This window comes from Chiloscyllium plagiosum, unplaced genomic scaffold (assembly GCF_037043375.1).
Source record: "Chiloscyllium plagiosum isolate Xiang-an unplaced genomic scaffold, Cpla_swu_hap1 HiC_scaffold_18, whole genome shotgun sequence".
NCBI classification, from domain to species: Eukaryota; Metazoa; Chordata; class Chondrichthyes; order Orectolobiformes; family Hemiscylliidae; genus Chiloscyllium; species Chiloscyllium plagiosum.
In genome coordinates, this window is record NW_028270156.1 from 55,543,525 (window position 1) to 55,615,613 (window position 72,089).

Below are 72,089 nucleotides of genomic sequence, written 5' to 3' on the forward strand. Positions count from 1 at the left end.
ACTGCCCCCTGCACACACTGCCCCCTGCACCCAGCCCCCTGCACCCAGCCCCCTGCACACACAGCCCACTGCACCCAGCCCCCTGCACACACAGCACCCTGCACACACAGGCCCCTGCACACACAGGCCCCTGCACACACAGGCCCCTGCACACACAGGCCCCTGCACACACAGCCCCCTGCACACACAGCCCCCTGCACACACAGCCCCCTGCACACAGCCTCCTGTCCATAGCCCCCTGCCCACAGATCTCTGCCCACAGCGCACTACAGACAGCCCTCTACACAATGACCCCTATACACACAGCCCCCTACACACAGCCCTCTGCACATAGCCCCTTACACACAGCCTCCTGCAGACAGCCCACTGCCCACAGACTCCTGCCCACAGCCCCCTGCCCACAACCCCCAGCCCACAGCCCCCTACCCACAGCTCTCTGCCCACAGCGCACTACAGACAGCCCTCTACACAATGTCCCCTGTACACACAGCCCCCTGCACATAGCCCCCTACACACAGCCCTCTACACACAGCCCCCTGCACACATAGCCCCCTGCACACACAGCCCCCTGCACACACAGCCCCCTGCACACAGCCTCTTGCACATAGCCTCCTGCACACAGCCCACTGCCCACAGACTCCTGCCCACAGCCTCCTGCCCACAACCCCCTGCCCACTGCCCCCTACACAAAGCTCCTACACACAGCCCCCTGCACACACAGCCCCCTGCACAAAGCTCCTACACACAGCCCCCTGCACACACAGCCCCCTGCACACACAGCCCCCTGCACACACAGCCCCCTGCACACACAGCCCCCTGCACACACAGCCCCCTGCACACACAGCCCCCTGCACACACAGCCCCCTGCACACACAGCCCCCTGCACACACAGCCCCCTGCACACACAGCCCCCTGCACACACAGCCCCCTGCACACACAGCCCCCTGCACACACAGCCCCCTGCACACAGCCCCCTACACACAGCCCCCTACACACAGCCCCCTACACACAGCCCTCTACACAGAGCCTTCTACACACTGCCCCCTGCACACAGTCCATGCCCACACAGCCCCCTTCACACAGCACCCTTCACCCTTCCCTAGATGCTGCCTGACCTGCTGCGCTTTTCCAGCTCCCTAGATGCTGCCTGACCTGCTGCGCTTTTCCAGCTCCCTAGATGCTGCTTGACCTGCTGCGCTTTTCCAGCTCCCTAGATGCTGCCTGACCTGCTGCGCTTTTCCAGTCCCTAGATGCTGCCTGACCTGCTGCGCTTTTCCAGCAAAACATTTCCATCTCTGATCTCCAGCATCTGCAGACCTCACTTTCTCCTCAACCCTTCACACAGCACCCTTCACACAGCCCCTTGCACACACACCCACTGCACACACAGCCCCCTGCGCACACAGCCCCCTGCGCACACAGCCCCCTGCGCACACAGCCCCCTGCGCACACAGCCCCCTGCGCACACAGCCCTCTGCGCACACAGCCCTCTGCGCACACAGCCCTCTGCGCACACAGCCCTCTGCGCACACAGCCCTCTGCGCACACAGCCCTCTGCGCACACAGCCCTCTGCGCACACAGCCCTCTGCGCACACAGCCCTCTGCGCACACAGCCCTCTGCGCACACAGCCCTCTGCGCACACAGCCCTCTGCGCACACAGCCCTCTGCGCACACAGCCCTCTGCGCACACAGCCCTCTGCGCACACAGCCCTCTGCGCACACAGTCCCCTGCGCACACAGTCCCCTGCGCACACAGTCCCCTGCGCACACAGTCCCCTGCGCACACAGTCCCCTGCACACACAGTCCCCTGCACACACAGTCCCCTGCACACAGCCCCCTCCACACACAACCCCTGCACACAGCCCTCTACACACTGCCCCCTGCACACACAGCCCCCTGCTCACACAGCCCACTTTGCACATAGCCCCCTGCACACACAGCCCCCTGCGCACACAGCCCCCTGCACACACAGCCCTCTGCGCACACAGCCCTCTGCGCACACAGCCCTCTGCGCACACAGCCCTCTGCGCACACAGCCCTCTGCGCACACAGCCCTCTGCGCACACAGCCCTCTGCGCACACAGCCCTCTGCGCACACAGCCCTCTGCGCACACAGCCCTCTGCGCACACAGCCCCCTGCGCACACAGCCCCCTGCGCACACAGCCCCCTGCGCACACAGCCCCCTGTGCACACAGCCCCCTGCGCACACAGCCCCCTGCGCACACAGCCCCCTGCGCACACAGCCCCCTGCGCACACAGTCCCCTGCGCACACAGTCCCCTGCGCACACAGTCCCCTGCACACACAGCTGCCTGCACACACAGCTGCCTGCACACACAGCCCCCTGCGCACACAGCCCCCTGCGTACACAGCCCCCTGCGTACACAGCCCCCTGCGCACAGCAACCTACACACAGCCCTCTGCACACAGCCCCCTACACACAGCCCCCTACACACAGCCCCCTACACACAGCCCCCTACACACAGTCCCTGCCCACACAGCCCCCTTCACAGCCCCCTTCACACAGCCCTCTGCACACAGCCCTCTGCACACACAGCCCCCTGCGCACACAGTCCCCTGCGCACAGCCCCCTGCACACACAGCCGCCTGCACACACAGCCCCCTGCACACACAGCCCCCTGCACACACAGCCTCCTGCACACACAGCCTCCTGCACACACAGCCCCCTACACACACAGCCCCCTACACACACAGCCCTATGCAAACAGACCCCTACACATAGACCCCTGCCCACAGTCCCCTACACACAGCCCCCTGCACACACAGCCCCCTGCACGCACAGCCCCCTGCATGCAGCCCTCTGCACACACAGCCCACTGCGCACACAGCCCCCTGCGCACACAGTCCCCTGCACACAGCACCCTGCACACAGCACCCTGCACACAGCACCCTGCACACAGCACCCTGCACACAGCACCCTGCACACAGCACCCTGCACACACAGCCCCCTGCACACACAGCCCCCTGCACACGCTGCCCTCTGCGCACACAGCCCCCTGCGCACACAGCCCCCTGCGCACACAGCCCCCTGCGCACACAGTCCCCTGCGCACACAGTCCCCTGCGCACACAGTCCCCTGCGCACACAGTCCCCTGCGCACACAGTCCCCTGCGCACACAGTCCCCTACACACAGCCCCCCTGCACACACAGCCCCCTGCACACACAGCCCCCTGCACACACAGCCCCCTGCACACACAGCCCCCTGCACACACAGCCCCCTGCACACACAGCCCTCTGCACACACAGCCCTCTGCACACACAGTCCCCTGCACACACAGCCCCTTGCACACACAGCCCCTTGCACACACAGCCCCTTGCACACACAGCCCCCTGCACACACAGCCCCCTGCACACAGCTCCCTGCACACAGCTCCCTGCACACAGCCCTCTACACACTGCCCCCTACACACAGCCCCTGAACACACAGCCCCCTTCACAGCCCCATGCACACACAGCCCCCTGCACACACAGCCCCCTGCACACACAGCCCCCTGCACACACAGCCCCTACACACTGCCACCTGCACACACAGCCCCCTACACACAACCTCCTGTACACACAGCCTCCTGCACACACAGCCTCCTGCACACACAGCCCCTGCATACAGCCCCCTACACACTGTTGCCTGTACTCACAGCCCTCTGCACACAGCCCCCTACACACAGGCCCCTACACACAGTCCCCTACACACAGTCCCCTACACACATAGCCCCCTACACACATAGCCCCCTACACACATAGCCCCCTACACACATAGCCCCCTACACACATAGCCCCCTACACACATAGCCCCCTACACACACAGCCCCCTACACACACAGCCCCCTGCACAAACAGCCCCCTGCACAAACAGCCCCCTGCACACACACCCCCCGGCACACACACCCCCCGGCACACAGCCCCTACACGCACAGCCCCTACACGCACAGCCCCCTGCACACACAGGACTCTGCACACACAGCCCTCTGCACACACAGCCCTCTGCACACACAGCCCTCTGCACACACAGCCCCCTGCACACACAGCCCCCTGCACACACAGCCCCCTGCACACAGTCCCTGCCCAGACAGCCCCCCTTCACACAGCACCCCTTCACATAGCCCCCATTCATACAGCCCCCTGCACACAGCCCTCTGCACACTTAACCCCTGCACACAGCCCTCTACACACAGTCCCTGCCCATACAGCCCCTTGCCCACACAGCCCCCTGCACACACAGCCCCTTCACACACAGCCCCCTGCACGCACAGCCCCCTGCATGCAGCCCTCTGCACACACAGCCCACTGCGCACACAGCCCCTTGCGCACACAGTCCCCTGCACACAGCCCCCTACACACACAGCCCCCTGCACACACAGCCCGCTGCACGCTGCCCTCTGCGCACACAGTCCCCTGCGCACACAGTCCCCTGCGCACACAGTCCCTTGCGCACACAGTCCCCTGCACACAGCCCCCTACACACACAGCCCCCCTACACACACAGCCCCCTGCAGACCCAGCCCCCTGCTCACACAGCCCCCTTCACACAGCCCTCTACACACTGCCCCCTGCACACACAGCCCCATGCGCACAGTCCCTGTCCACACAGCCCCCTGCCCACACAGCCCCCTGCCCACACAGCCCCCTGCTGCCTGAGCAGTAACTCAGGATGATGGCCAGGATGACGTGACTGTGTTCATTTCCATGTTTGCTTTTGAGTAACTTGCCGGAGGAGGGGAGGGGGATTAAAAGGCGCTCGGGGGGTGGGACGGTCCCAAACCAGGTATAAATAGTTGAGCGCAACAGCCGAGAGGAGAGCAGAAGGCGCCAGACTACAACAAGATAACTCGGGCAGAGCAGGTACAACAGCAGAGAGAGGGCACAGCGCAAGGCACGGTACCAGGCAGGACAGGACAGGACTGGGCAGGAGACCAGGCAGGACAGGGTATCATTGCCAGGCAGCGCAGGGCAGGAGACCGAGTGAAGCAGAGAGCAGGAAGCGGGCAGACAGTAGCAGCGCCATGTACTCCAACAGGTTGGAGGGACCCAGGAGAGGGCGATCCTTTGAGTCTGTGAACTCCGGAATGGACGAGAAGCACCTGAATAACGAGGTTAGTCGAGTTACTGCGACTGTTTCGGGGCTTATTTCCTGGGGAAGCTCTGGGGCGATCGGGGGCGAAGGGTTTGCACTGGCTGGGGTGGGGGCAACTGATGAATCCCTTCACCACTAAAGGTACATTACCATTGGCTGATGTTCTAGAGCTTCAGTTGGTCAAAATGGTCGTGAATGTTGAAGGGAAATCATCGCCAAGAGACCCTCAAGAAGTGGGAGACTGGATGTTGGACGGTACAGTATCTGACAGAACATGAGGTACCCAACACTTCTACAAAGAGACTTTCACTAACATAAACAGTATTGTATAGTTTCTCTGATTACATAAATATTGTTGCAGAGCTAGAACGGGTCAGAAAGTCCATCCAAATCTGATGTACCCTGTGTGCAGGCTGTGAGTGTGGACTCAGACATCCAAATCTGCATCAGTTTGAGATGCTCTGCTTCTGACCCAGTGCCTCAGCGGCTTTGCTGGATTTAATGTGTGAGGGATCTGTGTGTGCAACAGAGATTTGTGTCAATCAAGCACAGACTACCCGTTTCCTTCGAAGGTCACAGCACTCAACCCAGTTGCTCCCATACAGATGTTGTTGCTGCCTGCAGGCCCCTGTCATTGTTAGCAGCGGTCAGGATTATTTATGGTCGCTAGTTGTCTGGCCCGAACCTATAGTGGAGAGCTGGGAATGGGCGAACGGTGAGCCTGGGCAGAGGTAGATTTGTGATGTTCATTAATAACCACTTTGCTCATCCCCAAACTCACTTTTAGCTTCCCATCTCCTGCCCCTGCAGCCGCTCGGAGGTAATCCAGCGTTTAGAGACCTGTTTATTGCGCATTAACTAAAGCCGGCTATACATAGCTGACCCGTGGTCAACCCTTGTGAAATTAAGTAGGATTGTAGGTCAAACCTGTTTGAAAGTTTGGAGACTGGTTGACCTTCAAACTACACCCTCCCCCGCTACACAGGTAAGCGCATTGAGGAAGGACTGTCTTACCGATTTGAAACTAAAGTGAAAGTAGTCCTGACCACAACAAATATGGTTGTGTAAAAATGCTGATGCCTTTTTGACGGCGCCATAGCCGAGATAATAATGGCATCCACCGTTATTTCTGAGCAAGTGTTACAGCAGCTTCAATGTTACAACAGGAAATCCAGCCGTTTACTGTCGGAGATGCTGTTACACCGCTACCTTCTGCCCAGACAGCAGCTATTTGCCCCAACGTTTGGAAGTCCATTGAATTCTGTGTCACAAAAGCACAAAGTTGCTGGAAAAGGTCTGGCAGCATCTGTGAAGAGAAATCAGAATTAACGTTTCGGGTCCAATGACCCGTCCTCAGAATTCTGTGTATTTGCTTGGTAAATAAGAACTAAATTTCCCAGAGAGAGGTCCTGTCTGTTTCAACCTAAGTATTCACAGCTACCCTATGATTATTAACCTATGACTCCGAACAACATTGTCATTTGCAAGTGTGTAGAGTCATTACAGTTACAAGCATTGGAGATTTAAAAATGTATTTTTTAAAAGCATATTTTTCATTTCTGTCCACCCCACCCCACTTAATCTATATCTCTGTTGCCTTCTTTTACCTCTCTGGCCCTGATTTGACATTGAATTCATGCATTCACTTCCTTCTCAAACCTTACACTGTTAGTTCCACAATCCTTCAAGCTGGTTATGGAAAGACAGTTATTTGGTAGGGACTCAGCTCTTGGATCTTCAGTTTCCTGTGATCACATTGCACTTTCAGCACCTTATGACTGAAATGAATGAAAAGAGGTCCATAATATGAATGCACTAACTAATTAACAGATAGTCACTAATTGGCACAAGTGGTTCCCACTTTTGTGCTCCCTTATCCAGAATTTTCAGTTTATTCACTTCCCTTTTAATAGCCAGGACTGAAGCAGAACAACTCAACCTATGGGTGATCCAGAACTACGGATCAATAACTTGGCTTCTGGACACACATATTGGAAAATATGATCTTCCTCACAATGATTTTACATTTAACTGGGTTTCACTTCACTTTACCCTGACTGGATTTTCTCTTGCCATTGAAGTTAGCTCTCTTCCAATTCTGCTTTAATTTGTTCCTTGATTTTTTTTCAATCACTAATCTAAATTTTGATACAAGGTCCCTTCCCTATCGCCTCAGACCCTTGGGATGGAAATTTCCCAGATTCTGAATGATGTGTGCATTGGTGAGAATGTTCAGAGAATCATATGAGATTGTCAATCAGGAACTATTCGCTGATAGTAGCAAAGTGTGTCATTGTTGAATGGTGCAATGAGATTTTCACTGGTGAGTGGTGAGAAGCCATAATCTTACCTCATTGTTGAACAATTTCTTCCACTCACAAGGTAGAAACTTGATGGTCACAATTTCTGACGTGAAAGTTATTACTAAGTTGGCACACCAGCAGAACGCTCGCTCCTCTGCTCCGCTGTCAGTCACCATCTTCTGAAGAAGGGCTTATGCCCGAAACGTCGATTCTCCTGTTCCCTGGATGCTGCCTGACCTGCTGCGCTTTTCCAGCAACACATTTTCATCTCCAGGATATCAAGGCATGCTCCATAGGCAGTGAGGGACATGCTTCCTGTCTACCAGGACCTCCAAGTATCTGTTGGCAAAGTATGGTGCCAATATCCCTTTGTCTAATCTGTCTGGGGCAATTGACAGGAACCTTGTAGTGGCTCATGTGGTGAGTACTGAGTGGTTAGTGCCAGGGATTCGAGTTCAATTTCAGCCTTATGTAACTGTGTCTCTCAGAAGTTTGCACATTCTCCCTATGTCTGTGTGGGTTTCCTCACACAGTCCAAAGGTGTGCAGATTTGTGGATTGGCTACACTTAAAATTACCCCATAGTCTCCAGGGATGTGCAGATTAGGTGGATTAGCCATGGTAATGTGGAGTTATAGAGAAAGGGTGGGGGCTGGGTCTGGGTGGGATGGTTTTCAGAGAGTTGATGTGGACTCAATGGGCTGAATAGCCTTTTTCTATACTGTAAGGATGCTACAATTCTATGATCTGTGGATGCCTAGTACTTGACTAGTTGCATAGCTGAAATTAAAATGTGCTGCTATTAAAGTCCCAACAGTGGTCAGTACTTCAGCCTGTGGCAAGTGGGAGAATACAATGAGCAGGGTGCCACTGGGACATCGTGTGTATTTAAAGAAGCAAGTTTGGGAAGATAGCTCGAGAATTCTCCCTTGCAATCATGCAGAGAAACCCTTCATGAAATGCATCAGAAATGACACGGAACTGATATCTTGGAAGATTCAGCCCCTAGTCTGCTTTGGCTGACTCATTTCCTAGCCCTAGATCCAAGAATGCTTTCTTTGTAGTTGGACAAAGGATATATTGGTCAAGGAAGTTCTCCTGAACAATTTCATAAATTCTATCCCAACACCACCACCACCTTTCACTTTATTCTGATATTATCCCAATCACTGTTTGTTTTTTATTGTTTGTTCAGATGACTTGGGCATTGCTAGCTAGGTCAGCTCCACCTCCCATGAATATGTTTAAAAAAACTCAAATATTGAAGTTCCCGATTATCACATTCTCATTTTCTTGCACAATTCTGTGATTAACTTCCATTATTGACACTATGCCATACTTCTAATTCATCAACATTCTTCTGCAATTTGTGCACTTACATACATGCATTCTAAACTAGTTTTGTACTTCTTGTAGTCCTTAACATGCTCATACTTATTCACATATTACTTCCATCTCTATTACTATCCAACACTCTCAGTCCTCCATGCACTTTATTCCTCTTTTTTATTTTTATATACTGGTGTTGAGCCGTGTGGCAATTTAGTTTTAAACCCTTGTGAACCAAAATACTGAACCTCCCTGTGAGGATATTGGATCTGGTACTGTTGATATGCAACTCAACCTTGTTAAGTAGATACCTCTTGCCCCAAGAATTGCCTGCCTTCTCCACTATAGCTTTGAGTGCAATCCAGAGATTACTACTTTTTAAGGTATTACTACTTCCCCCTAGCTTCTGAAAAGCTAACCATAGGATTTTAACATTCTCTCTGTATTATGGGTAGTGACAGCTGCTGTTTCTCTCTCTACACCCTCTATGGAATCTGCATTAATAACTGCATGTTCACATTTTCCTGTTCCTTCCCAGTTGCTGCCATGATCTGGACTGAGCTTTCTCAAAATGTCATCATTCCTGTCAACAGTCTCCAATGTTGAGTGCTTGTTTGAGGGGCACACACCCTGAGGTCATCTGTACTGCCCAAGTCTTCTTATTCTCCTGGCTGGTTACGTTCATTCTCTTTATCTCACACCTCTCCTCTCTCCCCTTCCCTGCCTGTCAGGTGGTCACCTCCTGCAAAGTACAGTCCAGCCCCTCTGATGCTCTGCACTAGTTTCAGTTGTTCGTCAAGCTTGAAAGCCCTGGGCTTGAGCTAAAGCAGCTGGAGACGTTTCCTACACATGTGGTTCCCCAGACCGCATGAATTGTCATAGAATCATACAATATGGAAACAGGCCCCTCGGCCTAACAGGTCCACACCGACTCCTGAAGAGTATCCCACCCAAACCCATTCCCCTACCCTATTTACCCCTGACTAATGCACCTAACCTACACATCCCTGAACTCTGGGCACTTTAGCATGCCAATTCACCTAACCTGCACATCTTTGTATTGTGGGAGGAAACTGGAGCACCTGGACAGTCACCCGAGATTGGAATCGAACCGGGTCCCTGGTGCTGTGAGGCAGCAGTGTTAACCACTGAGCTACCAGGCCATGCAAACTGCCCTTAAGTATTCACATGGCACAGGAATTGTAAGCAGTACATCTCAGTTCCACATATGTGATTTGAAAAATTGAAAAAAAATCTCTGCCTCCACTTTTAGAATGCTGTTAATACCTTATAGAGTCATAGAGTCATAGAGATGTACAGCATGGAAACAGGTCCAACCCGTCCATGCCGACCTGATATCCCAACCCAATCTAGTCTCACCTGCCAGCACCCGGCCCATATTCCTCCAAACCCTTCTTATTCATATACCAATCCAAATGCCTCTTAAATGTTGCAATTGTACCAGCCTCCACCACATCCTCTGGCAGCTCATTCCATACACGTACCACTCTCTGCGTGAAAATGTTGCCCCTTAGGTCTCTCACCCTAAACCTATGCCCTCTAGTTCTGGACTCCCCGACCCCAGGGAAAAAACATTGTCTATTTATCCTATCCATACCCCTCATAATTTTGTAAACCTCTATAAGGTCACCCCTCAGCCTCCGACGCTCCAGGGAAAACAGCCCTAGCCTGTTCATCCTCTCCCTGTAGCTCAGATCCTCCAACAATGGCAATGTCCTTGTAAATCTATTCTGAACCCTTTCAAGTTTCTCAACATCTTTCCGATAGGAAGGAGACCAGAATTGCACTCAGTATTCCAACAGTGGCCTAACCAATGTCCTGTACAGCCGCAACATGACCTCCCAACTCCAGTACTCAATACTCTGACCAATAAAGGAAAGCACACCAAACGCCTTCTTCATTATCCTATCTACCTGCGACTCCACTTTCAAGGAGCAGTGAACCTGCACTCCAAGGTCTCTTTGTTCAGCAAAACTCCCTAGGACCTTACCATTAAGTGTATAAGTCCTGCTAAGATTTGCTTTCCCAAAATACAGCACCTCGCATTTATCTGAATTAAACTCCATCTGCCACTTCTCAGCCCATTGGCCCATCTGGTCCAGATCCTGTTGTAATCTGAGGTAATCCTCTTCGCTGTCCACTACACCTCCAATTTTGGTGTCATTTGCAAAATTACTAACTGTACTTCTTATGCTCGCATCCAAATCATTTATGTAAATGACAAAAAGTAGAGGGCCCAGCACCGATCTTTGTGGCACTCCACTGGTCACAGGCCTCCAGTCTGAAAAACAACTCTCCACCACCACCCTCTGTCTTCTACCTTTGAGCCAGTTTCGTATCCAAATGGCTAGTTCTCCCTGTATTCCATGAGATCTAACCATGGGGAACCTTGTCAAATGCCTTACTGAAGTCCACATAGATCACATCTACTGCTCTGCCCTCATCAATCTTCTTTGTTACTTCTTCAAAAAACTCAATCAAGTTTGTGAGACATGATTTCCCACGCATAAAACCATGTTGACTATCTCGAATCAGTCCTTGCCTTTCCAAATACATGTACAACCTGTCCCTCAGGATTCCCTCCAACAATTTGTCCACCACTGAGGTCAGGCTCACTGGTCTATAGTTCCCTGGCTTGTCTTTACTGCCCTTCTTAAACAGTGGCACCACGTTTGCCAACCTCCAGTCTTCCAGCACCTCACCTGTGACTATCGATGATACAGATATCTCAGCAAGAGGCCCAGCAATCAGTTCTCTAGCTTCCCACAGCATTCTCGGGTACACCTGATCAGGTTTCTGGGGATTTATCCACCTTTAACCATTTCAAGACATCCAGCACTTCCTCCTCTGTAATCTAGACATTTTTCAAGATGTCACCATCTATTTCCCTACAGTCTATATCTTCCATATCCTTTTCCACGGTAAATACTGATGCAAAATATTCATTTAATATCTCCCCCATTTTCTGTGGCTCCACACAAAGGCCACCTTGCTGATCTTTGAGGGGCCCTATTCTCTCCCTAGTTATCCTGTTGTCCTTAATGTATTTGTAAAAACCCTTTGGATTCTCCTTAATTCTATTTGCCAAAGCAATCTCATGTCCTCATTTTGCCCTCCTGATTTCCCTCTTAAGTATATTCCTACTTTCTTTATACTCTTCTAAGGATTCACTCGATCTATCCTGTTTATACCTGACATATGCTTCCTTCTACCTTGTTTAAACTATTAATATTAACTTTGCTTCTTGACCTTACCTGTGCTAATAGTCTCATTATTAGTTATCCTATTCTTAGCTACAGCAATATAGGCCACATGAGTTCCCTTGAACCTACAATCCCAGTCTTTTCCTATAGCCTGCTATCTCTGAGTATACAGCCCCCAGCACAGTCCAATCCTTGCTGCTGTTACTCTCTCATCTTTATTGTTGTCTTTTTATATTCAACAGATCAACAAATCGAATTTCAATAAAATTGAAGAGAATAAGGAGAATAAAGAGAATTGCAATGTGTCTGTAGAACGGGGACGAGTTGCTGTGGTCTTCTCACTCAAAAATGAAGTCGGCGGGCTTGCGAAAGCACTGAAACTCTTCCAGGTAACACAATTGGTGCACACTCAAAGAAAACATCATGCTATTTCTCTCTGTCTCTTTGTCACTGTTACTCATTCATGTTCACACCTTTGACAATCACCTTACACAAACATGCGCTGCAAGCAGTTTTGAGACTTTAATCTCTGTTAATATCTGGTTTGCAGTACTGTAACTCACACGTTCTGGTCTTGTGTAGGTGCCAAGTGCCTATTATCATTAAATCTCGAGCCTGGAAATCTCACATCTAGGAGCACTTTATATACACATAAGGAGGTGCATTCTTTAGCTATTTACAGATTTTCATTAATACCAAACTGCAGCCCCATGTCTCTTGGATGCCATCTGCAATTTCTGCAGCTCTAAATTTTGAAGGAGTATATTTTCCTTATTTCAAGATTAAAGCTTATAGCACCTTGTATGATAGAAAATAATGGGCAGAGTCTTGTAGGATTCTGAGCAATGTGGATTGTTGTGTGGTGTATCGGAGAATTAGATGAGAAGTCCAAGAGCCATCACATGGTCAAAATTGTCTTGCTTCATTAAATTTGCCTTCAAAGTTTGGACTGCTCTTTCCACTAGACCATTGGACAATGAATGGCATGGAGCTATCCTTAAATGCCATTCAACTTTAGGAAACATTCAAATTCCCTATTAGTAAATGATAGCTAGTTGTCTTTGATCAACACTTCTAGGAGTCCTTGTATTGCAAAAGATGCTCGCAGTTATTCTGTTGTCATCCATGTGTTTGATGAATGAACACTATGCATATCTAACCACTTTGAGTGGGTGTTCACAATGATTAAGAACATTGAAACCATGAAAGGCTTGGCATAGTCGACATGGAACCAAGCCCAGGGTTTACCTGGCCATTCCCACAAATATGGGGGAGCTGCAGGGAGTAATTTGTGTCCTGTTGGACACTGCCCCACCAATACAACTATGTCTGCATCTAACCCTGGCTACCAGACATAACTTGTCGCCAATATCATCCTTTTGAATGACCCTGGTGATCCCTGTATGACCCTGGTGGAGTTCAGAGCTGAAAAATGTGTTGCTGGAAAAGCGCAGCAGATCAGGCAGCATCCAAGGAGCAGGAGAATCGACGTTTCGGGCATAAGCCCTTCTTCAGGCTTGTGCATAAGCCCTTCTTCAAGCTTATGCCCGAAACATTGATTCTCCTGCTCCTTGGATGCTGCCTGACCTGCTGTGCTTTTCCAGCAACACATTTTTCAGCTCTGATCTCCAGCATATGCAGTCCTCACTTTCTCCTGGTGGAGTTCAGCCGCGACCTTTGCTTGGGACAATCATTCTCGCTCCTCATATTAAAATACTGTCCTCTACTGTCATCTAGTCTCACTTGGCCCAGAAAGGTTTTGATTCCAATTGTGACCGCCCTTTTGTTTCCCCTATCACTCTCAGCTGTTTTAGTTTTGTCAGGACTGGATCTTTTTGAGTCCATAGTTTGACGCTGTCAGTTGTGACCAGAAGGGTGTCCCGAATGTGTATAACCAAAATGGATTCTTCCAGGGGCTGCACCACCAGTGGTGCATCTCTCAGTGAGAGGCAGCTCAAAACATTTGCATTTGTTATTTGGCTCCCGGTCAGTGTTGCAATTGTACGCACTTACAATGAGAGTACACTGCCGAATTCAACCTGAAGCTATGGGTGACATGGTTTTGTCCATTTTGAGTAATTCTAGCATGGGTTTGTGGTCTGTTACTGTTACAAATTTATGTCCATAAAAGTATTAGTGGAACTTTCTTACACCAAAGATGACCTCCTCTATCTGGGCATATTTGCGCTCTGCATCAACCAAATTCTGGGAAGAATGCTATTGGGTATTCATCTCCTCAAGCCCTTAGATGATAGTTGCTTCTTCACTTTCCTAAAGGCTATGTCTTGGCTATGAGACTATTTCCAAGGCTGACCTTTTTTCAAAAGCAGATGTGCCAGGATAGAGGTCAGGTTATGTATGAACTTTCTGAATTAATTCACCAATCCAAGTAAAGACCTACACTCCGGTACAGATATGGGAGCTGGGGCACCTTTGATCACCCTCACTTTAACTTACAATGAGTACCACCTGGTCATTTAGGTGCCTGGAATACATAATCTTCCCTTCTAATGTGTCTGCCCACCTTGGAGAAATCTCTGAGTTCGCTAAGTGATACTTGTTGTTCTTCCCTGTTATTCGCAGTCATCCAGATAAATCACAACCTGGGGTAGACCTTGTAAAATATTGTCCATCACTGCTGAAAAATGGCACAAGCTGATGATACCCCAATCTCATATATTGGTACAATAATTAATATATCAATGGGTATTAATTGTAACATACTTCTGGGAATCCTCATCAAACTGCAGTTGCAGGTATACATGATCCATGTCCAGCTTTGTGAAGGACAGCCCTTCGACAGCTTTGCATATCAATCCTCTGTGTGAGGTATTGGGTACTTATCCAGCTGTGAGAAGTGGTTTACCGTTTTTTTTTAAATCCCACAAAGGTGAACCGATCCATCAGGCTTCAGTCAATATGACTGGTGCTGCCCATTTCACAAACCAGACTGGTTTAATCATTCCTTCACTTCCCAGCCTCCTGATACTGTCTCTACTTTTGCACGCAAGTCAACTGGTACTAGACAGACCTTGCAGATCCATGGAATTGCTTCCTAGTCAATATGCAAGGTGGTCTTAACGCCTTTGATAGTCCCTAGGCATTCCTAAAAGGGTATTTAATTAGAACTTCACTCGGGCAGCCATTTTCTAATCAAAAAATGTTGAGCCAATCAAGTGAATCTTCCTCAATCAATTTCGCCCCATCAAGCTTGGGGCTGAGTCTTTTACTACAACCAGTGATAACTGAACCTGCTGCTTCTCATACGGAGTCTGGAACCAAAGTTGCACCTTTAAATGGTTGGAGTTCCTATTATAAGTTCTGGGTCTAGCCAAGGTCTCACGCAAACTTAAGGGTTGGAGTCCAGAGCAAATTTTGTTAAAGACTAGTTCTGCAATCACTGATAGAGCAGTGTTGATTTCACCCTGCATTAGAAATGGTGATCGTTTAACCAGACATTTATTTTGATTGGTTCTGCTTTGGATGTTGCTCAGCAACGTAACTGTTCCAAACCAGCTGTAGGTGGGCTTACCAGGGTGTGCACTCTCCTGGATGCGTCAGTCAGAATAGTGAGGGTGTTCACTTCCTTCAGAGTACCCTACAACTCATATGCTCCACTTACCACATTTTCTAATGGAAAACCCAGTTGTAGTGCCTGTTGGAAGTCCAACTGGGCTTCAGCAATAGATGCTTTTTCATGGTTACTTCATTAATTTCACATAGCAAACAGTCTCTCAGCATCTCATGAAAGGTTAAACCAAAGTCACATGCCTCTGCCAGTCATCTTAACCTCATAAAAAATCCCAACATAGATTCCACTGGTTTTCAATTTGCCGAGTAAATCCAATAGCATCTCTGAATTAGAGGAGACTTGGGGTCATAATACTCCTTAACTAAATCCATTAACTCTTGAAAGATGGTGCCTCAGGAGATGCTAAGCTCATAGTAATCAAAAAGGCTGTGGGTCCACAAGCTGTCAGGTGAGTTACTCATTGATTTTCATCTGCCCCACTGTCATGTGCCTGTCACAAATAACACATTCTTTTCACATACTGGGCCCCGTATTCAATAGCAGGATCGAATGAGCCAAACATCCCAAATAAAGGCATGATGCCAAAAATGCTTACCCCAACTCAAAGCTGACTGATGTCGGTGAATTTCTTCAGGAGCATTTCTTTCTCTCTTGTTGCCACTGACATAACTCCACACAGGCTGGTATCCTGTCACCAAGTCACCCTTTATTTAAGCATGTATTGTACTTGACAGTGATCCAGCTCTTTCAGAGCCAACTCTGAGTGAACTGTTCTTATCTGTCAGCCAGGGCTCCCTGATTGGGGCTGTTAATCAGGTAATTAATATTCTGAGGTCCACTGGATGCCCTTGTTACAATCACTACAAATATGTTTCTTTTTAAACAATTGAATTATTCAAGTAAATTACACACTAAGTAAATTAAGTTATTGACTTGTCACCTGTAAAGTCTGGATGAGTCATGAAAGGACTGCCTGTTTAAACCAGGTTAATTAATGGATGTGTTGAACTCCTGAACACTTTCTCTAAATCTCCTCAGTATTAGTCATTAACCTAATCTTCCTACTTATTTCACCCCAAAGAAAAGTGGATGAATTTAACTTTAGAACGCTTTAAGAGCACTTAGTGAACAATTAACAAATAGCACAGACAATGTACTAATGCAACCTGAATTAAGAATATAAATTATTGGAACCATACAGCAGGTCAGGCAAATTCTCTGGAGAAAGCAATCCAGTTTGAATGAAAGACTATCAATCTGAAATGTTAAGACTAGTTTATCTCCTCCGCCCAGACCTGCTGAGTACTTCATTTCTCTAAAAGCTTTAAACTAAGAAATAGTGCTTTTGCTACTGGGTATACTAAAGTTATTTAAGAACAGGGCAAGATTTTGCAAAGCAGTAAAATAGAAGGAACTCAGCCTGCTTTAGTACAGCCAGTGTAGTCACTTAGGGCTTGCAATCCAGTGTAGTTTCACTGTCCAGTCTGAATGGATTTAATCCCAGTAATTCACCTATTTGTGGCTGCAGCAGTTGATTCAGGTGGGCTGAACTCTCAGCCTAATGATCTCTGTTTCTGTTGGACTGTTCTGTATGGATCTTCTCTGTTAGGGACAGTGTTTGGGCTATTGTCCCAGTTTAAGGCTTTATTGGTGCCCTGGTTAGATCCCAACTCCAAACCAAACCTTTGCGGAGGGGTACGTTAGGCAAGCACCATATTTGTGTTTACTTGTAATCACATCTGCTTTCTTCAATTGCACTTTAACTGACTTGAGATTGTTTTATGAATTATTTCACAGTTAAAGTTAATGAAACGTTTTATATTTCCAGTTACAGCGTAGTACAGAACGTCAAAGAGAAAAGAGAGAAATATTGCAGAAGCTTTTAATCTCACATAGAACAGGACAAATATTATGATGCTCAATTTCCAATGATTTCAATAATTTTTACGACAGGGAAAAGGGTGCTGATTGGTTTGCAAGTCAACTCTGGCAGAGGCATCGCCATGGAGAAAGCAATGGATAACTCTAGGCTCCCACTCATGGATAATTGAAAACAGTGCAAAGCTTGAACATATAACTTTTGTTTTCAGAGGCAGATTCCTGCGTATCAAAGTAAATTGATAAATAAGTAATGTTACGAGCTCATTATGATCTTAAATTTGTTGTTAATATAACATACTGTGGATTATTCATTGAATGCTGCCCAACCACAGAATTGTACTTGACAGATGTTTTGTTTTGGATTCTGGGTTGAGGCTGGTTGAGTGTAGCATGTATTTTTGCCCATGTTTGAGATAAAAGAAAGCATTCTAAACAATTAAAGTCCTGTTGTATATTTTTCAATAATTTGCATTTGAACATCACAATTTTCTATATTGCTTGTATTGACTCTCCAGGAAAAACATGTGAATCTAGTTCACATCGAGTCTCGAAAATCTAAGCAAAGGAATTCTGAGTTTGAGATTTTCTTGGATTGTGACAGTAACCGAGAACAACTCAATGAAATCATCCAAATTTTGAAAAGTCATGTTAATGTGGTCACCCTGAATCCACCTGACAACTTCTATGCACACGGTGGTGGTAAGAAACATGTTAATGCATCACCATCAGAATGTCATGCTGAAATGGTGTCTGCTTTGCAATGGGCCTGTTATACGAAGATGCACCATTAGCAATGGGCATAGCTGCATGTGTGTCATTGTACTGTTGGTATGTCAGTGCATGACAGCTTGAGCATGTTATTTGTTGCTGCAGCTGGATCACGCTTGCTGAGCAAATGAATATATCAGTGTCAACCTATGGGTGTGCCACTTTGTGACAATGCTTCTTGTGCGTTTGTGTTATTGTCTAATTATCCCTAATGTGTCTCTTGAGTTGTTTGCACAAAGAAATACAATCATACACTCTGAATAAGATAATCTGTCTTCCGTAGAATAGAATTCCATGAATAAAGCTTATCCTTTGAGGGATGTCAATAAATTAAAATGGTTAAAATCATTATTTTGTTTATCACACAGATGTACAAATTTATTCCCTTAATGTTGATGGTATGTATAGTCGGACATTTCATTTTTGTTCCAAAATACTACCTATCTGTTCAAATAAATGTCACAAAGTGTATTCAAAAAGTTAATGAGTACAGGAAGTGATCATATAAGGCATTCTGGAGCCTAAAACATATTATCAAAAAATATGCAATAATATAAACTAAGAAACGATTGCATGTAGTCAACATTATAATGGGTAAGACAATAGAGGAACAGTGATAAAAAGCACAAATGGTGGTATACTTTAGTCTTCTCATTTTATTAATTTAATTCATAATTTGTTTTTGTAATTATAATGTGTAAAATGTCTGAATAGAAATTATAAATGGAATAATGTCACAAATAGAAATTGTAAAGATAATAGACATTTTGTGGTGTAACTAAATGTATAAAAATAAATGATTCATAATCTGGGAAACATACAAAAAGAAATTGTAAGTCTTGTAGGGAAATAGATGAATATAACATAACTTTTTCATGCAAAAATATAATTCAAAAAACACAAATGAATGTTTAAATAAACACAACAAATACAATGAGGAAATCCATGAATAGAGAATATAATTGTTACAAGGTAAATGTACCAATAGAAATTATAACCCAATAGGGGAATTGTAAACAAAGCTGCTTATACAGGAAGATGAAAAGATTCAATTATGTTAGGGAGGAATGTGTAAATAAGAATGACAAATAATGTGGGGAATTTGTACAAAAGAATAATAAAAAATACATTACAAGAATCTGCATTACTGAAAAATAATGTGCCTTCCTTTATACACATATTACTCATTTATAACTGTGTTTTCCTCTTTATGCATGTGGATATTACTCCTTTATAACTTGTGTGTTACTGTTTTTATACATGTGAATATTACTCATCTATAATATGTGCATTTCTCTTTATATGCATGGCACATTACTCAGCTCTAATAAGCATCCTTCTCTTTAAAGATATGCATTATCCAAGATAACAAGCTTTTTTACTCTCTATAACAATAGAATATTATCTGTAATTATGAAATATTATCAATGATAATATATGTTGCCCTCTCTTTCGCTCTCTTTTGCTCTCTCTCTCTCAATGAATATTGAATGTCACCCGTCTATGATATGTTTGCTTCTCAATACAAAATGGAATATTATCCACCTGTGTTCCCTCTTTCTGTCATAAATATTGAATATTATTTCATTGTAATAACTGTGCCCTCATCTTAGGAATGTAGAATATTTCTATTATAAATAATTGTTCCTATATAAATAATGGGGCACGGTGGCACAGTGGTTAGCACTGCTGCCTCATAGCGCCAGAGACCTGGGTTCAATTCCCGACTCAGGCAACTGACTGTGTGGAGTTTGCACGTTCTCCCCATGTCTGCGTGGGTTTCCTCCGGGTGCTCTGGTTTCCTCCCACAGTCCAAAGATGTGCAGGTCAGGTGAATTGGCCATGCTAAATTGCCCGTAGTGTTAGGTATAGGGGTAAATGTAGGGGTATGGGTGGGTTGCGCTTCGGCGGGTCGTTGTGGACTTGTTGGGCCGAAGGGCCTGTTTCCACACTGTCAGTAATCTAATCTAATCTAAAAAAAAATATAAAGCATTATCTCTTGATAATAACTTTGTTTTTCAACCTAAGAATAGAATATAAGCTCATTATTGCTCTCTGGATATAAATACGTGTTATTTTTAGTCTATAATTTCTGAACATATTTATATTTCAATACAGATGTGTGATATTAATTGAAAATTTGTTCATTTCAAAATACATGGAAAATTATGTTTAGGACTCTGAGGTGGACTTCAGATTTTTGTGATGTATTAGGAGAAAGTGAGGATTGCAGATGCTGCAGATCAGAGTCGAGAGTGTGGTGCTGGAAAAGCACTGCAAGTCAGGCAGTATCCAAGGATCAGGAGACTCGATGTTTTGGGCATAAGCCCTTCATCAGGAATGAGGCTTGTGGGCCGGGGTGCTGACAGGTAAATGGGATGGGGGTGGAGGTGAGGGGAAAGGTTGCTGAGAATGCAATAGGTATTCTTCCTCTAGGTGTCGGGTGGTTAGGGCTTGGTGATGGAGGAGGTCCAGGACCTGCATGTCCTTGGTGGAGTGGGAGGAGAGTTGAAATGTTCACCCACGAGGGGGTGGGGTGGGTTGATGCGGGTGTCCCAGAGATGTTCTCTGAAACGATCTGCAAGTTGGTGTCCTATATTATTGGATTTGAGTTGGACCTGACAGACACAGTTGTTGACACTGTCCACGTTGAAATCTTTGTGCTTATACATTGAAATGCAAGCCTGTTTCCAATTGATATTCTCAGTGCAGGGTATTCTATTTGTCTGTCTTTCCGTGACAGAATAAGATTCTCTAACCTTTTCTCCAGTTGTCATGGCTGTATCCTGTAGAGTTCTACAATTCTCATCCATTTTCCAAAGGTTTTGTTTCTTGGTGCAAATGTAGCTCATCTTGGTGAAATGTGCAAATGATGGGAGGGTGCTGTTTGCTAATCTTATTTATTTGCTCCTGGTGATATGGTTCTGTGTGAAGTTTAGTTATTTGTCTGTCTTTACAGAAATGGAAACTCCTTGGTTTCCAAAGAAGATTTCTGATCTGGACAAATGTGCGAACCGGGTGCTAATGTATGGCTCAGACCTGGATGCAGATCATCCGGTATGAAATTCTTTGGTGCACTCCACTCTCACTTCCTTCTTCTGGTTATTCCTGTCAGCTTTGTTTGCAGATTTTTCTTAAAATATCATGATGATGATGTTCATGTCATTCTTTACTCGAGATCTGTTATCTGTGGGTCAATGTTATCTCTTCTGTACCGACAGAAGCATGACTGACTTTCAGGTAAAAGTGTAATGGCATACTGTGGGCATAATCCCACCTTTCCCCAGTCTGCCATGCTGCAGACTAAAGCTACTCCCTGCTAACTTTGAAATTTAGCGTGAATATCTATGGTCAGTAATGTCAGTGTTGGAAATGGAATGCTGTATTTTGGATGGTGTCAGCAGCAGGTACCTTATGACCACAAAATAATAATTAAATAATAGAACTTCCACTACTGCACCTAATAAACCTCAGGAAAATAAACACAAAATTGACAGTGTTGTGAACCATGTTATAGTGAACTGGGAACATTTCACTTACCGATTTTCCCTCACAGTTGTGGAATAGCCCCAAATCTCTCCTAAGTGATCTTTTTCTTGCATTTACTACCACAAGTTGCATGCTTCCAGTGTCGGGAGCTGCTCATGCCATGATATTCTGTAGCACAATTTAGACTATGAACTGAACTGAGAGTTGCTATTTCTTTTGCTGTGCTTCTGATTCTTTTTGCTCTTGTTTTCTCTCCTCTTCGGGGCTGTGATCGTTCCTGGCTAGATATCCTGCAACCCACTTTTCACATGAGATTCTAACTCATTCAAAAGCTATCCATTTACACAGAATTAAAATTGCATCCTCCACACTTGAGCTATATCAGTGTTAGTTTGTGGATTACTTGAGCCAATTCCTCTTGACTAGGGACCTAGTTTCCATTTGAGATGGATGAATGGTTGTGGGTGCTGCTGTTAGATGGAGACTGAGACTGGGCTGGGATACTGTGACTAATAGTAATAACCCTACTGCCTGGAATAACACTGGCTAATTCAGAACAGGCTAGTGACTGAATGTGAGACCTTCTGGGTTTGAAGGGTTTGGTACTATGCCTGATTTTTTTTTACCTCCTAGGTTCATTGAGGTGCATTTTGATACACTCCATGTATTGTTATTACTATTTAAAGTTTCTTTTCACAATTACTTTCCTAACTAAGTTTCGCAATGACTCTGACACTAGCTGACTGCTTTCTTATCTGTTTGCCTTGATATTGACAGGGATTCAAAGACAATGTCTACCGAAAAAGGAGAAAATACTTTGCAGATCTGGCCATGGCCTACAAACAGTAAGTGTGTTGACAGCGGTCTTGAAGTTTATACCATCTCCCTTTTTCACCCATTCATAGTGAAATTATTTGATATTACTGTATCAAAATGCTGACTTACAATTTAGTGTCTGGCAATGTTACAGTTTGCACTGTTACTCTGTCATCTGCAGAAGCCAATGCAGGTCAAGTTGGGGCAAGTTGAGGGAGCTGTGGCAATTGGCAGAGGTGGGAATCTTTTTATTCACTCATAGGGTGTGGACATCACTGGCTGGACCAGCATCCACTGTACATCCTCATTACCGTTGAGAAGGTGCTAGTGAGCCGCCATCTTGGACCACTGCAGTCCATTTCACATAAGTTCATCCACAGTACCATTAAGGAGGGAGTTCCAGAATTTTGAATCAGGATAATAGACAACTGCTGGAGTGTTTGCAGTGGGTTTTAGACAACTCACATTGTGTGACAGACTCCACCAGAAATAATTTTTAATCTTTTTTCTCATATTGAATTTTTAAATTATCAATATGAGGAATGTTGAGGCTGAGCATTGGATCATTTATCATTTCACTCGTTTTGGATCAGTCTCAAGCAGTTCCACATCCCATATAGCATCAAGTAAAAGCTTAAACCCCTTTGAATTGTTCCATAATGTTAGGAATTATGTTTTTTAGACACAGTAAAATCCCTCCTACCTATTCTACTATTAAGGTCTCAGAACAATAGTATGACAGATTCCCATTTTCCAAGTTGATCATTCTGAGGCTTCCTGACTAAAATTAAATATTTAGTGCAAAATCTAATTCTGGCTTGTATCCATTTAAGAATTGGATTGCGACAAGACAGACTAATTTATGTAGATACCTGACAGACAACAGGAGAAGTGAGCTTTCATCTAATCTGTCTATGCTGGTTTGAAACCAATGTAGCAGAGATCAAAGGCCAATGCACTTAGCCCTGTCTATGTATTGGAATTTACATTTGGAAATTGGGTCCAAGACTGGACAAAAGGGGGACGTGTAAAAGCAAATTTGACACTGGTTGTTTTGGAAGTGTAACAGCATGTTGAAAAAAAAAAGGGTAATTGTTGGGTTGAGCTGGCTACAAGTTGAGTTTTTAAAATAATTTGCTCACAGGATGTTGTAGTGGTTACAACATGGTCAGCAAGGTGGACCTGTAATAGTTCAAGAAGGCAGCTCAACACCACCTTCTCAAGGCCTAAATATCTGGTAATTGGAATGGAAAAGCTTTGCAATTTATACTTTTAATGTCAGTGTAAAATATTTCCTAGGTCAGGTACAGCATTGCTGAAGCATTTTCTGTTTTTTCTCAACTTTAAATGCAGCATCTGTGACCTCTAATGGTAGGTCAATTGGAGTCCAACCATTTTGGGTACATATTAATGAGATAGTTGCAGACAGACACTAGGTGTTGCGATGGATTCAGATGGTATGTAACTGTTGCCTGCCAAGGTGCCAGACTGTTCTTGATTGACCATGACCTGTCTCTGCAGTGGTGAGCCTATTCCACGGGTGGAATTCACAGAGGAAGAAGTGAAGACTTGGGGCACAGTTTTCCGAGAGCTGACCAAGCTGTATCCAACCCATGCCTGCAGAGAATATTTGAAGAATTTGCCTCTGCTGACAAAGTATTGTGGCTATAGGGAGGATAATATTCCGCAGTTGGAGGATGTATCCAGGTTCCTAAAAGGTGAGTCACAGCAACCATGGGAAAATTATTTATCCCAGTCTATTTTTTGGTAAGAAAATTGCAGAGCCATTAAATGATTTGTAAGAGCAGTGCATTATAATCACAAGAGGACACAGTATTGCCCTCTAAATGTTGTATTTTATACTTTCTAATGTTGTGTGCTATAAATCACGTTCTCTGTGGTTTGGTAACTCATATCACACCATAGGAGATTTAGATGCTATGACATTTATGAACTAAACTTTTATAGTCACCATGTTCACTTCCCAAGTTATGGTCCTCTGTCTCACCTCCCCCCACCTCCCCTCCTCCCCCCCCCCAGTGCCCCTCAGACCTAGGATACCAAGCCATGCTCATTCACTCACTCCCAATGCTCTCTATACCCTCCATTCCAAAGCATTCCCTTGCATCCATCCCCAATGACCCTTTACACTGTTCATGCCAGTGTATGGTTTTTTAAATGTTCATTCACCTGTATAGAACCAATGAATCCAATAGTAACAATAGCATGCGTGGAACATCTGGAAATTAATAGTCATTCATTCATAACTTTTTACTTTCTTAAAAGAAACTTACTTTTATAAGGCTGTATTAACATATCTGTCATTTAGACCTTTATGTTGCAATGGCAGAAATTACAAGCACTTTTCTTTATTCATTTGTGGGTTGTGGGCATTGCTGGCTAGTCAGATTTATTTTCCATCCCCAGTTGCCCTTGGTGAGCTGCATTTTTCAACCGCTAGAGCCTATGTGCTGTAGGTAGACCTGCAATGCCCTTAGAGAAGGGAAAACACAATTTTGACCAATGACATTGAAGAAATAGTGATCTATTTCCAAGTCAGGCTGGTGTGTGACTTGGAGTGGAGCTTGTAGGTGGTGGTGTTCCCATATATCTGGTGCCCTCGACCTTTTAGATGGAAGTTGTCTTGGGTTTGGAAAGTACTGTCTATGAATCTTTACAAATTTCTGTAACACATTTATTTATATATTGTAAACACTGAGCGTCGGTGGTGGTGTAAGTGGATTTTACTTATCTTATGTAAATAAAAATTGTGCAATAAACACAAGATTACAGGGGAAGAGCTGTAATCAAGCAATTTCTGTGGCTTAGTTGCAGCTAGATTAACAGAAATCTTTGTTCACAGCCAAGAATGTATAATGAGGCTTTTTTGTTTTATTACCAAATTATCTATCAATATGGAATAAAATTATGATATTTTCTATTCATATAACTTATTTAATTGCACAAGTTATAGATTTTATTATTACTATTATCACGATAACACCTGTCTCTTATCTTTCAGAAAGGACTGGGTTCACTATACGACCAGTAGCTGGTTATCTGTCTCCCCGAGATTTCCTGGCTGGTCTGGCATTTCGGGTGTTCCACTGTACTCAATATGTGAGACACAGCTCAGATCCCCTCTACACCCCTGAACCGTGAGTCTTTTATTGGCAGTGGCTGGGTGTGAGACTGAGTAGTCAGAACTATTAGAGCTACCTCCAGTACATTTGTAATAATTGAACTGCTGAAAGTAAACAGAATGTTAGCATCTCTAATAAGATTTCTGGATAAATCCTAATACTCGGATACTTTTCTGATGAAAGCATCAGTATAACAAGTGTCTCTGCTTTCCATGACCAATGTGCAATAGAAGCCCAGGAAGAATGGCTTATAAAATCATGTGAGTCTTCTATTCCAGAAGATAGTTTTTTTAGATTAGATTAGATTCCCTACAGTATGGAAACAGGCCCTTCAGCCCAAAGAGTCCACACCGACCCTCCGAAGAGTAACCCACCCAGACCCATTTCCCTCTGACTAATGCACCTAACTCTATGGGCAATTTAGCATTGCCAATTCACCTGACCTGCACATCTTTGGACTGTGGGAGGAAACTGGAGCACCTGGAGGAAACCCACGCAGGCACAGGGAGAATGTGCAAACTCCACACAGACAGTAGCCCGAGGCTGGAATCGAACCTGGGACCCTGATGTTGTGAGGCTGCAGTGCTAATCACTGAGCCACTGTGCTGCCCTTAAAGTTCATGAAGGATAGAACTGGAGCCAGTTGATTTTGTTCCATTTTATTTTAAATGATCCAAGTTTGTGAGAAGATTTGTAGCTCGGGTGCTCGTTGTTGTGGTTCTGTTCGCCGAGCTGGGAATTTGTGTTGCAGACGTTTCGTTCCCTGTCTAGGTGACAACCTCAGTGCTTGATACACCTACCTATATGTCCTGATTGGGAATCTAGAATGAAGGTCGATTCTCCTGTTCCTTGGATGCTGCCTGACCTGCTGCACTTTTCCAGCAACATATTTTCAGCTCTGATCTCCAGCATCTGCAGTCCTCACTTTCTCCAATCTAGAATGAAGGGAGAGAGTCTCATCATAAAAGACTGCAATCTAATTTTAAGATGGGAGAAAATTTCTTCACACAAATGCTTGTGAATCCTTGAAATTCTGCATCCCAAAACATAGTGGATGTTTAGCTGTTAAGTTTTTTTCAAAATGAAATGGATTAGTTTTAGTTGTTAAGGAATATATGGATCCTACAGGAAGGGACAGTTAAATAATATGATCAGATATTATCATATTAAATTACAGTGCACCATCAAAATGATGAATGGTCTCCTGCTATTTCTTCGGCTCATATGCTTGTGAAATGTCAAGTAGACCTACCACAATAATTTATAGCAATTCCTTTCTGTTGTGCTTCTTTTTCAGTGACACATGCCACGAGATGATGGGACACGTTCCTCTTCTGGCTGAACCGAGTTTTGCTCAGTTTTCCCAGGAGATTGGCTTGGCTTCTCTGGGAGCTTCTGATGAAGCAGTTCAGAAACTAGCCACAGTAAGTTACATTAAATTGTGATTCATTTGGAAACTACAACGATATGATATAAGCTGTTGATTGTGCTTTGTTTATGACTGTTCACTGTTGATTAATTTTACAGTGCTATTTTTTTACTGTGGAATTTGGTTTGTGTAAGCAAGATGGCCAACTCAGAGTCTATGGAGCTGGTCTACTATCTTCTGTCAGTGAACTGAAGGTTAGTGTCACCCTGTGTGGACAGTACAATGATTTCACATAATTAACATTTCAATGAGGTGAGGTGAATGTTACAAGAGGGACATATTTGTCAGTTTCTCCAGTCAAAAGGTTGGTTGACACCTTGCCAACTTGAAATTTGTCTTCCCCACAGTGATAATAGGTAATTCCTGATGAAGGGCTTTTGCCCAAAACGTTGATTTTCCTGCTCCTCGGATGCTGCCTGAACTACTGTGCTTTTCCAGCACCACTCTAATCCACAGTGATAATACGCTGGGAATGGCCTTTATGACTTCAGACTTCATGCAGTAGGAAGTCCCATTCTGAGAGCTGCCAGGCAACCTGAATGGTGCAGTCGCTTTGTCACCCCAGCAGAGCCAGTTCAGTGTAGCACCCATTGCCGAGTCCAAGAGGAGTTCTGAGAAGAATGGCTGTGACTCCTGGACTCAGTATAAATCCAGATATTTAAATTGGGCGGAGGTAGGAGATCCCTGTCAAGTGGTGGTGGATGGTGTGGAGGATTTTGGAGATCAGGGATGGAGACTGTGGTTACAATCCTGCGCATAGGTGCCTCTGCTATGTCTCTAGCAACCCCCTGAAGAAATATTTATGTCTTGCTCATCATTAGTCCAAGCAATGAAGTCTGTTGGGCTGATCACCTCCTTTCTGCCTTCCCCAGCAATCTGTGTTGTAGCAGCAGAGGAGGAATGAAGTGCTTAATTAGCCACTTAAAAGCCTCAATAGGTTTAAGGGTGCATAGGATAACTGCACCTCCTGTGATATGGGGGACTGGTGGTTGGTAGCAGTGCTTCATTCTCAACATTTCTGCCTCTAAATACCCAGATGGGTCTGTAAAATTCACCCAAGGGATTACCCATTCTATTGTCACTGCTTTCCTTTGTGCATGCTACATTTGAAATTATCCAAAGCTTGAAGAAACTGTCATTGTAACTTTCTCCTCGTCTCCAATCTCACTTTCACCATTGTAACCTGACCATGTTTTTCGTTATTTTATCACAGTGCCAGTGGGCATTGCTCTTCTCTTGTTCATTCTAAACTCCAAATAAACATCCTCCAGGTTTATCCATCCTCTTCACTAAATTGACTTTGATACTCATTGCACCAGATTCTACTGCAAAGTATTTATTGCCAGGTCCACAAACTCTGAAACTCTGTATCTTCTTCCGTTTCTCCTCTCTTAACATCCACAGACAGCAACAAGTTATATGTTTGATATTAACTCAGAATCTCTCCTATTCCTTGCAACTTCTGTCACATTGTTTCATTTGCATTTGTTTGTTTCAACTAAATGGCAAGATAGCAACTGCACTTCATACTTTTCAGGAACACTAATCTGCTCTTTGTGAATTTTGTAGTACTCACTCTCAGGAAATTCCAAAGTGAAGCCTTTCGATCCAAAAGTCACTTGCAAGCAGGAGTGTCTCATCACTACATTCCAAGATGTCTACTTTGTTTCAGAAAGTTTTGAAGATGCCAAAGAGAAGATGAGGTAAGCAGAAGTTCTGGTATGAGGAAGATAGTGAATTAAACACTGAACTTTCAATGCCATGATCTGAACTTAAATCCACTTTAAGCTATTGTGGTAAAAATATGTTACCTGTGAAATGAGTTGGGGTGGTGTCAAACTGGCTCCTGTCAACATTCATCTTATTCAACATTAATTGACAATAAATTGGCATCTTAATTATAAAGTTGAATTATTCTGCAAAATGGACAACAAAAAATATGTCAAGTGGAGCAAAAGGAACTTTAATTTCCATCATATGTTGACAATAGATCCTGAAAAATGTCAAGTTATCTCTTTTCCAGCTCTTATGTACCTTACTTTGGCTACAGATTACAAAAAAGACAGGTAATCAACTCCACTCTTCTCAGGAAAACATTTAGACATCTATTTAGCTCACTATCTTATTGAATTAGACTATCTGATAAGTGCAATAAATCTATGTAAGCTATTTGAAAAGTAATGAGACTAAAATTAAGTGAAGAGTTCCATTGAAGAGACACCCAGTTGAGCCCTGCTTATCAAGAAGGCCCAAGAATGTTTGTTCTTTGATTTAATTGATCTCAGCTTGGGGCTGAGAAAGCCTTAATAATTTCAAACTTTTCTCTAATGATAGAAGTGAAAATCAACCTGATTCCAATTCAGTTACTTGTCCTGGTAAATACACATGTGAAAACAAATTATAGGCTAAGAACATGCTCCTTTTTTTTCTATCCACTTTTCCAGAAGACAATGACTCTTATAAGCCCTTTGGTACCTTGCACAAGTGGTCACCCTTCATATTTCAGCCTTTTCGATCAAAATACACAGGCTCTTTTAACCAGCAAATGGACCACAACGTAACTGTTTGATATAGCTCATTTGGTACACTTAAGAGAGCAAGTTAATGGAGAGTAAGAAGAAGTGGCAACCCCAGGCTGCTTTTCTTTTTTCATCCAATGCTACTGAAGCCAAATTGTCCCACTAATGAGACCAGCTGGCTTAACACTAACCAGGCTTAGAACCTGGGATCTTCTGATCAGTTTATCTTAAGAAACTCTCTTTTGGTATGTTGATACAGAAACCTTTTCAACCCTAATTTTATCAATTCTGTTTTTGAAGGGAATTTGCAAAGACCATCAAGCGCCCATTCGGTGTGAGGTACAATCCATACACACAGACTGTGGACGTTCTGAAGGACACCAAGAGCATTACAAACGTTGTGAGGGAACTTCGACAGGAGCTTGATATTGTTTCAGATGCCCTCAGCAGGATCAACAAGCAATTTGGCATCTAACCCCAGCCTGTCGCTGCCTCGATCCCTTACCCCTGTTGCAAGCTCATACCTGGTTGTTATTCTTAAGGCATGATTAGATAATACCCTGAACAATTAACTAACCATTAACCTGCAAAATTACAGCTTGTGATAGCATCTTTAAAAAACAGACTGTATCAGAATGCCTTGGTTTTGAAGCAATCTGCATTTGGAAAACGAGCATCCCATCCATGTTCAAGTTCTTATCTTTGCGAAATCTCAAAACTGAATCAGGCATCCAGGCCATCATATTGAAACATTTGCTCTGTTTCTCTCTGCATAGATACTGCCAGAGTGGCTGAGTGTTCTCAACATGTTCCATTGTTTATATCAATATTGTAGTTTTGTGTTCTGTCAGGCAATTCTCCATTTTCTCGCAAGGTTAGGAGTAGGCAGTTACAATTCTCAAATACGCATTCAACAGTTTCTATTATTCACATTGTTGGAGCTGCAGGAGCATTGGAGAGAGCCTTTTACAAAATAAAAATACCACATTCTTCATTTAGTCATTGACTGCGATTTAAAAAAATGTGAATAAATTGTCTCCTTTGTGAACATGACAGAATTCCTGAGGAGCATTGCTCACTGAAAGTTCCATGAACAGAAATAAATAGAGTAAATGGATATGCACTGCCTGTCAGAAGAAAAACCAGCATACCTGCAGCTCCAAGAAAATGAATTTGAAATTAAAATCAATTGAGGTTTAGTCTAATATTGGAGCCTGCAGCACTGACAGGTAGTCTTCATTGAAATAAATTAACTATTATGAGCTTTGGATGATTTAGATCCTGACTTTTCTTTAAAATAAGTTGGGCTGGTACTGCCAGAGAGCAGAAATATAAATTCATGAAGATGATCCAGAAGGGATTTCTCTGTGAAAGTTTTTATTTGAGATAATCAGCCAGAAGAGAGAGAAATTTGGATTTTCCATTTTTGCTGAATCAGAAATATCAACAACAGAGTGAAAATTCTGACCTCCACAAGTTCCTGTCAGGACAGTTTTTGGGAGTGAAGGGTTTAATTCAGCTTCCAGGCCATTGGTGGGCTATTTATCTGGTGTAATGATCTATCCTATTGGAATGCACAGGGTTTCCATTCCTTGGCAGTCACCCAGGAACAAGCAGGCATTGGTACCTTCAGGAGCTGCTAAGAACAATTTAGGAAATCTCAGATGACAAATTCCTGTCATTTGTGTGAAATGATGGGGAAGGTATAGATTACACCCAATTACATTGTTGGGAGTGATCAAACAGGGAACCAATGGAGCAGAATATCTAGGTTAGAATCTCTAAGATGTCACATGAAGTATCCAGTGGGGATACACTGGGCTCTGAAACTTGGAATATTAGAGCATTGGTGGCAGGCTTCATATATTCTGAAGGCTTTAATCTTGCAACAGTTTACAATTGGAGTATTATCTGATGATGGTTGAAGGTGCAGAATATAATCCAGTAGCTGGCTTCAGGTATAATGATCATGCATGACTGTTGTGCCTCTGGTACAATGGTGTACCCTCTGCATGCCCACTCAATTTTGCAGGTTAATGTTGGCAGTTGCTGACTAGAGTAGAATGTTCGCTGAAATCCCACTGTCTTGCAATAGTTGTCACTCTGAAGATTTGGAAGTTGCTGTGTGAATGATTTTCATATTCCCTGACAAATAGCTGTACTATTTGCATATTGATTGTTGTGTTTGTACATGCATTCACAGTCACCAGTAATGCTTTTGCTCAGAAAATCATTGTTTTAAAGTAACCAAGCTTTCAGTTCCTGTCTTGGGGGAGGAACATTGAAAAAGCAATATTGGAGTAAGTGTTCAGTTCTAAGCAAGTCCTTTTGGTAGCTGGATGGAAGCTAAGATAATTGTAATTGAACAGCAAAAACAGAGTACAACATTGAATCCCAACTTGGTTAACATTCACAATGTGAAAGTGCTTTTGAATTAAGATCCAGATGGAAGGGAAGAGGGCTTCTAATGAGTCCTGCTATTTTAATCTAGTACTATGCATAGAATTTGGGATTAAATGTATATGTATTGAAATGAAACTGGGATTGTGCAGGAAGAGACTGTACATTCAGTTTATGTGTAATAGATATTAATAGCCTAATGAGGACAAATTATGTTTCATCTCATGTAGACACAGTTTTCAATTTTAAAATGCTTGCCAGATCTAATTCTAGATGGTAATTCTAGATTTTACATGTGCTTGTCCTTGTGCCAAATTATTTGCCCAATGCGCTTGTGTTTCACTAATAAAGGACAGATTTTCTCAATAAGATTGTTGTGTGCAATGACTGAGCCTAGCTCTCAATGGCAGTGCAATGGAGTTTTGTTTCCACTTCTTAGGAGTGGTCACATGTACATGGTAAAACCAAAATTCTGTTCGATAAACACATCTTAACTTTATTGAATAATTATGGCTGAATCATTATACCTTAATCTTCCATTTGATATGTATTAAGGACAGTTCTTCAGCATATCACCATATCATCCACAAATTCAATACATCATCCAGCTACAGGAAGTTGGTGAGCTCAGTTGGCTGGATGGCCAGAGTGATGCCAACAGTGTGGGTTCAATTCCCACAACGGCTGACGTTATCATAAATGACTTTCCTTCTCAACCACTCCGCTTGCTTGAGGCGTGGTGACACTCAGGTTAAACCACTATCGGTCATCTCTCTAATTACCAGCCCTATGGCCTGGTAGGACTATGGCATATTTACCTTCATGGCAAGTGGTGGGGGTTGGTTTAGCTCAGTTGACCAGATGGCTGGTTTTCAATGTACGTGGAAATTGTGGATTCAATTCTGTCACTGACTAAAGTTACCATGAAGGATTCTTCATCTCAACCTCTGCAGTTGCCTGAGGTATGGTGACACTCAGGTTAAATCAACACCACTGGTCTCTCTCTCTCTCTCTCTCTCTCTCTCTCTCTCTGTCCTGTGGTGTGGTAATACTATGGTATCGTTACTTTTACTCAAATAAATAATATAATAAACAAGAGGGGCCTCAGTGACAAGAATAGCTCTGTTAAAACAAAACACTCTTTGCAAATTACCTGAAGGACAATAAGCAATAGACAATAGGGATTCTGATTAGACAATAGGTTCAGGAGTAGGCCATTCTGCCCTTCGAGCCTGCACCACCATTCAATATGATCATGGCTGATCATCCTTAATCAGTATCCTCTTCCTGCCTTATCTCCATAACCCTTGATTCCACTATCCTTGAGAGCTCTACCCAACTCTTTCTTAAATGAATCCAGAGACTGGGCCTCCACTGCCCTCTGGAGCAGAGCATTCCACAAAGCCACCACTCTCTGGGTGAAGAAGTTTCTCCTCATCTCTGTCCTAAATGGTCTACCCCATATTTTTAAGCTGTGTCCTCTGGTCCGGCACTCACCCATCAGTGGAAACATGTTTTCTGCCTCCAGAGTGTCCAATCCTTTAATAATCTTAAATGTCTCAATCAGAACCCCTCTCAGTCTTCTAAACTCAAGGTACACAAGCCCAGTCGCTCCAGTCTTTCAGCGTAAAGTAGTCCTGCCATTCAGGAATTGACCTCGTGAACCTACAGTGCACTCCCTCAATAACCAGAATGTCTTTCCTCAAATTTGGAGACCAGAACTGCACACAGTACTCCAGGTGTGGTCTCACCAGGGCCCTGTACAGCTGCAGAAGAACCTCTTTGCTTCTATCCTCAATCCCTCTTGTTATGAAGGCCAGCATGCTATTAGCTTTCTTCACTAACTGCTGTACCTGCATGCTTACCTTCATTGACTGGTGTACAAGAACACCCAGATCTCTTTGTACTGCCCCTTTACATAAATTGATTCCATTTAGGTAGTAATCTGCCTTCCTGTTCTTGCCACCAAAGTGGATAACCATACATTTATCCACATTAAACTGCATCTGCCATGCATCTGACCACTCACCTAACCTGTCCAGGTCACCCTGTAATCTCCTAACATCCTCTTCACATTTCACCCTGCCACCCAGCTTAGTATCATCAGCAAATTTGCTAATGTTATTACTAATACCATCTTCTATATCATTAATATATATTGTAAAAAGCTGCGGTCCCAGCACTGATCCCTGCAGTACCCCACTGGTCACTGCCTGCCATTCCGAAATGGAGCCGTTTATCACTACTCTTTGTTTCCGGTCAGCCAACTAACTTTCAATCCAAGTTAGTACTTTGCCCCCAATACCATGCCAATCAATCATATCAATCTATGTTACCCATAATGTTATGGAACTTAATATTAGGACAGAATTCCTTAAGTGGCACTTTATCCATTGCTTTTTGTAACAACAAAATAAAGTGGCATCTAACTGAACCTCCTTGATTTACCAATCCAGTGATTTCTTCATTTAAATCAGAAAATTTTCTATTAATTTTAATCCACTGGATTTGTGGTTATCCCACTCAGTTTATTGCTTGTTAGTTTGGCATTAATAATAGTTGCAAGGCTATCCCAATTACGCACATGTTAATTTGCATTCATAAGTGTTACTGATGGATGCAGAGTTTCATGTGTGCATGGAGAAAGTTATCAGGGGAACCTTGAACTGCTAAGTCCTCTTTCTTACTGTCTTGGTCCTTTTCATCAGTTAATAGCTTATTATCTCCCCTGGATTTGAATGGAGCTCTCAAATCTCCTGTTAACATTCCACAAACACCTTCTTTGAGAGTAAACACTTCTCTCCTCATAACTGCTTATGAAGCTCACATTTGATTTGACTTGAATACAGCTCCTTTCCCTGGAAAGGATCAACTAGCCTTTGTCTCACATTGCTAAACAAAATGCAAAAAAAAAACTCCTTTGCTCATATTACACACTCTTCCTGTCTTTCACTTTTTACCGGCTAACTCTGTTTTATTAATATAAGCATATCCATTATTCCTCTGAATTCTTGATATCTTGATCGTCCTAAAATATGGAATAGTATATTCTTTATATTCTTTCTTTCCCCCACCCTCTCTTGTAATCAAGTCCTATTACAATTTATCCATTCAAACTCCTTGTCAGCAACTCAAGCATGGAGCTCAACAACTCCTTCAGTATCCTCTGTCTCCTGTTTCATTTGCATTTAGTACCTTGATTAAGTACAACTCCTTAAATTATTTTGGCTTCTCTGGTAGTGTCCTGAATGAGCAGTTGAATTGTCAAATAATTAAGTGATCTGTACAATAAATTGCTACTCCCACTAAATGATTACAGATTAAATTGGGCCTGAAATTTTAGGATCATCTTGATGCAAAAATGAGCTCCTGATTTTTATCCTGGTGGTAGCGTAGGAGTGGTGATATAATTTGAAGTCAGGATGGGTCAGGGTTAAGATTAGAGTTACGAGTCTTGGAGGGGAACTTGCAATAGTGGTGGTATTGCTATGCATCTGCTGTCCTTGATCTTAAAGGATGTAGAGGTCTTGGGTTTGGAAGGTATTAAACCAGAGCTGCTGAGTTGCTGTAGTAATTATTTTATAGTACACACTGCTGCTCGTGTGCACTGTTATTGGGCAAAGTGAGACATTAAGGTGATGAATGGAGTTTTTTTGTCCTGGATGGAAAGTATTCAATCACATCTCTGGTGTGTACCTTGTAGAAAGTGGTGAGGAAATCAATAGATGAGTTTCTCCCATCCTCTGAACTACTCTTGCAACCATAGTAGTCATGGTTGGAACTTATTGTCACTGATGGGGATTTTGAGAGTTAATTGTTGCCTTTTTCAGGAAGGGTGTCAGGTTTAGAAACTGATAAGGCACATTAACTTGGCATCATTTGGTCTTCCCTAGGGACGAAAGATCTGTCTGTTGAGAGCTGCCAGTCAATCACAAATTGTTGCTAGGCAGTCCTACTGGGAAAGTGGAGACTGCTGCCAGTAACCCACACCCTATTTGAAAATCCTTTCATGGGATGTGAGCATCATTGTCTGGGCCACCATTTATTCCCCTTCCCTAGTTGCCTAAGAACAGTTTGTGTGGTGAGCTACCTTTTTGACCATTACAGTCCATTTGGTACAGGTACAACAATGCTGTTAGTGGAGGGAATGCCAGAATTTTGACCAGTGACACTGAAGGAACAGCAATTATACAGTATGTGTGCTCTTGTGGTGCACTAGTAGTGTCCCTGCCCCCAGAATGGGAGGCCCAGGTACGAGTCCCACTTGTTCCAGAGATGTGCAATAATATTCTGAATGGGTTGTATAGAAAAATTGGTTCAATAATAATTTTTAGATGCACGGTATTTGCAGGTCAGAATGGTGAATGGATTGGAGAGGAAATTGTAGGTGGTGTTGTTCCTATGTAACTGTTGTCCTTGTCCTTCCAGATGGAATTGTTCATGGCTTCGGCAGATGCTAAGGACCTTTAGCGAATTTCTGCAGTGCATCTTGTAGATAGTACACACAGCTGCTATTGCATGTCAGTGCCAGAGAGAATGGATGTTTGTAGATGCTATGCTGATCAAGCATGCTGCTTTGTCTTAAATGGTGTCGAGCCTCTTGAGTGTTGTGGGAGCTGCATTTATCCAGGCAAGTGGGGAGTATGTCATCACGTTCCTGACTTGTGGACAGGCTTTTGAGAGTCAGGAGGTAACTTACTTGCTGCAGTATTCCCAGCTTTTGACCTGCTTTTGTAGCCATTGTATTTATGAGGTGGCCCTTAGATGGGAAGGCAAGATTCTGTCTAGGGAACTTTGGTGAATTTCTGCAATGCATCTTGTAGATGATGCTACTTAATATTGGTAGTGCCGAGGGTGATAGTTGGTGTTAATGCCATTGAATGTCAAGGGACAATGATTAGATGTTTCCTTGTTGCAGATAGTTATTGCATGGCACTTGTGTGATGTGAATATTTGATTTGATTTGACTTATTTATTGCCATGTGCATTTTGTTACAAATTAACTCTCTGCTATTCTCCGGCGCCATCTAAAAACAGAAAAATAAACCAAAACAGAGAATATAAAGGTAGAGAATAAAGAAACAAAGAAAGTGTTCAACTTTGCAATCCATTTTGTTAAATGCTTTGCCACGATTCATGGGCTTGGTTACCAGGCACAAGTCCCCTTCACCACTGGAAGGAAAGTCACCACTCTGTGGCACCCCCTCACCTCCAACAATGCCCTCGCCGATGTGTGCTGCATCAACCCAAACTCGACACCACCGTTGCCATGAGTCTGTCTTGGGCTCACCTTACTGATGCAGCTGCTGCCGAAGCCTGCAGGTCTTGTACTTGGCCTGAACTCACCTCCGTTACCGCATTCATGAATCTGTGCTGGACACAGACCCTGCTGGAAACCTATCTTGCCTCTGCCGCAGCATCCATGAGTCGGTGCTAGAACCACCTGGCTCAACAATGCAGAAGCTGCAGGGAATCCAAACCCGCTTCTGACACCACTGCTATGAATCGGCGCTGGGCCCACTCACCCACCACTGAAGCCGTAGCTGTGATCGAGCTCTTCAATAGACATAAGTAAAATAAAAGAGAAAGAAAAAACAAGGAAAGAGAGAAACAAAGAAAAGAAATGAAGAGAAAAGCAGACAGAGTAGACAAACCACGGGCTCAGAAATCCTACTTCATCACCATCAACATAACTTACCACTCGTCAGCACAAATCCTGATTTTGTCCAGGCTGTTGCATTTGGACATGGGCTACTTCAGTATCTGAGGAGTTGGGAATAGTACTGAACATTGTGCAATCATCAGTGAACATCCCCACTTCTGACCTCATGATGAAGGAAAGGTAATTGATGAAGGAGCTGAAGATGGTTGTGCCGAGGACGGTCCTGCAGAGATGCCCTGGAGCTGAGATGACTGACCTCCAACAACTACGACCATCTTCTTTTTGTGCCAAATATGACTCCAACTGAAGGAGAGTTCCCCATGGTTCCCTATGACTCTGGTTTTGCTGAGGCTCCTTGATGCCTTGGTTAAATGCAGCCTTGATGTGAAGAGCAGTAACTCTCACCTCAATTCATGGGGTTTTCAGCTGAGTTGCTCTAGCAGAGCCAGAAATGAGTGTCGCTGAGGTTAGTGCTGAGCAGGTGCTGCTTGAAAGCACAGTTGATTCCACCTTCTATCACTTTACTGATGACCAAGTATAGACTGATGAGTCAGTAATTGTTTCAGATGGATTTCTCCTGCCTTTCCTGTATATTGCTTCCCCGTTGTTGGAAAGATGCCAGTGTTATAATTATACTGTGTTACGATATAGACGGTGAACCCTTCTGTTAATTAAACCAAACACCCAGAAAAGTTCACCTTGCATTGTAATCTGTTAAAATATGAGTGACTCCCAAATTCCACTACTCAAAGAAAATAATATCAATTTATTTTTTAACTCTAAAAGTGAACATTAAACAACAACTATTTGCAACTCTAAGCCCCCCCTTTCTCTTAACTGCTTATTATCTGTTTCCAACTCTATAATAATATGCTGTTCCAAAAAGATATTTATTAAAATTACATCAAATTAATTTCAAAACTGCACAGTGGCTGTGGTTTTTGGTGTCTTTCTTCTTCTGACTGAAGATCTCCCTGGGTTGTCTTCTTTCTTTTTACTATGCATATGTTTCATATGAAAAGGCAACTTTGATAAAGTGTTTCCTAATTTATTGAGTGTCTCTCAATGGCAGTTGCTTTCTCTCCAATTGTCAAAATGCCTGCATTTTTACATCCCCAACTTTGGATGGTTTCACTGGTTCGATGTTGGCAAAAACAATAAAATCAAACTTGATTGGGTTTTAGTATCCTGGGAGGAGAGAGTGAGGTCTGCAGATGCTGGAGATCAGAGCTGAAAATGTGTTGCTGGAACAGCGCAGCAGGTCAGGCAGCATCCAGGGAACAGGAGAATCGACGTTTCGTGCATAAGCCCTTTCTGAAGAAGGGTTTATGCCCGAAACGTCGATTCTCCTGTTCCCTGGATGCTGCCTGACCTGCTGCGCTGTTCCAGCAACACATTTTCAGCTTTTAGTATCCTGGGGCAATAATTTGAACCAACTGCTTAAATCAGAATTGTTGTCAAAACAGCAACCAAAACTTAGGTGTCCATTTTCACAGACAAATGTTTCATATTTTCAATTTTCCAATACACTCTGAGACTGCCATATACACAGGTGCCTGTAAGGTCTCAGTTCAGAACAGCATTCACTGTCTCTTAAAGGTAAAATACACACCTTCAACTTCATAACACCTTCCCACTTAAGAAAAAAATGAACCATCATAATGAAAAGATGGCTTCTTTTCTTTTCTAATTCTTAATCCCATAGGATTACATTGGTCATTAATCCAAGTTATACTTTCATATTAATTTCTGCATACATATATATAACATTGGAATCTGTCCAATCTTATGTAAACTTTTTCCTTTAAATCTGTGACAAAGCATTTGCTATCACATTGTTATGACCTGCAACATGTACAATTTGTAAATTAAAAGTCTGTAACATAAGATTCCAATGAAATAGTCTCATATTTTTGTCTTTAAATCTTTCCAAGAATGTAAGAGGATTGTGGTCAGTGTACACAACAATGACTGACCCATTGTTCACCACATAAAGATTAAAAAGTTGGAAGGCCAGTGCCAAACTCAATAATTCTTTTTCAATGGTAGAATATTTTCTCTGGTGGGTGTTTCATTTATTTGAAAAGTAGCCAATTGGCCATTCAATTCCATTATCATCTTCCTGTAGCAGTACAGCTACAACTTCTATATCGTTAGCATTGATTGCAATTTTGAAGGGTTCAAAACATTTGGTGAAGCTAAAACTGCTTTTAAATTCTTAAAGGCTTCCTAGCATTGTTCTGTCCACCAAAATTTTGTGCTCTTCTTCAGTAAATCTGTTAGCGGTGGCACCACACTGCTGAAGTTTGAAACAAACGTCCTGTAGAATCTGCTTAGTCCCAAAAATTGAAGCATCTCTTTCTTTGATGATGGTTGTGGAAATTCCTTGATGGCCTTTGCCTTGGCATTCCTTGGGATCAACCTTCCATAACAGATGTTGTGTCCCAAGAACACCACCTCTGCCTTTGCAACTTCTGTTTTCTTTAAGTTTATTACCAGTTTGCTTCTCGTAATCGTTCAAAGAGCTCTGCTAACTGTATCATCTGATCTTTCTATGATTCACTAAAAATCACTACATCATCCAGATAAAGTGCACAATTTGTTAGTCCAGTCACAACTCTGTTCATGAGTCTTTGGAATGTCGCTGGTGTGTTCTTCATTCCAAAGGGCATCACTTTGAATTGATATAGCTCATTTGAAGTTACAAATGCAGAAACGTCTTTCACTTTTTCTGATAAAGATACCTGCCAATAACCACACAGTAAGGCCAACTTTGTGATATAAGTGGCTTGTCCAACTGTCTCTATACAGTCCTTCAACCTCGGTATTGGGTATGAATCCAATTTTGGTATGGCGTTGACCTTCCGATAGTTCACTCAAAATCGTTGAATCCCGTCAGGTTTGGGAACTAACAAGATTGGCAAACTCGACTCACCCTAACTCGGTTTGATGATATCTTCATTGAGCATTGCATCCACTTCCTTCTTGACCTGTGTGGCTTTGAGAGGATTAAGTCTGTAGGGGTGTTGTTTTATCAGAACAGCATTCCATACATCCACCTCATGCACAATAATTGGGCGGCACAATGGCACAGTGGTTAGATATGCTGCCTCACAGCAGACCTCGGTTCAATTCCCGCCTCAGGCAACTGCCCGTGTGGAGTTTGCACATTCTCCCTGTGTCCGCGTGGGTTTCCTACGGGTGCTCCGGTTTCCTCCCACAATCCAAAAATGTGCAGGTTAGGTGAATTGGCCATGCTAAATTGCCCGTAGTGTCAGGTGAAGGGGTAAATGTAGGGGAATGGGTCTGGGTGGATTGCTCTTCGGAGGGTCAGTGTGGACTTGTTGGGCTGCAGGGCCAGTTTCTACACTGTAAGTAATCTAATCTAATAGTATTAGTCCTCCCCATCTTATTCCTGCATATGTCCTCATAATGCTGCAACAAACCTTTCAACTGGGTTCTTTGCTCCTAAGACAGATAGCTCACTAACCTATCCTATTCCTCAAGGACTTCCTCATTATTTAGCATATTTTGAGGCACATCAAACTCCATAACATTTGGATTTGATTCCTCACTCTGCAGGATAGTAACTAACACCTGTTTCTCCAGTGCCCTGTCTTGATTTTAATAAGGTTTCAACATATTCACATTACATACATGATATAGATATTTTTCTATCCAGCATCTTTACCAGATAGGTTACCTGACTCAACTTTTTCTCAAATTGTTAGGATCCATTAAACCTGGCTTTGAAGGGATCTCCTATCACTGATAACAATACTAATATGTCATCTCCTCAGGAAAACGTCCCAGTTTCAGAGCTTTTATCTGCCACCTGCTTTATTCTATGCTGTGCCCTCTTCAGGCGCTGTCTACCTCAGATACACAATCCAAGAGTGAGATCTCCAACTTTAATCCTGTCATTTTTTCTTTAATTAATTTCAAAGGTCCTCTCACTTCATGTCCTAATATTACCTCAAAGGGAGTAAACTGAGTAAATTCATTTGCGGCATCTCTAATGGCAAACAATATGAATGGGATACCTTTATTCCAATCATTCGGGTAATCTGACAATACACTCTTAACATGGTCTTCAGGGTCTGATGCCACCTTTCTAAAACACACTGGATTTAAAGTGCTGTATGCCGAAGCTATTTGTGATTTCCTTAAACAGCCTAGCAGTAAAAATAGACCCTTGGTCTGACTGAATCTCTCTGATTACCCATACTGGGTAAAGGAAGCTACTAACTCCTCTACCACCCTTTTTGCCTTCTTACTACATAATGGAATTGCTTTTGGAAATTGTAGACAGATCCATTATGGTTAACAAATATTGGCTCTGTGGAAGCCATTTTCTTGGCTATGGCTTCACTCCTGGTTAAGGAGCCATTTGGCTGAACTCCCCTCATCCAGAAGAACATTAGTACTTGGCATGTAGCTGTGAGAGGCTGTCTCACAGCCATTGCTTCACTCCTCTCTCACTAGAAGGTAATGCTAAAGTGTAGCTTATCTGTTCAAGGCACCACTGTTTGCCTGCTCAATGTTTCCCCACTGTGATGTATTGTGAGAGCATGTAGCATGTGTGTTTAGCCCCATCAATTAGTTTATGATGTATTGCTAGTGTATGGTTCCTCTAATTAAGGACATCTGTCCTACATTAGTTATGGATCTCTGTTAACAGCATGTTAGGTTTCAATCCTGTCCACTTGTGGAATGTGTAGCATCAATTAGGGTTGACCCCTGATTCGGTACATCCTCGGACCATCCTGACACCTGGTAATTAAAGGTCAGCCTGTGTCTCAGCCCGTGTCTTGTTTCCTGTATAATCCTGTAACTTTCTGCTGCACTTTGAAGTTCTACCAAGCCACTGTTAGGATGGTGGGTCTCCCCATGATGCCTCATGTAATAAACTAGTCAATGCTCAAGATCTGCCTCTTGATATTTTCTTCAACAGGTTCCCACTTTTAATTTTATGGAGGGGACCTATACAGTCAATCATAAGTTGCGTGAAAGGTTCTTTGAATGTGGGAATTGGCAACAAAGTTGCTGGTTTTATTACTGCCCATGGCTTACCTCCTATTTGGCAAGTATGACATGTATGGCAAAATTTGACCATAACCTTGTGCAGTCCAGGCCAACAAAAGTGCTTTTGTATCTGAGCCTGAGTCTTCCTCACACCTAGGTTGCCTCCTACTGGTAACTCATGTGCTACCTGAAACACTTACTGTCTGTATGTTACCAGCAAAGCAATCTGGTGCACTTCCATCCATTTCTCCTCTGCACTAACCTGCTGTGGTCTCCATTTTCATCTTAGGACTCTATCTTTAAGATAATACCCCTGAGGAATACATTCTGATTCCTTTTCTGAGTATGCATCAATATATAAATATATCTTTTATTGTCTCGTCTTTCTGTCGTAAGTCCATTGGCCTTTCAGGACTAAACACTTCTGTCTGACCCTTTGCCTGTTCAGGTTTGTCCTGCACCATTACGTCAAACAGGATGTCTGCTAACTGAACCTTAACTCCTTTGTCTTTGTCTTTAGTTTTTGCTTCGTGCTGTCACTTATGATAGTGGGATCTTGTTACTACACAGTCTGGAAAAATCCCAGGGTATCATTCTTTTAACTCCTCAGTTCCCTAGTTTGCCCAAAACAAAGGGTGTCACTCCCACCTTGGAATCTGCTAAGTTGTTCCCAGGAACCCACTGTATTCCTGGAACTGACACTGCGTCAATCAATCCCACTGTTATTTCCCAAGTCTTGAGTTGGCACTCCAACCTGATCGTACATAGGGGAACACTAAACTTCCGTCAATCTATTCCAAAAATTACCAGTCTCTCAGGTAACATGTCCGAAAGAGTACAAATATGTTCATCTCTTACTATTTGAGACTGATTAGATTCTGATGGGCTACTAACCGAGCCTGAGTTAGTTAATGTCTAGGAACGCCTGAAATTCCCAAGAAAAATACTCCACAAACTTATTATCCTTGAGGATAAAGGGATCCATTCACCAGTGCATTGAACCCACCGTAATGTCCTTAATTTTAACCAACAGGTACACTGGAGCATGATCAGAAATGGTAATATTACCAATTGTACAAGGTGCCACCAAGTCCAGGGTTGCCACGGGAGTCAGAAAAGAATCAATCCTAATGTGTGACATCTGTGTGGATTGGAATAAAACATAAAATCCCTGCCTGTAGGATGGAGACACCTCCAGACGTCCACCAACCCGAACTCCACACACAGATCTGTTTAGTTTGTACAGAGGGTATCGAGGGATATTTGAGCAACCTGTCTACTGTGGGATCCATGAGACAGTTAAAATTTCCCCCTATAATGATGTGCCAGGACTTGAGACTTATCAGTTTAGAAAACACATCTACCAAAAACTTAAGGGGATGAGCTGGAGGGCAATAAACATTTAAAGCACCATATTCTTCCCCATTTATCAAGGTTTTAAGAATTACAGACCTCCTGTGTGTGTCTCTAACACACTCTAGTAACTTAAATGGGAGATTCTTCTGAACCAGTTTAGCCACTTCCCTACTCCTGGTATCAAATGATGAAAATTAAACTTGGTAAAAGCCATTTTGCCATAATTTCAAATGCTCCCTGTCATCCAAATGTGTCTCCTGCAAAAAAGCATTATCCATCTTCTCTCTTCTAAGACTCAAGAGTACCTTCTTCCTCTTAAGTGGTGAGTGGCTTCCTTTGATATTCCAGGTACACCATTTAATCAAGTCATTAGCAATGGCACTTAAATTCCAGAGAGGAGGAACTCGAACCACAAATCGCTGACCCTTAATGTCACATGATCTACCGAACATAAAAACTACGTAAACTAAGATCTCTACCTTTAACAAATCTATAAAACTATTAAAAATTAAAACCAACAAAAACCAAAAAACAAACCAACATATAAAGCGACAACGGCGCTGAATAGGGGAACTTACCCCCTGCTTGGACGGGGCAACTACCCATCCCAAACTGCCCACAAGTCAGCATCTAGCCAGCCCACGCACCTTCACTTCTCTCAGCTAGAACCGCACTGCGAACACAAGCAGAAAAGAAAGTAAACACACCAGAGAATACCAATATGAATAAAATAAAAAGCCTTTAAAGAAAAAAGGGGTAAATACCCCACCCATCTTTTGGTATATCTTAACTTAGAAATTGAAAATACACATCTCAACTCCTGCCAAACATAGTTTAAATCAAATTATTATCAATAGAAAAAAAAAGAAAAAGAAAGCTCCAACTGGACTCCTCCATTTCTTTTACAAAACGATAAAGACGTACCCAAACAACACAATTTATACATACTAAAATTGTTCAAATTAGGTTAATTTGTCCACAAAGTTTCTTGCCTTCTCTGACATGTCAAAGAGATGTATGGATCCATCTAGGGTGTACCTTAACATCGCACGGATACCTCAGGGAGTACTGAATCCTGAGCTCCCTCAGTCTTCTCTTGACACCATCATAAGATTTTTTTTTTCTGGATCACCGTCTCTGCGAAGTCCTGGAAGAACATGATTTAGAACCCTGGTAAATTCGGTCCTTCGGATCTTCCCCTGGATTCTGGAAGCCTCCATGATTCTCTCCTTATCCCTGTAGTGATGGAACCACACCAGGAGAGGACGAGGACGTTGACCCAGACCCGATCTCCGCGCTGTGACCTGGTGAGCCCTCTCTATCTTCAATCCTCTCCTGCCAGCCTCCAAGTCAAAGAATGTCCGCAGCCAGTCCTCAACACATTCCACAGGCCGTTCTCTTCTTTACCATCTGAATGTTTTTTCTCCTGCCCCTGTTCTCCAGATCATCCACATAGTTGCGTAAATTACAGGACCTGCGTCTCCAGGGCTTGGATCCTATCCTTGGATGAACTGGTATCAGCTTCCACCACTGTGACTCTGTGCTCAACCTCATCCATCCTTTTTTCCAGGTGTCCCAGCTGCTGCTCATGCTCCTGCAGCATGATAGAGATTGGAACCAGCTTCTCTTCTACCTGTTTCCCCAACATCTCGTGAGATTTCGTGAGCTTGTTCACCAGGGCCTGAAAAGTAATCAGGTCCGAGGATTCTGCAGGCTGGTCCGCAGGCCCAGTCTTGGATGCTCCTCCTCCCTTTCTTGGCATCTCTGGATGGCTGGAAATGCAGGTAAGTTAACTTTTAGATGTTTTCTTGGGACTCCACGATCTTTCTGGAGTCCCAGGATATCGCGATGGTCTGGGTTGGGTGGGTTGAAAGGTCGTCCTACATTTATCTGTGATGCAGAGCTCTGCAATGCGATCCGCCAAGATTTCCGTCATCTTGGATCCCCAGAGTCTATTCCATTTCGCAAACTGAAAGTGCCACAGATGCCAATGAAGGGTATTCTCACTGTGACGATGGGACTTTGTCCCCACTAGGATACTGTCATGGACAGATGCATCTGAGCCACTCTTGGTGATGGTCATTGAAATCCTCCTAAATACAGTACCAAATTCTCAGAGTTGACAGTGGAAGAGTACTGATTCATCAGCTGAGGAGGGGGTAGTATGTGGTAATTGGCAGGAGGTTGCCTTGCCCATGTTTACCTGAAACTTCACGGCACCTGGAGCCACTGTTAAGGACTCCAAGACCACCTCAGTCCTGACTGTTTTCCAATGTGTCACCACCTCTTCTGGATCTAATCTGCGAGTACAATTATATCAGGCTACTGCTAAACTAATCTGTGGGACAGCTCTGTCACTTTTGGCACTAACTTCCAGATGTTAATGAGAATAAAATTTCAGGGATGAAAGTGCTGTTTCTTTCCATTGTCTGTTCTGTTACCTTAGCTGATTCCAGGTGGTGCATCTGATTTAGTTCCTTTTTTGAGACCTTTTAGCAGTGAGAGTCATAGAGTCATAGAGATATACAGCAACGGAAACAGACACTTTGGTCCAACTTGTTCTTGCTGACCAGATATCCTGCCCTAATTAGTCGCATTTGCCAGCATTTGCCCCTCAAACCCTTTCTATTCATATACCCATCCAGATGCATTTTAAATGTTGTAATTGTACCAGCCTCCACCACTTCCTCTGGCAGCTCATTCCACATACCCATCACCCTCTGCGTGAAAAAGTTGCGCGTTTTAAATCTTCCCCCTCTCACCTTAAGCCTATGCCCTCTCGTTTTGGACTCACCCACCCCAGGGAAATGACCTTGTCTATTTACCTTATAAAATCATGAGGGGCATGGATAAGATCACCCCTCAGCCTCTGACGCTCCAGGGAGAACAGCCCCAGTCTATTCAACCTCTGTCTATAGCTTAAACCCTCCAACCCTGGCAACATCCTTGTAAATCTTTTCTGGACCCTTTCAAGTTTCATCTCCTTACTGTTGGAAGGAGATCAGAATTGCACACAGTATTTCAAAAGTGGCCTAACCAATGTCCTGTAAGCCGCAACATAACCTCCCAACTCCTTACAACTGAACAGCTCGCTTGGCCATGTCAGTGTCAACCTCCTTGCTACGAACAAGTTGTTTTTTTGTGACAATCAACAGTTAGACTTTTAATAGCAGGTTATTTTTAATTGAATTCAAATTCCACCATCTGGAGTGGTGAGATTTGAACCTAAATTTCCAGAACATAGCCTGGGTCTCCAGATTATTAACCTATGACAGTATCATTGCACTATTGCCTCCCTCCTCAAGGTCCTTCCAGCTGACACCCAGGATTTGCTGAAGGGCAGAGGTGAGACGTGAGTGTTGGCAGGAAGGGTTTGCTGGATGGTGATCATGGGTTAGGGAGCTTGATAGCAGGGGTGTGGGCCTGACTTTCTGCTGGCTTCCCCTCAACACTGGCAGGCTTTACAATCAGGTACTGAGTGCCTTTCAATAAGAGACACCCAAAAAGCCGCAAACAACTTCTACAACCTCCACTACAGCATATCTGGCGTATTGCACTGGATTTACACAGCTTCCACACACACCTTCCAAAGTGAGGCACAGTTTACAGTACAGTCAGCAGTAGGATTCGTTGACAAGCAGCTGATCTCCCCATCTCCCTTCAGGCACCATTTTGCAAGGTCAGTCCTTTTATTGAGCTTCTTTAATGGTGAATCAACCTTCCATGTTTGGGCGAATTGGAATGGGATGAGGTCCTTAAGTGGGCATTAGTTGTAATTCTCAGAAGTATGAGGTTTCTTGGGATGCTTACTCTAGCATCTGGCTAGGTGATCCTCCAAGTCTTCTTAAGTACCACATGATTGTGGACATCCCAGCTCAAGCATGGACTTCATTGTATTGAGACTCAGAATCCAATGCTGAAAGCACCCTTGGTTACTGATAACTCTCTGTTTCAGTCTCACAAATCCTTGACAGCTCCAGACCTATCCTCACCTGCTTGTCTTAAATTTGCTCCCAAGTTGACATTTCTATGAGAACGTCACTCAGATAAACACAAAAGATAAAATGAAATGCTCACTGCAATCTCTTCCAATGACAACATGGCACATCCAGAATGTCTTAGGTAAGGATTTCAGCAAATTAGCTTTACCTCCAAAGCATTGCTTTGATTCTCTATCTCTATCTTCTATAAGTAAACATAAATCACCTTTGAATTGCAATGATCTAAGGGATGTTTAGCATTTTCTATGCTCCAGATCCATCCATTTGCCTTACATTTACAAATGCAATCCCCCAAACTAAAAGCTACATTCCTAAAATGTATGAGTCATAAAATTACATATTGATAACAGTGAAGAGCTCTATTAAAAGAATCATGTTGACAGATTCCAGCTACACAATTTGCAATGGGTTCTGATCTGAATGAAGTACGACCTGAGAAGTAAAAGCTGATTCATCCACTCTGCTGAGATCTGTAAAGTTCTACTACACATCAAATGAGCCCAAGGAGGGTAGCACCTATTGCCAATTCTCCAGGCACCTGCCTCTTCAGAGTACATAATGCCACCTCGACAGATCACAATTACTGACTGCATCAAGCCCATCTCTCCGCTGCACTTTTCCAGGAGGATAGCCAGGCCCCAATCTCTGACACTGACTGCTTCTTTCGTTCCTTTCTGCCTTCCAGGTTGCCTTCATGCTCCAGTGCTTTCATTGCCCTTTTCAGCAGCAATGGGTCTCTACTTATCATCCAGTTGAACTTCTGCTCCCTTCTGGAAAGTGAGGAAATTTTGGGCCTGAATACTTGACACTTGCCTTTCTCCCCAGCAATCTCCAGTGCAGCATATCCAAGATTTTGCAGCGAGACTGGATCCACACAGTATCCAATGCTAATGATGTAAGGTATAGTTTACAATGTAGAGAATTGACATTTTGAGCAAAAGCTCTTTTCCAGGAATGGTTTCTGATTCCTGATGAAGAGCTTATGCTAGAAATATCAATTCTTTTGCTCCTTGGATGCTGCCTGACTGGCTGTGCGTTTCCAGCACCACACTCTCGACTCTGATCTCCAGCATTTGCAGTTCTCACTTTCTCACTGTTTATAGTGTAGTCAGCATAAGTTCAGTCTGTAAGTAGCTGATATCTCCATTTCACTCCAGATGTCACCGGAATGTTAATCTCTGAGTCCTTACTGGGTAAATAATTGTGGATCAGATCAAAGGGGCCAGTTCATAGGTGACCGGATCCAATAAATAATAATAAAATCTAAATTAAAACTTCAGAGTCTGACTCAGCCACTTGGGAAAACAACTACTACCCTTCCCGAGTAAGGAGTTCTCTGTGAGCTCCACCTTGTTAAATTGAAGGATTTTTTTCTTATACTATATACATGTTTTGTCAGATGAAATAGTAGTTGAGCTGAATATGCCAAATTTAAGTTCATTGTATGTTAATGGTTTTCTTACAGGTGTTTACTTTGTGCATTCAGGAGGTATGGGGCATGCAGCCACACTTGTTTGAAGTCACCAGCTACTAAATTCATCCAAACTTGGGGTGGCATGGTAGCTCAGTGGTTAGCACTGCTGCCCCACAGCACCAGGGACCCAGGTGAGGGGATTGAGGGGACTAATATGATCCAGCAAAAGCATTAGCCATGAAAGCTGCTACAATGTGAGATACAGTCATTGGCAAATAATTTAAAACTGAAGCTTCAGGTTATGGTGATTGACAGTGCAGTGGAGCATTAGTTTAGTTAGAGCCTGTGTTGCCCACCTGATGCTGTTGATTGCCAGTCTTCACCACGCCTGTGGCTGATTTTGATGCTCAATGCTTATGCGTTTACAGATAGTCTAATTGGGAACATGACACAAGTATAAAGTCAATAAGAACAAATGAAAAGGACAATGCTCCATTGAAGCTCAGTCACCCAAAACCCCAATGTCCCCGTCTGCAATGTAACTGCATTACAATCGCCACAATGATGGCCTTTGTGCATCTCGCAGACCAACCTATGCTAAAGTAGGGAACTTTGCATCTTATTTAAGTTTGAATGGTCTGAAATGCTCAAAATAGAGCTTTCTGTCCTTATCACATGCAAAATAAAAACTGGGCCAGCACAAATTATAAATTAGTAAGTATGGAGGACTTTGTTGTAGGTGTTAATTAATCTAAATAATACATTTAAAACCAGATGCACATCAAAAACCGAGGTGTGAGCACTTGTTCAAAGAGATACTAATGGAGTAGCTTGCACTCATTGTATCTTTAATAATGAGCAACTAATAGTTCTGAGTTAAAAGATTTTTGAACTGACTAAATATTTTAGATTTTTCCACTGGCTTTAGTTCTGGCAGACATCTTCAATACTTTCCCAAGAGGCCATTATCCGTAAGTGATTGAGACAAGAAGTGTGTCTTCAGGTAGTTGAAGAAGGCTGAGAATCACATGTGAAATAATCCTGATCTGCTTTGACCTGCAGATAGGTAACATTGAGCTAGAGCCAATCAATAGTGAGCAGAAGCAACTCTTGGAAACTATGACCATCCCTTGTCCAGGTCCGTTGCAATCAGCCAGCTCAGGATAGGCGCAGGAACCAATCCCAATCTTCTTGGACTTTGTAACCCTGATTCAAATGCAGTGGATTTACTCCATGATTCATCAGGAGAAACTCCAGCTGTGTCTGTTAAAATTGAAGAATTTCACAAGTTTCCGCTGAAATAAATGCCATCCTTTTAAATGAGGTGAACTCATGAGGGGACTAACAGAAGCATGGAGGACCAAGGTCACTGTCGATGCGTAACCCCCTGTAGCAACTGAATGTGCTGGAATTTCAAGGTTATGTCAAATTAAATAATACAGATGTTTTTGATTCTGCTTTCAAACTACTCAGTCAAAAGTGAGGTATGTGATGCAAGTGTAGGATTTAATCAGTGAAACAAATGCAAGGTTTATGTTGCTATTTGTACATCAGCAGCTGAGGTGAGTCTGTATGTCAGGTTTTTTTATTATTCTATTGCCTGTGTGTTGATGTATCACTTTGCTCCATCATTTAAAAATGGAGGCTGAGGGGTGACCTTATAGAGGTTTATAAAATCATGAGGGGCATGGATTGGGTAAATAGACAAGGTCTTTTCCCTGGGATGGGGGAATCCAGAACTCGAAGGCATAGGTTTAGGGTGAGAGGGGAAAAATTTAAAAGAGACCCAAGGGGCAACTTTTCATACAGAGGGTGGTGTGTGTATGGAATGAGCTGCCAGAGGAAGCGGTGGAGGCTGGTACAATTACAACATGTAAGAGGCATCAGAATGTGTTAATGAATGGGAAGGGTTTAGAGGGATGCGGGCCAAGTGCTGTCAAAAAAGGACTAGATTAGGTTAGGATATTTGGTTGGCATGGACGTATTGGACCAAAGGGTCTATTTCCGTGCTGTTCATCTCTAAGAGTCTATGATATGTTTTTCTAATGAATCTGAGATATGTTGAGTTGAATGCTGCCCTTTCACTTATAGAGAATGAGTTTAAATCCAACAAAGGTAGAATGAAAGTCACCTCTCTTCATTGAAGATGTGAAATGCTTTTGGATGGTTTCGACCAATTCCTGTCGCAGAGACTGGCAGCAGAAAATGGCCTCTGAATTGGAGTTCTTCCCCAATAAAGATGCAGGAAGGAAGAATATCACAACTGTGTAGGAGGTAGTGGTTGGCTGATGTTGAAATTGAAATAGATTCATTTTAACATTTGAACCTGCAGTAACAATTTTCATTTACGTAGCACCTTAAGTATTCCAAGGTGCTCCACAGTTGCATGAGGATATAGAGACAAGAACAGACTATGTAATCTATCAGGGATGCTCCATCTTCAAACAAAACCTGGTTGATCTTGGGCTATAACTGCACTTTCAGCCCACTCCTTATATTGCCTAATAACCATTGGCTAAACATTCACAAGCATTGGAATGAAAATGCCAAAGATTCACAAGCACTGGAATGCAACTGTGCCCCATGTTTTAGATTTCCCTGGCAAAACAACATCCTAGTGTCAACCCAGTCAATCCACCAGAGGGAACTGAAATAGGGATATATGACAGCTGGAGCAGCATGGTGGCTCAGTGATTAGCACTGCTGCCTCATAGCGTCAGGGACCTGGGTTCAATTCCTGCATCGGGCAACTGTCTGTGTGGAGTTTGTACATTCTCCCCGTGTCTGCGTGGGTTTCCTCCGGGTGCTCCAGTTTCCTCCCACAGTCCGAAGATGTGCAGGTTAGGTGAATTGGCCATTCTAAATTGCCTGTAGTGTTAGTTGGATTAGTCAGGGGTAAATATAAGGGGGTGGGTTTCTCTTCGGAGGGTCGGTGTGGACTTGTTGGGCCGAAGGACCTGTTTCCACACTGTAGGTAATCTAATCTAATCATAGAGGATCTTTAGGAATGAGTTAGATTTAGCAATGAAATTATTTAGATAGGAAATACCAAAGTTTAGGGCCTAGGTAAGTGAAGGCATGGCTGTCAGTGCTGGAATTAGTAAAATTAGGTCATTAACCTTATTTCAACATCGATCTGTAATTTCTAATGAGGGAGCACTAGTTAAACTCTTTAGAGGTTTCTGTCCACGTTAATAAAACACTCTCTCCCTCTATTCCTGCATTTCATTCCGAGCATCGACATTTTAGGTTCTTATACTGTGCTCTTCTTTTCTCTGTTCTTCCAGTTTAAATTTTCATAATAAAATTGCAAAAAAGCTTTGATAATCCACCACTGTACACAAGCTGACAAATACTGCCCTCTAGTGTAAATATCGGCACCTACATAAAGCAATTTGCTGCTTTACTCAGTAACTAACACACTATAAAGCATACTGATCAAATCATGCTGATTCCCTTCACGGAAGCATTGTCATTTTACATGCGAGTCGCAGCTTGAACCACCAGAATGTATTTAAAGAGTGGACAACTTTTTTTTAATACCATACAGAATATTGAGCATTACACCAAGATATGTTGGTCTGTTATAAAAGAGTATTTTTCAGAATAAGTGGATCTGTATCTTTTAAAAGATTGCTGTGTGACTCAGCCTGGGATGATTGCAAATTTGATCTTCCACTCGAATTGATTGGGCCTTGTTAGATCAACAGTAGATGGAGCTGTCAGCCTGGAGAAGTGTTGAAAGTATTTTCAGTTCGCCAATTTTGCAGTCTGTTCATGGATGATTAGAGAGAACTTTACAGACAGCAAGAATTAGAAAAGCCTCTTTTTCACAATTATTTACCACAATAAGTACTCATTAATATTCAATTTTAAATACAAAATACTTTCAAATTAACTTATTCAGAGATGTTATTAAACATACCTGGAGCAGGTGGGACGCGAACCTGCTTGAACATAAGGGACTGTACAACTCTGCCCTTTCAAAATACAAAATAAGCAAATTACTAAGGAGTTTTAATAATGGAGAGTTGGCTCCTGGTTTACAGTAAGTAAATCTGTCCCTAAGAATCCTCTCCAATAATTTCCCTCCTACTGACGTAAACCTCACCAGCCTGTAATTTCCTGGATTATCCCTGTGGCTAAAGAGGATATGGCAAGACTAGTTCAGTTCCTAATCAATGGTTGTTAATAGTGGAGATTTCGGTGATGGTCATATCATTAAACATTAGGGGAAATGATTAGGTTCTTGCTTGCTGAAAATGGTTCTTGCTTGCAACTTATGTGGTGTGAATGTTGCTTGCCATTTATCAGTGCAAGCCTGTAGTGCCCAGGTCTTGCTGTGTTTGGATATGGACTTCTTCAGTATCTGAGGAATTGCAAAAGGTGCTGAACATTATGCGATCATCAGCAAACATCCCCACTTCTAATCTTAAGATGGAGGGAAGACCCAGATCCATGATGAAGTTGCTGAAGATGCTTAGGCCTATAGCGCTATCCTGAGAAACTCAAGCAGAGATGTCCTGAAGCTGAGATGACTGATTTCCAGCAACTACAACCAGCTTTCTTTTTGCCAGGTATTATTCCAGCCAGTGGAGAGTTTACCCCCAACTGCCATTGACTCTGGTTTGTCAGGGCTCCTTGAAGCCACACTCAGTTGAATACAGCCTTGTTGTCACTCTCACTCACCTCTGGAATTGAGCTTGTTTGTCCATGTTTGAACCAAGGCTATATTGAGGTTAGGAGCTGAATGGCCCTGGCAGAATCCAAACTAGGCATCACTGAGCAGGTTATTGCTAAGCAGGTACTGCTTGATGGCACTGTTGATGCATCCTTCCATCACCCTACTAATGATCAAGAGTAGATGATGGGGTGGTGATTGACTATGTTGGTGTTGTCCTGCTTTCTTTGTAGAGGACATATCTTGGTAATTTTCCACATTGTCAGGTAGATGTCAGGCTTGTAACTGTACTGAAACACCTAAACTGGGGTACAGCATAATGCTGGAATGTTGTAGGGGCCCATAGCCTCTGCAGTATCAAGTATTTTCAGCTGTTTCTTGCTATCACATGGAGTGAATTGAATTGTTTAAAGACTGGCATCTCTATCTTAAATGGGTGACACCTATACTTAAACAATGAATGCCTAGTTCTATACTCTCCCACAAGAGTCTTCCGCATTTGCCCTGTCAAGATCCATCCATACTTCAAAGAAATCACCTCTTACACCTCTAAACTTCTATGAATTCAAACTTATGATATGCAACCTTTCCTCTGAAGATAACCCACCAAGTATTAGTCTAGAAAATCTTGTCTGAACTGCCTGTAAAACATTTACACCCTTCCTTAACAAGATAACCAATATTGTACATAGTACTCTAGATGTGGTATCACTAATGCACAATATAACTGAAACTATTCTACTTCTCTATTTGATTATCCTCATAATGAATTATATAAAATATTTGGCACTTTTTTAACAATTTGTTATCACTGAAAATTTACCTTTTGCTATTTATGTATAATGACACTAAACTCCCTTTGTCTCTCAGAACTCTGCAATCTCTTGCCATTTAACTCATATCATATGTTTCTTTTTTGCTTCTCAAGTGAAAATGGGCAATGTCACTTCCCCCCACCCCTCCATATATTCAATTTCCAGATTTTTAGCAAATCAAATAACTTACTTTTTGTAGAGCCCTTATGTCCTTTTCTTTGTTTTACTAAATATCATTATGCCATCAGGAAATTTAGCAACCATACCTTCTGTCCCTTCATGCAAGTCATTTATGTAAATTGTAAAAAAATGATGCCCCAGCATTCTCCTCTGTAGCATACCACTCATTGTATGTTGCCAACAAATTATTCATTCATGCTGACTCCCTCTTTCTTGTTAGTCAGTCAATCTTCTATTCAGGAGAAAGTGAGGTCTGCAGATGCTGGAGATCAAAGTTGAAACTTTATTGCTGGAACAGCACAGCAGGTCAGGCAGCATCCAGGGAACAGGAGATTCGACGTTTCGGGCACAGGCCCTTCTTCAGGAATGAGCAGAGAGTGTTCAGCAGGAGAAGATAAAAGGTAGGGAGGAGGGACTTGGAGGAGGGGCGTTGGAAATGTGATAGGTGGAAAGAGGTCAAGGTGAGGGTGATAGGTCGGAGTAGGATGGAGGCGGAGAGGTCAAGAAGAAGACTGCAGGTCAGGAAGGCGGTGCCGGGCTGGAGGGATTCGGCTGAGACAAGGTGGGGGGAGGGGGGATGAAGAAACTGGTGAAGTCCAAGTTCATCCCCTGTGGTTGGAGGGTTCCCAGTCGGAAGATAAGACGCTCCTCCTCCGACCGTCGCATTGTTGTGGTTTGGCGGTGGATGAGTCCAATTGGACTCATCCACCGCCAAACCACAACAACGCGACGGTCGGAGGAGGAGCGTCTTATCTTCCGACTGGGAACCCTCCAACCACAGGGGATGAACTTGGACTTCACCAGTTTCTTCATCCCCTCTCCCCCCACCTTGTCTCAGCCGAATCCCTCCAGCCCGGCACCGCCTTCCTGACCTGCAGTCTTCTTCTTGACCTCTCCGCCTCCATCCTACTCCGACCTATCACCCTCACCTTGACCTCTTTCCACCTATCACATTTCCAACGCACCTCCTCCAAGCCCCTCCTCCCTACCTTTTATCTTCTCCTGCTGAACACTCTCTGCTCATTCCTGAAGAAGGGCCTGTGCCCGAAACGTCGAATCTCCTGTTCCCTGGATGCTGCCTGACCTGCTGTGCTGTTCCAGCAATAAAGTTTCAATCTTCTATTCATACTAATATGTTGCTGCTTACAACATGAGCTTTTATTTTCCACAATAACTTTGACATGGCAGCTACTCAAATGCCTTCTGGCAATCTAAGTACACTATATCCACTGGTTCCCCTATATCACATTATACGTTACTTCCTCAAAGAACTCGAACAATTTGGCTAAGTGCAATTTTCCTTTCAAAAAATCATGTTGACTCTGCTTGATTACTTTGAATTTTTCTAATGGTCAGGCTATAACATCTTTCATAATAACATCAAACATATTCCATTTAGCTGATTTTGAATTGACTGGCCTGTTGGTTCTTGCTTTCTATCTCTCCCTTTTTGAATAAAGGAATCTTATTTCCAATCTAATGGAATGCTCCTCAAATCCAGGGAATTTTGGAAAATTCAAACCAAAGGACTAACTATCTTGTGAAGCACTTCTGTTAAGACCATTGGATAATGTTCATCAGGACCCAGAGACTTTCAGCCCACAGCTCCAAAAATTCTGCAAGTACACTGCTCTGGTGATTACAGTTTTCTTGAGTTCTCTGTCTCTGTTATTTCCTGATTTATATCTATTTCTGGGATGTTACTTGCATTCTTCACATCAAAGACTAATGCAAGATACCTATTAAATTCATCTCCAATTTACCATTATTTTAAATGGTAAATTTTAATAGGACCAGAGTTCACTCTTTTCATTTTAAAAATCCACAGAAACTCTTACTATCTAGTTTTTATATTTCCAGCTAACTTTATGCCATCAGGAAATTTAGCAACCATACCTTCTGTCCCTTCATGCAAGTCATTTATGTAAATTGTAAAAAAATGATGTCCCAGCATTCTCCTCTGTGGCATACCATTCATTGCATGTTGCCAGCAAATTATTCATTCATGCTGACTCCCTCTTTCTTGTTAGTCAGTCAATCTTCTATTCATACGAATATGTTGCTGCTTACATCATGATTAGAGTACAAGATGTACTCTAATCTTTCCTTTTTCATATTCTGTTTAATCTTCTAACCTGCCACCCATCTTTGTGCAATTGTATGATTTTTCTTACATTTTGATACTAAATTCAACTTTTTAAGTTGACCACAGACAATGGGTCCTCCCCTTTTATTTTTCTCTCTTGTTGGAATGTGTCTATTCTGTATATTCTGTAATATTTCCTGAAATGTCTGCCACTGTACCTTAAATGATCTTTCCCTTCACCTAACTTGCCAGTTCACTTTAGCTAGCTTTACTTTTGTGCCCTTATAATTGGCCTTATTAAAGATTAAAGTACTAATCCCAGACCCACTCTTTTCTCCCTCAAACTAAATACATAATTCAATTGTATTATGATTGCTGCTGTTGCTATGATCCCATCTGATGTTATTACCAGACAAGTAAGATTCTAGATGGGAACCTGGCTTGGTAGATCATATTTTTATTTGATTTGGTTTTAATAAATAGTCTCTCAATGAAATATAAATGTACAGTGCTGTATATTTTGCTTTAGCGTTTAAACTGACATTTATTGCAAAAGCAATAAAGAAAAATAGAACAATCCAAACTATCTACTTGTAACATAAATTCAAAAATTTTCAAACTCACAGTTAAAATATAATCTTATTAATCCCAAATGCTTCTTTATACATAGAAAACAACCAAAACAGCTTTGCATAGAAACCAGAACACACCCATGCTCTAGTTCACAAAACACTAATCATATAGTACACCAGAATCTTTGTACCTCATATCAATAGGTTTAAGACATTGTGACTTCAACTTTTAGACCGGACCAGTGATTACATCTTCCTAGAGCTACTATGCACCTGAGCTGCACTTAGTAAACCTCTCCATGATTTTTATCCCAACAGGTTGATCTGGGACTAACACTAACTCTTCACTCCAAGGTATTCTAAATCACTAAATCTAACCTTCCCTTCTCAGGATCATATTTCCAACAGTCATTCTATTCCGAGGACTTCAGTGAACTCCCTCACCCAAAGTCAAAAATGAAACTAAAAATCTCTCTCTCTCAGCTATGGGCATTTCCCTTAAACGTTAAAAAAATCAAGTTTCACAACTCAAACAAACCTTTGAGGCCCCACCATTTACCATGTTGATTCACAAACCACAGTCCGTTAGCTGTGCCCAGAACCCACTTTAAAAACCGATGAAAAGAAATACCATAGTTACAGATATACTTACAACGTAATTATTCACTTTAGATATTAACTTCAGAACAGAACACCAATTGTTAACTCAAAAACCAGAAACCCAAACTCATGTCAAATAATATTAAAAAAATTATACACACAAATTCTATAATTTACAGAGGAATCTCAATTATCCAAATATCAATTATCCAAATATCAATTATCCGAATATCAGACTATCCGAAGAAGATCTCGAGGTCCCAATAGAAACATTATATCAAAGAGGTGTTTCCAACACTGAATGCGTCTTTTGTTTACAGTGATTGAAAACAAACTTGGCTTACTGAAATGCTGCCGTGAACAGTTCTGGACATCGATGGGAGCCCAGGCACCGTCTCCAAATAACTGATCTACTGCCCTCTCTCTCTCTCCCCCCATACTTTCCCTGGCGTTCTACACAGGGGTGTACCCCAAAACCCCCCCTTCCCCAGATAATCTCTCCAACATTGTCCTATACAGTGCAAAGGTGGAACCTGAGAAAAGTTGCAGTAAAAAGTTGTGTGTGCATGTGTGTGTGTTTGCTGTTTGGAGATTCATCCCCCCCAAAGGCAGCAGCAGTCTTACAGGCAGGGTCAGATGGGGGGACGGGGTTGGTGGGGGGTCAGATGGGGGCGGAATTGGGGGCTGGGTTGGATGGGTTTGAGAGTCGGACGGGGGCGGGGGTGGAGGGTCAGATGGAAGGCAGGGTTGGGGTCGGATGGGGGAGTCAGACAGGAGACGGGGTTGGGGGATTTCCCCCCCCCACCCCGGGGCAGGGAGCGGGGGCTCATGCACACCATGCTGCTGCCTAATCTCCTGAATGAGGAGTAGACTCTTGCAAGTGTTCGCTGTGTCAATCCCATCGAACTGATGGGGGTGGTGGGGTGGGGCTTCAGCAATGCTCTTACACAAGTATGAGTCTGCTCAGAAACAAACCCTGAGACAGACAGAGGGAGCAAGGCAGGCAGAGCGAGGAAAAAGGAAACTTCAGTAAACTCTGAGCCCCACAGGAGAGGCATTGAATCAATTAACTGAATAATCAATTACCCTAACGATATAGTGCCCGCCCGTCTCGTTCGGATAATCAAGGCTCCTCTGTACATCACAGCTAGGGACATATTACTATGAGGCTGTTTTAATTTTATCTCAAAGCACAATATCAACTGTAGTATAGCCTGCTCTCTGGTTGGCTATGGAATGTACAGTTCTAAAAGGAAATCCTGAAAACATTCTTAAAACTCATCTAGATTTCCCAACTAATCATTTTAGTCCATATATAGATTATAACTTCCCATGATTAGCACTGTATATTTATGACAAACTCCCATTATTTCCTTATTTATTCACCATTCTATCATTTGGTTACTGTTGACAGGCCTGTACATTATTTCCACAAGTGATTTGTTGGATTTATCATTTTGCATCTTTACCCAAACCATTTCTATGTCTTGATTTCTTGAACTTAAATCATCTCTCTCTATTAAGTTAATAATATCAATAATTAACAGAACCACCCTTCCATCCTCTCCTGTCTTCCTGTCCTTCTTAAATGTTATGTACACTTCAAAATTCAGACCTCATCTATGCCATCCTACAGCCTCTGTAATGGTTATCAGATTATACTTATTTATTTTGACTTGTACTATCAAATCATCTGTTTTATTTTAAATGCCATGTGCACTCAGATAATAGAGTCTTTTGTTTTGTCCTTTTTATTATTTTCTAATTTCTATCCTTATATCTGTTGATTTACTTCTGGATTTATACTCCTTATTGTTTCCTGTCATAATCTGTTTACCATTTCTCATATTAGTCTCTTTTTCTGTCAACTTGTCTCTACAGTTTTATTGACCACATCTGCCCAAATTTGATCCCTTGCCTCAAAAATTTAGTTTAATGCCTCTCTTATTTTGTTAATTATTATTCTTACCAGAATGCTGGTCCCAGCATGGTTCAGATGCACACCATCGAATGGTACAGCCCATTTTCTACCATACTGTGTGAGTGCCCATGAACCTGAACCCAGTTCTTGTTGCACCAGTCTTTGGGCCACTCATTCATTTCTCCAACCTCCAGACTTGCTCGTGGCTCAGATAATAATCGAGAAATTACCCTGCTGTAGGTTCCTCTCCAACCCTGAGCAGGGGTCCCTAACCATGGCTCTGGGCAAGCAACATAACCTTCTGGACATTCACTCTTTTCTGTAGAGAACATTGTCAAACCCTCCCTCTATTCTTCACCCTACCATCACTACATTGCTTCTTATTTTCCTCACTTGAATGGCATCCTGCGTCATGATATCAGGGTCAGGTAGCCTGTTCACCCTGCAGCCCCCATTTTCGTTCGAGCAACCTGAAAATGGTTCCGAGAAAGGGTCACCAGACCCAAAATGTTAACCTTGATTTCTCCTCACAGATGCTGCCAGACCTGCTGAGCTTTTCCAGCAACTTCTGTTTTTGTTTGTGAAATTAATGTAAAGACTGAGGTGCCTGCACACCAGGCCTCTGGATCTACTCACTTACCTCAGCTGCAGCCACCCTTACCTGTCTCTGGTCATTGATCAGATCAGAAGATTCTATCCTAAGAATCACACTGTGGTACAAAATGTTTAAATAACTTTCCCCCTCCCTGATATATTACAGTGTCTACAACTGAACCTTCAGCTCATTGACTCTGAGCTAAAGCTCCTCAAACCACAAACTCTTTACCATAGACATGTTTGCCCTGGATTACACTTATATCCAGTAGCTCCCACCTGCTGCAACAATGAAACGCCACTTGTCCTGCTATCCTTAAAGCATTTTAATGGACTACTTAATTACTTAATCCAATTATTTATTTTCCTATATTTTATTAACTTTCCTATAAGCTCCTGTACAATTTTAAACCTTAGGAGTAGAATAGACCATAACTACTAATTTGATACTAACCAAACATCTCCCTCATCTCCTGCAGTCGATCAAAAAAACAATTCTTACTGGATGAAAAATTAGATAAAGTAAAGGAGCACTTCATTTCCCTCTTCCTTTTACGCCTTATTTACCACAACTCCCAACTCTGTTCAAAGTCACACGGTGCTAATTTACACTCAAATGCCTATATTTATATGTTTGAGTTAGCACAGCTCCATGTACAGAAAAATAATTTGCATTAGTTTCCTTAATTAACTAAATTCAGTTCTTGGCCAGGGGAAGCTTGTTTATCCCTGCTTAGGTCTGGATGAAATTTAGACTTAAAGCAGTAAATTTCAATGATATGTTAAAAGTGAAATACAAACAAGATTCAATTTTAAAAAGAAATTAAGATCTCCCTTACTCATTCAACTCCCAGGAATCTGGTTAAAGTTACACTGGTTCAGTGGTTAGCACTGCTGCCTCACAGTGCCAGGGACCCAGGTTCAATTCCCGCCTTGGGCAACTACCTGTGTGGAGTTTGTACATTGTCTGCTTGGGTTTCCTTCAAATGCTCTGGTTTCCTCCCGCAGTCCAAAGATGTGAAGGCCAGGTGAATTGGCTGTGCTAAATTGCCCATAGTGCTAGGTGCATTAGTTAGAGGGGAATGGGTCTGGGTGGGTTGCTCTTCAGAGGGTCTGTGTGGACTTGTTGGGCCAAAGGGCCTGTTTCCACACGGTAGGGATTCTAATCTAATCTTAATATGACGTTGATGATTGAGCATATTAATGAATTCTTCTAATTCTGCTTCAGCATGAAGCCAAATATCCAACGTGCCAGACACATATCTCAAATAAGGCATTATAGCATCTTGACTGCCCCATGATTTGGAGAGAATGAAATGAAATCATTGTAAAGCAAAAATAAGTTCTCTGCCAACCTCAAGAGCCTTAAAACAAAACTGTTTATGGCCCTGGCCATGGAACGATCAAGTTGTGTGCAAGTATATCATACTGGAAACTGATGCTTTACGGTATTTAGAAAGAGAGGGTAGAGTTCAAAAGCGAAGACATTGTGCTGAACCTGTATAAAGCAGTTCAACCTTACTTTGACTGTGGGCACCAGTATGATGTGAAGTCTTTGTAGTAGGTTCAGAAGAGATTTATGAGAACCTAGAAGTTGGATTCCTATTCTTAGAACCAAGAAGCCTGAAGGTATTTGATTCTAGTATAGAAAATTAGTAAGGTCTGGAGGATGATTAGGAATATGTAGAATAAGTAGAAAGGAGCCCTTGTGGTGTGGCGGTAGTATCCCTACCTCTCGACCAAGAGTTCTAAATTCAGGTCCCACCTGCTCCAGAGTTGTGTAATAACATCTCTGAACAAGTTGATTTGGAAATATCTAGGATAAAATCAGAAAGGGACAGTTGAGGTACTGTGGTAGTGTCCCTACCTCTGGGCCATGAGAGCTGGTTCAAAGTCCCACTTGATGCAGAGGTGACTCAGAATATTTTCAGACAAGTTGATTGAAAATATGTAAAATAAATGGAAATGATTTCCAATGGTTGAAGGAGTGATAATGAGATGACCCAGATTTAAGTTTCTGGGCAAAAGAACCAAAGGATTAAAGGAACACACTGAAAAGTGTTTGCATAAAGAGTGGCTAGAGTTTGGAATGTATTCCTTCCCTGATATTGTGCTGGACACAGATTCAAATTCATGTTCAAAAGAAAATCGGATAAACACTTGTAGAAAATACAATAGGGAAAGAATGATTTGGGGATACAATGGTAGAAGGGACTGGATTTCTCTTTAAAAGACCAGGAATAATCTCATAGAAGGCATTCTTCTGTGCTTCACGATTCTATTCAACAGGAGCCAAAGTACATTGCGAAGCTGCTTGGCAAAAGCAGTCGAGGGTAGGAACATGAAAGGACTCATGGGAGGTACTGGGGCTCGTGATTTCTCCCTGCCCCTCATTCCTGAATGGTCACTGTGGCTCGGCGCTGTAGCATTGATAACAGCTAACTAGTGTCACTGGCAAGTGGGGTTGCCAGACTTCTGTTATGTATGGCTGTTTATTGATGATTGACCTTTGGGAACATAAGGCCAGCTGTTGATGTGAAATCAATCCACTCTTTAAATAATTTTGATTAAAGCAAGAATGTGAGCTATGTGTTAACTCAGGATCCTCCATTTGTGTGAACTGTGAGCTGTATATACATTTATTTCTAAAATTAGTCCGGGAGTCAATGCAGGCACCATATGCCATATTAATACAGAGAAATACTGACCAAATGCAGATGGAAAATAAGTAGAATAAGTAGAAAAGAGCCCTTGTGGTGTGGCGGTAGTGTCCCTACTTCTCGACCAAGAGTTCTAAATTCAGGTCCCACCTGCTCCAGAGTTGTGTAATAACATCTCTGAACAAGTTGATTTGGAAATATCCTGAAGCTGGTTTCTCAATGCTACATGCGTTTCCATGGGTACCAACAGCTTTCTTGTATCTCATCCAAGTGTTGATTTTTCTTGTGTGTGACCAGTGAATGCCTGCACTATGTGTAAGATGAACCTAATCACAGCACAAGATGTTTCCAGCACAGGATGCCAGTCAGTGAGGCGAAGTTCCTCTTTGTAATACTTGGAATAATTGCTTAAGGCAAAATAAAAGCAGAAAATACTGGAAATACTCTGTCAGACTGGCAACATGTGTGAAGGTAGAAAAATAAAGACAATGTTCCAGACCAATGGTCTTTCATCAGAACTGAAAATTGGTGAATGTCATCTGTGAAATTCCTGCTTGTTAACTTTAACTGCATTAATTATTAATCGTCTCAAAACAGGAATTTTATCCGAACACGTCTACCAAACTTGAAAGTATATTTCTGCTTCCCAAAGCCCAGGATATTCCAGCCCCGTTGTAGCATTCCATCTGCTGTGCTGAAATAAGTTCGAGCAGCACCGGGAGGGTAATCAACCTGAGACCTTGGGATTGCTGAGTTACAGTGGAATACCTAGGCAGTACTATCTAATGCAATTATACTGCCAATACTGATGCTAATTAATTGGAATTGTCAACAAATCGAGAAGTGATATACAGTCCAGAGGCATACTTGACTTGCAAAGAATTGACAATGCTACAGACTTAACAGCTACAGTGACATCACATGTATGCATACATTTGAAGTCTTTAGAATTTCGAGTGCTGCATGTTAGTCGAACATACTATCTATTAAAGATGGAAATTAGACAATCAGCAATGGACTGCAGAGAGGACAACAGAATGTTCTATAAAATATGTGTACCATAATAGTTCTTTCTTATATTAGATTATTTCTATATCATCTCTCATCTAATGATCATAAAACTTGCAAACTCACATATGCTTTCATCTCACCTCTCCTGTCACATTTCTTGTGTCACCCCTTCTTTGTCACACCTCAGTGTTAGACCTTGGCAATACACTTATCCCTCACACCTCAGTTTCACACTTCCTAAATGCAAATTTACAAATTTCCTGCAGCCTTTGCTGTGGAATGCTGATATGTATGTCACTTGTAGTGCTCATTATTAATTCATTTCAGATCAGTGTAAATTCCTGATTGGTTAATATGAATATTAACTTGCTGTGAATCAAATTCAGTGCCATTTAATCATATGAAACGTCTGCAAAAGGAGCAAATGAACAAAGCAAACCAACTAAATTATTTAAATCACTTTTTAACTTCTTTGCATACTTCATTTCCTTCAGGGAATTAATCATTGCCGAAAAGTATCAGTAAATACATAATGAAATCACACGTAGGTCTCTTACACTTAGAATCAGAGGAGGTTATGGTGGGGAAAAATATATGGCAGACCAATTAAATACATACATTGGTCCTGTCTTCATGAAGTAGGAGTTAATATAATGCCTCAAAAATGTTGGGGAACGTGAAGTCTAATGAGGGGGTTGAACTGAAGGAAATCAGTATTAGTGGGGATAGGGCATTTGAGAAATTGATGGGATTAGAGGCTGATAAATCCTTAGGGCCTGATAAACAACATGCCAAAGTGCTTAAGAAGTGGTCCTAGAAATAGTGGATGCATTGGTGATCATATTTTATGACGCTATAGATTCTGGAATCATTCCTATGGATTGAAGGGTTGCTATTGTAATCCCACTACTCAAAAAGGAGGCAGAGAGAAAACATGGAATTTAGACTCATGAGCTTGACATGGTTAATGGGAAAATACTAGAGTCCATTGTAAAAGATTTAATAGCAGAGCATTTGGAAAAAAATGACAGGATTGGACAGAGTCAGCATGGGAATTATGAAACAGAAATCATGCTTGACAAATTTACTGAAACTTTTTGAGGTTATAACTAGTAGAGTTGATAAGAGGAATGGTTTATGTGGACTATCAGAAGGCTTTTGCTAAGGTCATATATAAGAGATTGCCATGTAATATGAAAGCACATAGGATTGAGGGTGGTGTAATAATGTGAAAAGGGAACTGGATGGCAGACAGGAAGCAAAGAGTACAAATAAACGTCTTTTTCTCCAGAATGGTCATGTGGTCTTGTAGGGATCAGTGCTTGTATCCCATTTCTTCACAATATATAATACTGATTTAAATGAGGGAACTAAATGTAATATCACCAAGTTTGCAGATGACACAAAGCTGGGTGGGAGGGATCGCTGTGTTGAGGCTGCAGCAACGCTTCAATGTGAATTGGACAAGCTGAGTGAGTGGGCAAACACATGGTAGATGAAGAATGTTGTGAAAAATGTGGGAGTACTTAAATTGGTAGCAAAAAAAGGATGGCAGATTATTATCTGAATGGTGATAGTTTGGGAAAGGGTGAGGTGCAATGAGACTGGGTATTCTTGTATACCAGCCACTGAAAGTAAGCATGCAGATGCAGGAAGTATTGAAGAAGGTAAATAGTGAGAGTTTTGAGTACAGGAGCAGAGATGTTTTGCTGTGATTATACACAGCCTTGGTTAGTTAACATCTGGAATATTGTGGCAATTTTGGTCTCCTTATCTGAGGAAGAATGTTCTGGTTATGGAGGGAGTGTAACGAAGGTCTTCCAGACTGATTCCTGGGATGATAGGACTGATGTTTGAAGAAAGACTGGATCAATTGGGATTATATTCACTGGAGTTTAGAGGAATGGGAAGGGGGTGGGTGTGGATTCTCATAGAAACCTCTACAATTCTAAAAGGGTTAACACAGGAAGGATGTTCCTGATGGTGGGGGTGTCCAGAACCAGGCGTCATTGTTTAAGTATATGGAGTAGGCCATTTAGGATTGAGATGAGGAAAAATCGCTTCATCTAGAGCATGCTGAGCCTGTGGTTTTCTCTGCCAAAGAAAACAGTTGAGGTCAAATCATTGAACATTTTAAAGAAAGAGTTGGATATAATTCTTAGAGCTAAAAGGATCAAAGGGCATGGGAAGAAAGCAGAAACAGGGTACTGAGTGTGATGATCAGCTGTGATCGTATTGAATATTGGAGGGGTCTTGAAGGGCTGAATGGCCTATTCCTGCTCCTAGTTTCTATGTTTCTATATTTCAGAACACGTGACTATAATGTGACTTTGAATAAGTTATCAGTAGTTGTGGACTTGTTTTTGTTTGTTCACTAAATGTTATGGACCAGACCGAACCCCCTCAAAACATGTCAATGAGATAGCCTAGACCCTAACTTTTTCTTATTTTACAGGCAAGTGCCAGGCATTGTATTCTGGGTGCGATTTGATTGGTCAAACTATTGAGCTTGAAGCAAAACACACTTTATTCGCACACTATAGTTAAAATACAAACAAAAGGAAGGATTGGAATAACTTAACTCTATTGGAAAACTTAACAGAAGGATAGACTATTTAACTACTAAACAGAAACTATTCCAATATAGTAATATCCCATAAACATTCTCTTGGCAAAGGCAAATTCAGTAAAATAGATTATCTCACATGCAAAATGGAAGCAGGAAAAGAACCCAGATTTTAGCTGTAATGGAGAGAGGATAAACAGCTTCCACATCCAACTTCAAGACCCAGCAACTGCTAAAAGCTAAAACTAAAAATCCTGTTTCTATGGAAGCTTGATCCCATCTCTTCAACTGTTCCAATTGTGTTTTTTTATTGGTATTTTAATTGAAAGAAAAAAAGAATTTTTAAAACATTTTTTACAAAATTACCAAGTAATACAAACAAGTATAAACAGTAATATACAATTAGATAGATATATATAAAAGAAATAAATAATAACCAAAACACAACAAAAGAAAAAGAGAAAAAAACTTAGCTAACTACTAATCTATCCTACAAACAACCAAAGCATTAAATAATACATCTTACATTACTAGTAAGAAATAACATAATAATTAAATAATTAAGTATATACTTAAAATGGATTAATACAAATCATGATAAAACCCATATTTATACAGGATTCCTCCCCCCGTGGGGTCCCCCGGACCAGCCAGAACCACTACCACAGCTAGACAAAAGTCCTTGACAATATGGCCAAAATATCTGTGTCCATATAGTTCAGAAAGGGCTGCCATATTTTATAGAATAATTCAGTTTTTTGGTGCACCATATTTGTGAGGAGGTCAAGGGGAATATATTCCATGATTAACCTGTGCCAGTTCGAAAGTCCTGGAGGGCCCTCAGCTACCCAATTGACTAAGGTATTTTTCCTTGCACGGAAAGAGAGAATGGAGAATAGTTTCCTCCCATGCACATCTAGGGAGGGCAGATTTGAAAAGCCCAGGAGAACAGACACTGGATTCAATCCAATCTCTGTTCCCAAGATTTCTGTCAGAGCATTCGCTACTCTGTCCCAGTATTTGCAGATCTTGTGACATGTCCATAAACAGTGCGTGAGAGTGCCCACTTCTATTTTACATTTAGGACACATTAGGGATGTTCCTACCCTAAATTTTGCCACTTGTTCCGGTGCTATATGAGCCCTATGGACTATCTTTAATTGAATAGCTCGAGTTCTATTGCAAATAGATATCTTTTTGGCATTTTTCCAGATGTCCTCCCACATTTCTGATGGAATTTCTAACCCTATTTCCTGGTTCCATGTTTTAAACAGTCGTTCCATGTCTTTCGATACCTCGTATATAATGAGTGATAAAGAATACTGACCGAGGGTGGACCCAATGGCCATAGCACTTTTCTCTCCCTATCGGATTTGTAGGGACTGTCTGATAATGTGGTCTTCTTCTGTATATAATCTCGTATTTGGAAATACCGATAAAGTTCTCCATTAGGCATTCCAAACTTCTGGTGCAGCTGCTCAAAAGACATCATAATCTCCCCATCGAATAGGTCACTTAAACAAGAGACACCTCTGGACCTCCAGGTTTTAAATGTAGCATCTGTCAACCCTGGCTGAAAACCCCATGCTCCCACTATCGGAGTATAAGGAGAGGTTTTCTGTAAGTTACCCTCAGCTTGCTGCATTATCCTCCAGGCTTTAATTGTACTTAATACAATAGGGTTTTTACAATAGTCCATAAAAGCTCTCATCTTATCCAGAAATAAAAGATGGATGAGTGGACACTTTGCTTCGGAGGTCTCGGTGTCTAATCAGATTGATTATGGGTCACAAGAGACCTAATCGGCTACATAGCCTAATAGAGAGCTCAACTGATACCTCCTAAAGTCTAGAAAATCCAGTCCTCCCCTTGCTTGTGGAAGCTTCAGCTTTTCTAATTTGAAAGGGGGCCGTCTATGATTCCAAATAAAGGAACCAAACCATCCGTGTAGTTTATGTAAAACAAACCTCGGCAACATCAAAGGGAGCATTCTCAGGGGATATAAGAGACGAGGCAGAACATTCATTTTTTTTTATAGATATTTTTATTAGAAATTTAACATTTTTACAAGTTTACAAAAATAAACAAAACTCTCAGATATAAACATTGATATACAATTAGCTCAAATATACAATAGCCAAAATTTAACAAAAAAACAAAACAAAAAGAAAGCCAAAAAAGAAGAAAAAAAAAACAAACAAAACTCAACTATCTACTAATCTAACCTACAACTAACCAGAGTGTATATTTAAGTCTCTTATATTCTCGGAATGTGTTAACATCAGATGTAATAAAACCCTTACTCGTGCGGGATTCCTCCCCTGAGGGGCCCCGGACCAGCCAGGTTTGTAATCTCAATTAAATAAAAGCCCTTGTTAGGATAGCCGAAATATCTGTATTTATGTAATTCAAGAAGGGCTGCCATATTTTATAAAATAATTTGGTCTTTCGGTGCACCATATTTGTAAGGAAGTCAAGGGGAATACATTCCATAATTAATCTGTGCCAATTTGAAAGTCCAGGGGGGCCCTCAGCCGCCCAGTTCACCAAAATATTTTTCCTTGCACAGAAAGAAAGAATAGAAAATAGTCTCTTCCCGTACGTGTCCAGGGAGGGAAAGTTCGAAAAGCCCAAGAGGAGAGATACAGAGTCCACTTTAATTTCCGTTTCTAAAATTTCTGTCAGGGTACTTGCTACTTTAGTCCAATATCTACGGATCTTATGACAGGTCCATAAGCAATGTACAAGAGTGCCCACCTCTATTTTGCATTTAGGACACATTGGAGATGCTCCTGCCTTAAATTTTGCCAATCGAACCGGTGCTATATGGGCCCTATGAAGTATCTTCAGCTGGATAGCCTGGGTTCTGTTACAGATAGTAATTCTTCTAGCATTTTCCCAAATATCATTCCACGTTTCTATAGAGATTTCTAATCCCAAATCCTGATCCCATGTTTTAGGCAGATTATCCATATCTCCCGATACTTCATCATGTAGTAAATGATAAATAGTACTGACGGAAGATACCCCCACTGGTCGTAGGACACTACATTCTCTATCTGATTTATAAAGACTATCTAATAACGTAGTTTTCTTCTGTATATAATCTTGAATTTGGAAGTATCGAAAGAGGTCTCCATTAGGTAATCCGAATTTCTGACGCAGCTGTTCAAAAGACATCAGGACCCCATCTTTAAATAGATCCCCTAAACATGAGATACCCCTGGATCTCCAGAGTTTAAAAGTGGCATCTGTTAACCCCGGTTGGAATCCCCATGCTCCCACTATCGGTGCATAGGGGGATGTTTTATGTGAATTGCCCTCATTTTGCCGCATTATATTCCAAGCCTTAATTGTATTTAGTATTATAAGGTTTTTACAGTGATCTGTAATGATTTTTCTCTTGTCTGAGAATAAAAGGTTAATAAGTGGGTATTTTACTTGAGAGGCCTCGATGTCCAACCAGATTGATTGTGGATCAGACAAGACCCAATCAGCTATGTAACTTAATAGGGAACTTAACTGACATTTCCTAAAGTCTGGGAAGTCCAATCCACCCCTTGCCCGTGAAAGCTGTAGCTTCTTCAGCTTAATGAGGGGCCGCCCATGATTCCAGATAAAGGAACCCAGCCCGCCATATAATTTACATAAAGCCGTCCTCGGCAGCATCACCGGAAGCATTCTCATAGGATATTGGAGACATTCATTTTGATTAGTGCTATTCTACCCAACCAGGAAATTGGTGGGTCTCCCCATCGCTGGAGGTCCTGCCTTATCCTTTCCAGTAAATACACAAAATTAGCCTTATACAACTGACCAAATACTGGAGTAATAAAAATGCCTAAATATAAGAAGCCCTCCAGGGACCAACGAAAGGGAAAAAGGGATCTGTCCATTAAGTGGGGTGTCATAGCAAGACCACCCATTGGCATAGCCTCCGATTTTGATAAATTAATTTTATAGCCTGAGAATGCACTGAATGTATTGATAACTTGGATTAGGCGAGGTATGGACATCAGAGGGTTACTGAGGAATAGAAGAACATCATCTGCATAAAGGGTAATTTTATGTTTACCTGTACCAATCCTCGGGGCCAATATATTAGGATCAGCTCGTATAGCTTCTGCTAGTGGTTCAATTATTAGCGGAGAAAGTGAGGTCTGCAGATGCTGGAGATCAGAGCTGAAAATGAGTTGCTGGAAAAGCGCAGCAGTCAGGCAGCATCCAGGGAACAGGAGAATCGACGTTTCGGGCATAAGCCCTTCTTCAGGAATCGAAGAAGGGCTTATTCCTGAAGAAGGGCACATTCCTGAAGAAGGGCTTATACCCGAAACGTCGATTCTCCTGTTCCCTGGATGCTGCCTGACCTGCTGCGCTTTTCCAGCAACACATTTTCAGTTCAATTATTAGCGTAAATAACAATGGCGAGAGGGGACATCCCTGACGGCAGCCTCTACCCACACTGAAGCTATCCGAACCTAATCCATTGGTAACCACAACTGCTTTGGGATCACTATACAATGTTGAGACCCATTTGGTAAACACCTGGCCAACGCCAAACCTTTCCAATGTGTAAAACAAATATGACCATTCGACCCTATTAAATGTCTTTTCCGCGTCTAATGAAACCACTACTCCTGGTATCTTTCCCTGATGACAGGCTTGAATCATAATCAAAACCCTTCTAATATTATTGGATGATCTACGGCCCTTAATAAACCCCGTCTGATCCTCCTTTATAATATGTGGCAGTATCCTTTCTAGTCTCAATGCTAATGTTTTAGAAAGGATTTTAAAATCTACATTTAGCAAGGATATTGGTCTGTATGATGTACAATCTTCTGGGTCCTTTCCTTTTTTAAGGATAAGAGAGATATTTGCCTCTTTCAGCGAAGGCGGGAGACAGCCCTGACTATATGCATAGTTATACATGTCCATAAGTGGACCAGCCAATATTTCTGTAAATTCTTTATAGAATTCAGCTTGAAAACCATCTGGGCCCGGCGCCTTACCATTC

General features: G+C 42.5%; 1 protein-coding gene across 4 annotated transcripts; it reads left to right on the top strand.

The window, feature by feature from the left end:
* Window positions 1-4,863: 4,863 nt before the first annotated feature.
* Window positions 4,864-32,297, top strand: tph1a (tryptophan hydroxylase 1 (tryptophan 5-monooxygenase) a). Of its 4 annotated transcripts, none has more exons than XM_043706107.2 (12): window positions 4,864-5,115; window positions 12,194-12,340; window positions 17,880-18,063; window positions 18,501-18,530; window positions 21,092-21,189; window positions 22,399-22,466; window positions 23,959-24,155; window positions 25,460-25,595; window positions 26,878-27,004; window positions 27,108-27,203; window positions 28,579-28,712; window positions 29,829-32,297. In XM_043706107.2, the coding sequence occupies exons 1-12, from the start codon at window positions 5,026-5,028 to the stop codon at window positions 30,001-30,003; spliced, it is 1,482 nt and encodes a 493-aa protein (XP_043562042.2). In that variant the 5' UTR covers window positions 4,864-5,025; the 3' UTR covers window positions 30,004-32,297. The 4 variants fall into 4 exon arrangements, with proteins under 4 accessions (XP_043562042.2, XP_087852796.1, XP_043562043.2 ...); XM_087996670.1 differs by having other exon boundaries at window positions 17,880-18,060; XM_043706108.2 differs by lacking the exon at window positions 18,501-18,530.
* The last annotated feature ends 39,792 nt before the right edge of the window (window positions 32,298-72,089 follow it).

Bases quoted from the DNA above. Each gene is read 5' to 3' on its own strand.
- tph1a (XM_043706107.2), top strand. From the start codon at position 5,026: ATGTACTCCAACAGGTTGGAGGGACCCAGGAGAGGGCGATCCTTTGAG. The intron at 12,341-17,879 runs GTAACACAATTG...TTGACTCTCCAG, and splicing joins AAGCACTGAAACTCTTCCAG to GAAAAACATGTGAATCTAGT. The intron at 18,064-18,500 runs GTAAGAAACATG...TTTATCACACAG, and splicing joins CTTCTATGCACACGGTGGTG to ATGTACAAATTTATTCCCTT.